This window comes from Spinacia oleracea, chromosome 1 (genome assembly GCF_020520425.1).
Source record: "Spinacia oleracea cultivar Varoflay chromosome 1, BTI_SOV_V1, whole genome shotgun sequence".
Classification (NCBI taxonomy): Eukaryota; Viridiplantae; Streptophyta; class Magnoliopsida; order Caryophyllales; family Amaranthaceae; genus Spinacia; species Spinacia oleracea.
The window spans coordinates 90,997,849-91,068,810 of record NC_079487.1 but is presented as its reverse complement, the minus strand read 5'-3'; the positions used below and the strand labels follow the sequence as shown (position 1 = coordinate 91,068,810).

The following is a 70,962-nucleotide window of genomic DNA, read 5'->3' as shown; positions in this document are numbered from 1 at the left end:
TCGTGTGTCTAGAAAAACATACACTCAACCTAGTAGTCGACTCGGAATGTGTCATGTCATAACTTGCATTGATAAACAACTATTTTCACATAAGTACGACTCTATGCACAAAGGTCGGAAGGTCTTCAAGGCTTGTAATGTTAGGCTTAGGTAAGGGTGCGGTAAATTTGGATATAATGTGAGCTTAAAGCCCTTGGCTTTGGGGAGCATGAATCCTAAATACAACCACGATCGAACAATATAATGATCACAACTCTCCCACTAAACACATGATGAAACAACAAACACCAACACCATACTTTCTTGCCTCCTTTTTTTTTTCACAACTATAACTAGTCACTCATGAAGATGAGAAATTGCAATACCGGAGTGACAAAAACTTTGAATTACTTTGAGATTAACGATTTTTTTTTCTTCTTTTTGCTCAATCTTTTTTTTTCTTGTATATCCTTTTTTTCTTTCGGAGCCTTCACATTCTTTTCATTCTCCCCATCGCATTTTTTTTCCTTTTTGATTTTCAATAACACTCATGATAAGGAGAACCTCTCTTTTTCCACACTCAATATGCCCAAAAATACACCACACTACAACTCCATCACCCCACTACTATAAGCTCCCCCAAGCTAGGCTTGGGACTAGTAACCAATGGGGAATTCACGGGTTTGTAATGTGGTTAGTCACCGAATAAAAGGCACAAGCACAACATGGGTAGAAAAAGAGGGAACAAATATATCTAAATTCATCTGAAGGCTACCTAAATAGAAAAATGCCTTCGTCCTCCACAATGTGCATGTATATGAGTCATAAAACACTACTAACAGTTGCAAACCAATACTCAAAATCAATGACACACCAGGAAGCTATTACACATCCTAACCAAGTCAACTAGTCAAGCACCAAGTCCACAAATAGTTAGTCGGAGTTGACTCATGTTAAGGCATCAAAGCAATCGAATATCAAATCATGGCTAACATATCTACATTGCCCATCATCAAATACCAAGAATCAAAACAATTTCCGCTCAAGGGGCACAGGGAAGCATGATTTTGTATTCATCGGAAAGTATTTTTGTATTTTTTTTTTCAAAGCAATAAATGTAACACCCCGACAATTCTCTCTTTTCTAAAATAACTTTTAAATATAAAACGTAGAGAAGTATCAAGGCATTATCGCCCGTGTGAAAACGTAACGGCTTATTCAGAATTTTGCAGCGGAAAACATAAAACTAACTTTAGGTTTATAGATAATCAATTACAGAATAAATCCCAAAAACCAATCAACGAAAAACAAAGTTAATGTTACTAATTCAATAAGTTTTAAATTCCACTTAAACAAACCAAATCCAACTTAGAAAATCAAATGAACTACAAACTCTCCAATCCCGATCCCAATGATGCATCATCTTCAAACCTGTAGATGGGCAACGCTTATTGATCTTTAGAGACTGCTCACCAAAGTTGGGTCATCACAGGATCAATAAGGCATAGCCATGATCAACACACACAAACAAAGCACGTAATCAGCAAAGCTGAGTACTACATACTAAAACAATAATAATCCTAACATGATACTAATGAACATAAATAAGGGCAAACCAAACATGATAATTTGACGACCATACTTGACTAGACTAGGCTGGACTTATAACAATAATATTATTTTAGTTGAAATAGACAATGGACCGAGTTTTCTAGCTAGAGGCTTCACTAAGGAAGACGAGGTACGGGCGCGACTCCGTAACCTCAGTGACCTGCGATATCGAGGAACGTTTGAATAAAAAATAGGACACGGTGATCAATCCGGTCCGAATTAAAGGCCATGGGCTACCACCATGAACCCCAACTCCTGGTTGTCCGTCACTTTAGACGTGCACAGTCTAAAGCTATTGCTACTCAGTTTCACTTTACATGATTTACAAATTGAAACCCTGTTATGACTCAACAATCACATAAGGCATACAAACCACATGTATTCACAACTGTTTTTATCTTGGAATTAAGTATCATAAAGGGATCAAACAAGACTCATTCCAATTAAATCCAACCTTTCCTTTAATACTGATTAATCCCTCTATATGGGAATAAGGTTTCAACTTACTAAACAAGGTCCTCGGCCCTCATAAAGTAGTGAAAAGCTAAAAGGGAACAACAATCAAATGACCTGAATTATATACAAAGTAATCTAGTGTTCCCAATCGAACATGTTTGCATCGATCATCCATACTAACATGTTATAATCCTCAAAATGCAATATAGGTTCAATATGTCTACCAACAGTATTAAACATGCAATTTCAACCTGACTAAGTTCATCAACAATATCAACATAACCAAGTTCATTAACAATTCCACATGGTTTCAACAATTAGCACACAATCCAAGCACACAGGTATGTACGTACCTTGTGTAAACAAACTGCAAGACCACTTTAATAATTCAAAAGTCGCCTACAGAGAATTCTCCGCCTAAACAACCAACAAGGATTCCCAATCAACTTCTAATCGCTCACAGCTATAATAACACATTCTAACTACATCCTAAACATATTTAGAACTTTTCTCCAATAACAAAACTTGAATATTTGATTTCCTAGCATAACAATTATTGAATTAGTGATTGAAATTCGTTGAAAACTCTTTGCAAACACCATACTTTAAATTTTCAGCAATATAACTAATTTCAAACTATTCCCAAAACTTTGAAATCATAAAAACAATAACTTTAATAATTTATAATCATCCTACCATGATTTCAAAACTATTAAAACCATTAAAAATCCATGCTTTAATAATTAAAACTCCTATTTTAATCAAATTATATAATCTGAAAATTATCAACTTAATTATATAAAACATATAAAATCTGAAAATTATAATTAAACCATAAAACTATAAATCTAATCCAAGAAAACATGAATTAAATTAATAAACATAATTAAAACTCTAACTTACACATAATTAACAAAAATCTGAAAATTAATTAGTTTGTAATATCAACATATAATCTGAATTCTAAATTAAATTATCAGAACTAATAATTTAAATTATGAAAACCTTAATTAAATCATTAGAACATAAATATTACATTAATGAAATAAAAGGGTAAGGAATTAACCAAAAGAGAGAAGGAAGGGAGGGTGGTTGGCCGGAGGTGGTGCTGTGGCGCGGCGGCACGGCAACGGCAATGCTATGGTTGACGGTGGCGGCGGCCGGCTAGCTTGCGCAAGAAACAAGCAGGGGAGGAGATGGTTTCTACGCGAAGGAGGAGAGAGATCGAAGAGGGTGTCGGCTGAGCAGGGCTGCGACGAAGATGCAGGTGGTGGTTGGCCTGGGGGTCGCGGCTGCGCACGCGGCGGCTGGCTGGTGGTTCAAGAAAACAGAACCTGCGATTAAGGGGAGGATAAAACTAAAGAAAGAGAAAACGAAATAGAAGAGGAAGGAGGAGAGAGTACCGGCAAAGGGGAGAGGAGCACGTCGACGGTGGTGAAGCAAGGAGTGCAGGGGTCTACGGTGACGACGGCCGACGACTGAATAGAGCTTGGGAGTTCACGTGTATGGTGAAGCAGGGTTTGGGAGATTTGTTTCCTTTCTTTTTCACGTGAAGTTGTGGGAGGGTTTTGCTTTGTTCAATTTTTTTTTTTTGTTTCACGTGCATTAGAGGTAGAGAAGGGATGAGAGAAGTTTTGGGCTTTATTGTTTGGGCTTTGTCAATTGGGCTAGAATTAGGAATTTAGTTTTAGGATTCGAATCCAAAACCGAATAAGATCGTTTTATAAATTCAATCAATTTTCGTAATTCAAATTCTTTTCAACTTAAAATTCTAAAATCATTTTCGATTTCGTAAATCGTTGAAAATATTAAAAAGTAATAAATAAATATACGTTAATTATATATTTATTTCCAAAATTCATAAATTCTTATTTAAATATATTAAATATACGTTAAAATATATAAATCAAATGTATAAAATTACGGGGGATTACAATCTACCCCTCTTAAAAGAAGTTTCGTCCCGAAACTTGACACGAAAATTCAAATATCTTTCCAAACTTTTCAACTTATTCTTATTGTAGAAGTACTTTGTGCCACTCTTGTGCACTCTTTTGCCAACTAAGAGTTACTTGTTATATTCACGAACACATTTTCTTATGCGGAGAATCTATGTACTTTGCATCAACATGAATAAGTTGCTAAAAATAAGCATAAAAATGCATAAAAACACCATAAAAATAGGTAAAAAGCGCGAATTTCTATCGCATTCTACCCCCTAAAAGAAAACGAGTTACGCCCTCGTAACTCATCTCAGGGAATAATTCTGGATATTCCTAATTCAACGAATCCTGTTCCCAATACAACATTTTCACGGAAGTCATTCCAGTAAGTGGGATTTCTACACTTACTTCCATACTATGCCTCAAAAGGTTTCATCTTAATGTTCGCATGGTAGCTATTGTTGTAAGAAAATTCAATCAAATCTATGTGGTTCTCGACTACCATTAAAGTTAATAGCACAGGCTCTCAACATATATTCCATAGTTTGGTTAGTCCTCTCAGGCTGACCATCAATTGCAGGGTGGAAAGCAGTACTCGTTTTCAATGTTGTCCCCAAGATTCAACTAGACCTTATTGCCAAAATTTCAGACTTTTGTGGTCGGAAAGGATCTCAAATGTTGCCCCATAAAGATAATGTCTCCAAATCATTCAAAGCGAACGCACTAGCAGCTAGCTTTAGCTCATGGGTAGGGTAATTGGTTTCATAAAGTTTCAATTGACGCGGCAACAGGTGCAGAGGTCAAACGCTCTTTTAAAATCTAGAAACTTTTTTTTTTCATTTCTTACTCCACTCGAATTTCGATTCCTCTTTCAACAAGTTGGTCAATGGTTTTTCTCTCTTCGAAAAGTCTTTCACAACCTCCTATAATGGTCATCTAGGCCTAGAAAACTTTAGATATCGGACACGTTCTTGGAATAGGTCACTCACTCACATCTTGAATCATAGCCGGATCTACAGAGACTCTTTCTGGTCAACTTTTCCTTTTTACCAAACCTCATTATGCCTTTCATGGATGTATAACTTTTGGGCACAACTCCTAGCTCTTTCACCAATTCATATATTTCCTTTCATCTTTTCAAGACGCCAAATGGTTTCTAACGATCCTGGACCACTCAAATCTCCTCTTAAATTTATTCCCTTACGTAACATAGTTCTCAATCAATGTAGTCCTTCACTTTTCCGTCGGTGTCACTTATACACATATGACCTCAAGATTTGTATACTTCATTTAATAACACTAGATTCTTTCTAAGCGTCTCCAAATAATCCTCAAGTGTTTGTCATGCTCTTTCTCATTCCTTGAATAAATCAGGATATCATCAATAACACAATGATGAACTTAATTCGGAATTCGTAGAAAATCTCATTCATCAAATCCATAATTAATGCAGGTGCATTGGTTAACCCAAAAGACGTTACTATAAACCTTTAATGACAATGGCGAATCCTAATGGTCTTAGGCCCTTATCATCTATTCTCAATTGGTGGTACTTCAAACGCAAATCAGTCTTCGAGAACACACTCGCCCAATTCAATTGATCCAATATGTCATCTATCCTAGGCAAAGGATACTTGTTTTTGATGGTTACATTGCTTAGCTCCCTAAAATCGATACCCAATCTCACACTCTCATATTTCTTCTTAATAAACAACACCAGAGCTCCACGTGGTGATGCATTAGGCCTAATATACCCCTTAACGAAACAACTCTTGCAATAGTGTCTTAATTCGCTCATTTCGGAAGGTGTCATTCTACATGGTGCTTTAGGTATAGGCGTCGTTCCAGGAACTAAGTCTATAGTGAACTCAAGGCTCTAACAGGTAACATACTTGCAATTTCACTCGGAAACACATCAATGAATCCACTCATAATGGCAACATCCTCGGTTTTCACTCCAACTTTTTTACTCACCTCTAACACACTACGGAAAAATAGTTCACACTCCCTATTCATCAATTTCCTCACTTGCATTACCGAAATAACTAAAGATTCTTGGTCTTCTGAAAACATCTATATGAGTTCAACCTTTCAATAGGGTTCCTTAAACTTACTTTCTGAATTTCACAATCTACCTTAGCCTTGTACAAACTTAGCCAGTCCATCCCCAGAATTACATCTAGGTCCCTAAAATTAAACTTTTGTCGAATCAGAAGGGAAAACTCAATCTTTTGTCTTCAAAGGCAAGTTCTTAAATAATCTTGTACACCTTATGGTTACACTAGTAGACATAATAACAGGTAAATCAATCATTCAAAATCTAATAACTTCAGACTTTTAATAACAGATGACAAAACGAAAGAATAAGTTGCTCCCGAATCAAATAATGTTTTAACTAGCACGGAGTTAATAGAAAAAGTACCATGAACTACGTCTGCAGAATGTTCAGCTTCATTTCTAGTCATCATGAACGGTTTGCCAGGAGTCTTATTCTGGTTGTTGTTATCATTTACAGGCTTATTATAGTTCTCTTGATTGTTTTGTGCCCCTCCAGGCTTTGAATTTTGACCTCCAGACTGGTTAAACCTCACTTGGTTCCCACCTCCATTACTATTTTGTTCCTTCTTGTGCTTAGTGAAGCACTCAAACTCTCTATGCCCCCTTTTCTGACAATAGTGGCAATTCACCAATTTTCCTTTACAGTCCTTCCCAGGGTGGTTATTGTTGCACCTCTTGCAGTGATACACTCTCTCGGATTTACTCTTATTGTTGTGCCCCTGACTGTTTCCTCCTCGAAAATTTTCATTTCCATTTTCATTCCTATTCTCATTCATATTCCTCTTGAAATTTCCTTGGTTTTCCCGGACATTAAACTCTTTTCTTTTCTCCCCAACAACATTTTTCTCGTCCCTTATGGACTGTAAACCGTAAATATGAGCGGTTCTCTCATACACATTATCTAAAGATGTAAAGGTTTCTCCACCTAATCCCAACTGGATCTCATCGGTCAACCCTTGCTCAAACCTCTGAGCCTTTATCTCTTCTGTGGCTACAACCTCAGGTGCGAACCTCGACAGCGCTATATATTTGTTATAATATTCAGCGATGGTCATACTCCCCATCCCAAGGTTTATGAATTCCTGCGCTTTTCGTTTTGTTATAAAAGGAGGATAAAACTTTTCCCTCAATGCAACAACAAATGAGTCCCAATTAAATCCTTCAACAACACTTAGCTTAGTTCTATTTTCTTTCCACCATAGATCAGCCTCATCTTTTAGGTAAAGGACAGCTTGGCCTACTTTCATATTTTCAGGACAATTTACCGCCCAAAATAGTTTTCCAAACTCCCTAATCCAGTTTTCTAGGAAGGTCGGGTCTGCTTGCCCCTTGAAGTATGGTGGCTTAATTTTTGCAAGCCTTTCAAACATGTCCCCTGCAGGATCGGGGTACTCAGTTCTTTCCTGAGCTAGTTTTTCCGCCAAGAGGCGAATAGCAGCAGCTAGGTCATTATTGTTGGCCATCCTAGAGCGCGACCTGTGAGTAATATATTCTATTTTAGGTTCGAAACTTCTGTTAACATTATCCTAGCAATATAATATCACACCAACATCCAGAATTCACATACATACACAATCATTTATGAATGATATTCGCATACATGACATTCAACTGCGAAACAAGGAACAAATTCAATCATCACGAATAATAAGGCAGAATAAAAGAAGAAAACATTCCCTTTGCGTGCCCAAAATAAACTCTTCATCCTTTGGATAATCAATGATCTAACTTTTATTCCTCAAAAGAATGTTTATAACAATCCCTAAATATTAACAACACACTTGTCCTCAAAATAAAATAAAAGTTCTATGATATAAACATAACCTATTGTTGGACGAATTGTCCAACCTTATTCCCAAACACAACTAAATAAATAAACAATCTAGAGAGAAACATCGTCATTTTTATCTTTTGACTCATCGTAGTTTTCTGAGATAAATAGATCATATTTAGTTTCATCCTCATCGTCAGCATTATAATAATAGACTCGTCTTATTCCTCTTGCGGATCTCTGCGGAACTTCAAGTTGAGGCTCGTCCTCGTCCTCGTTTTCTTCATGTTCAGAATAAGTTTCAACCCTCATAAAAGCATTGTAGATATCCCTTTTTGTTTGACCTACAGCACGGTCATACTCACGAATTGACTCATCATCACTATCAAACACACCTACTCTTATTGTCTCGCGCCAAGTGCGCTCTCGCTCAATTCTATCGTTGTTAGATTCCTGATTCATCACATTTTCATCATCGCTCAGAACGATAGGGTTGGAGTGGCTCCCTACTCTATTTTCTTCTATGCCAGACATGGTTAGTGATCTATGACAGTTAAACATAGTCCTTACGTTAGTAATTAGTACTCTTGGCTTACCGTACAATCCCATAGTACAATAAGTAAGAACAATGACAATCATAAGGCATGAGAAAGACATAGACATTTAACAAGTAGAGAAAATACAATCATGTTGAACTAACTATTTAATGCAGACATAATGTTTCTATTCTATATGCCCTTTCCTATTTTACCCATCTCTCATAATAAATCAACATAAGTAAAACATTGAAGCATTTAAAGAATGAAACAAGAACGATTAATAAAAAAAGAAATTTTTATTAAACGAATAAATAAATAATAAGAAATTTTTATTAAACAAATTAATATTTATTAAACGAATAAATATACTTAAGGAATAAGATATTTTTTTTCATATATAATATAATTTCGAAAAGAAAAAAAACGTACTTAATTCACATAAAAGAAAAGTTTCGAATAAATAAGTTAATTTCGAACTTAAATAAGAAATATTAATATACTTTCAAACAAAATAAAATGAATTTGGTCCCCCAAAAAAAAAGTACGCATTTTTGAATGATATAATAAATAGAAACTCAATTCTAGGAAATTCGTTTTAGGAAACTAGCTAGTTTAGGCGCCTAAAAATCATTGAAGTAAAACCATAAGCTTCTAGATACCACTTTGCAACACCCCGACAATTCTCTCTTTTCTAAAATAACTTTTAAATATAAAACGTAGAGAATTATCAAGGCATTATCGCCCGTGTGAAAACGTAACGGCTTATTCAGAATTTTGCAGCGGAAAACATAAAACTAACTTTAGGTTTCTAGATAATCAATTACAGAATAAATCCCAAAAACCAATCAACGAAAAACAAAGTTAATGTTACTAATTCAATAAGTTTTAAAGTCCACTTAAACAAACCAAATCCAACTTAGAAAATCAAATGAACTACAAACTCTCCAATCCCAATCCCAATGATGCATCATCTTCAAACCTGTAGATGGGCAACGCTTATTGATCCTTAGAGACTGCTCACCAAAGTTGGGTCATCACAGGATCAATAAGGCATAGCCATGATCAACACACACAAACAAAGCACGTAATCAGCAAAGCTGAGTACTACATACTAAAACAATAATAATCCTAACATGATACTAATGAACATAAATAAGGGCAAACCAAACATGATAATTTGACGACCATACTTGACTAGACTAGGCTGGACTTATAACAATAATATTATTTTAGTTGAAATAGACAATGGACCGAGTTTTCTAGCTAGAGGCTTCACTAAGGAAGACGAGGTACGGGCGCGACTCCGTAACCTCAGTGACCTGCGATATCGAGGAACGTTTGAATAAAAAATAGGACACGGTGATCAATCCGGTCCGAATTAAAGGCCATGGGCTACCACCATGAACCCCAACTCCTGGTTGTCCGTCACTTTAGACGTGCACAGTCTAAAGCTATTGCTACTCAGTTTCACTTTACATGATTTACAAATTGAAACCCTGTTATGACTCAACAATCACATAAGGCATACAAACCACATGTATTCACAACTGTTTTTATCTTGGAATTAAGTATCATAAAGGGATCAAACAAGACTCATTCCAATTAAATCCAACCTTTCCTTTAATACTGATTAACCCCTCTATATGGGTATAAGGTTTCAACTTATTAAACAAGGTCCTCGGCCCTCATAAAGTAGTGAAAAGCTAAAAGGGAACAACAATCAAATGACCTGAATTATATACAAAGTAATCTAGTGTTCCCAATCGAACATGTTTGCATCGATCATCCATACTAACATGTTATAATCCTCAAAATGCAATATAGGTTCAATATGTCTACCAACAGTATTAAACATGCAATTTCAACCTGACTAAGTTCATCAACAATATCAACATAACCAAGTTCATTAACAATTCCACATGGTTTCAACAATTAGCACACAATCCAAGCACACAGGTATGTACGTACCTTGTGTAAACAAACTGCAAGACCACTTTAATAATTCAAAAGTCGCCTACAGAGAATTCTCCGCCTAAACAACCAACAAGGATTCCCAATCAACTTCTAATCGCTCACAGCTATAATAACACATTCTAACTACATCCTAAACATATTTAGAACTTTTCTCCAATAACAAAACTTGAATATTTGATTTCCTAGCATAACAATTATTGAATTAGTGATTGAAATTCGTTGAAAACTCTTTGCAAACACCATACTTTAAATTTTCAGCAATATAACTAATTTCAAACTATTCCCAAAACTTTGAAATCATAAAAACAATAACTTTAATAATTTATAATCATCCTACCATGATTTCAAAACTATTAAAACCATTAAAAATCCATGCTTTAATAATTAAAACTCCTATTTTAATCAAATTATATAATCTGAAAATTATCAACTTAATTATATAAAACATATAAAATCTGAAAATTATAATTAAACCATAAAACTATAAATCTAATCCAAGAAAACATGAATTAAATTAATAAACATAATTAAAACTCTAACTTACACATAATTAACAAAAATCTGAAAATTAATTAGTTTGTAATATCAACATATAATCTGAATTCTAAATTAAATTATCAGAACTAATAATTTAAATTATGAAAACCTTAATTAAATCATTAGAACATAAATATTACATTAATGAAATAAAAGGGTAAGGAATTAACCAAAAGAGAGAAGGAAGGGAGGGTGGTTGGCCGGAGGTGGTGCTGTGGCGCGGCGGCACGGCAACGGCAATGCTATGGTTGGCGGTGGCGGCGGCCGGCTGGCTTGCGCAAGAAACAAGCAGGGGAGGAGATGGTTTCTACGCGAAGGAGGAGAGAGATCGAAGAGGGTGTCGGCTGAGCAGGGCTGCGACGAAGATGCAGGTGGTGGTTGGCCTGGGGGTCGCGGCTGCGCACGCGGCGGCTGGCTGGTGGTTCAAGAAAACAGAACCTGCGATTAAGGGGAGTATAAAACTAAAGAAAGAGAAAACGAAATAGAAGAGGAAGGAGGAGAGAGTACCGGCAAAGGGGAGAGGAGCACGTCGACGGTGGTGAAGCAAGGAGTGTAGGGGTCTACGGTGACGACGGGCGGCGACTGAATATAGCTTGGGAGTTCACGTGTATGGTGAAGCAGGGTTTGAGAGATTTGTTTCCTTTCTTTTTCACGTGAAGTTGTGGGAGGGTTTTGCTTTGTTCAATTTTTTTTTTGTTTCACGTGCATTAGAGGTAGAGAAGGGATGAGAGAAGTTTTGGGCTTTATTGTTTGGGCTTTGTCAATTGGGCTAGAATTAGGAATTTAGTTTTAGGATTCGAATCCAAAACCGAATAAGATCGTTTTATAAATTCAATCAATTTTCGTAATTCAAATTCTTTTCAACTTAAAATTCTAAAATCATTTTCGATTTCGTAAATCGTTGAAAATATTAAAAAGTAATAAATAAATATACGTTAATTATATATTTATTTCCAAAATTTATAAATTCTTATTTAAATATATTAAATATACGTTAAAATATATAAATCAAATGTATAAAATTACGGGGGATTACAATAAACTACTCTATAAAGCAATAAACACACCAAAGAAACACACCAAAATAAAGAAATGCAAAAAAGAAAAGAAAAACATACCTACAATGTACGAGTAATGAGTAATGTGAAACCCCCCCCCCCCCCCAACCAAATCAGACAATGTCCTCATTGGCTCAAGGGTATCGAACCAACTCGATCCTCATCACCATCATTGACGGCCTTGGCCGCCATCATCATCAACATCATCACCATCATATCTGCCACCATGCCCGCTAGGACCTGCTCCCCACCCTCCGTACTGGGTAGGTGTGAAGGTGCCCATAGAACCGGAGCTCCATATCCCTCCGCGGGATAGGTATACCAGGTAGGGTGCTCATAATCTGGGGCAATATAGCCCTGCCTGGCATACTGATCGTAGAACGGGAACATGGTCCTCTGGTAGCATGGTCCCCGGCAACGACGCCAAAATTTGACAGGCTAAAGTCGTATCACCTAATCAAAAATAACCTAAGGTCCACTAGCTAGGTAGCAAGGGAAGTCAGGATCGAATCCACAGGGAGACATGCGTTCTTCCTACTATTAATTAATTAAACTAAACTATTGGGAACAAGATTTGGTTGATTGTTTGTAAGCTAATACTACGAACGATGATTAAATAAGTATGAATCAATATATTAAGGGAATCTAGGGCATAAGTTCAACAACAATTAACAATCCAGGACAATGAACAATCACGATAATCGGCAAGGTAATTAATTAGACTAGCATGCTCTCTCGAATAGATACTAGTCATAGACTTAGAATTAACGGGCTCTCGCTACTTATTAATCCCAATTCTACCTATTGACACAAGCCTAAACATCAAATTGCATCTCTCGAATTTTAACTTGATATTGCATAACTACACAATTAAACCTGCGCAAATCTAATTGAATAGTGGAATAAACCAATCAATAGGAATTAATCACAATGCCAACAATCACAATTATTCAATATCCCATCATATTAATTCATGGATCCCCAAACCCTAGAAATTAAACTACTCAAGCATATTGACAATAAACAAAGCAATTAATACTATTGAAAACATGATTAAAGCAAAATAATAAATCAAAGTAAGAAGCAATACCTAAATGAAGAACAATGAATAATGAAAGCTTGAATTTTTGATTGAAATTAAAAACTAAGTGTTTGGAACAATTGGAGAGAAAACTAAGCTTAGAGAAATAAACTAAGTGCTTAATACTAGGAAAATAAGATGTCTCTAAAAATATAAGGGGCTAGTATTTATAGTTTGCCCAAAATACAAGCCAAAAACCGGAAAGAAAACACGCGCATAAGCGCAGGGGGTTGGCGGCGATGCACTCGATAGTCGGCCCGATCGGGCCAAAATCCGCCCGATCGGGGGGATTGCGAACTCTTCACATAGGCTTCCGGATGACTGCCCGATCCGGATCGGGCGAGCTGCGCCCAATCGGGCGCGTGTTGATGAGATTAATTTGCTCCTAAACCGCCCGATGGTTGCATTTCGCCCTCAGCTTCCAGGGCGATTTGCAATCTTCAATATAACTCGCCCATATCACCGAGTCTAACTCCCGGGGCTCAACCATAAGCATCCAAGGCTCCCGAAAGTCGACGATGAAGGTCCCGAACTTCCTCGGGCTCATATAGTGGCCTAGATCAACATGAAATGGGTCTAAAAAGACCAATTTCTCATAATAGAACCTGAAACTCAAGGCACACTCAATAACACACATTAGTACTAGAAACGGCTCCTAAGAGCACGTTTGACACATAAAAGTACTAAGGGACGGGGGTAAAAATATTATATAAAACATGCATATCAGACGATTAATAAAACGTTAAAATGTTACAAATTTTGTATGAACTTAAATTAATTAAATTTTATGTTATTCACTTACTCACATAAATGTGGTTAATGTATATTTACACAAAAAAATTTGAATTTATTAGCATTTTAAACATATAATTTTTTTAAAATCAGGATGAGTTTCGTGGGTTGTGTTCCTGTGTTGGGTGCGTTGGGTTCGTGTGTTGGGTTGGGTGCGTCGGGTGTGCCGTGTCGGGTTTTGTCGGGTCCGATGGGGTGGGTCAAAAAGGTTGTGTCATGTGTGGAAAAAATCCAACCCACAATTCATCAAAAAAAATATCCGGATTGGACGAGTTATGTCATGGGTCATAAGTATATCCGACCCATATGACCCACTACGAACTGTTTCAGAGTGAGCTGGGTCAAACCCGACTGACTGACTGACCATCCTTACTTTCGGTGTATAAAAATATGAAGTAGTAGTCTCAGAGTCATAGCAAAGCCCATAAATCCGGGAAATGATAAATCCAAGGAAGAATTTCACTTCTTCCAAGGAAATCACCTTTAAAAAAATGTGGATTTCCTTGGAAGAAGTAAAATTTTCCTTGGATTTATCATTTCCCCATAAATCCCTTGACTCTCAAGTCTCAACGCAACAAAATGAAACACTCATCTTCTTCCTTTACAAGATTCGCTATACGAAGGAGAGACAGCGTGTGTGTCAGGTGAATTCAAACAAAGTATCCCGCTCACAAATTCAAAATTTGAATTTTGAATTTTACGGACCGTTGCGGCCCTTTCAAAAACCCCCGGTTTCACTTGCCTCTTTCCATTTCAATCTCATTCCATTCCAGACACCATCTCTGTGTCTTTCTCTCTCTTCCAAGTTCCAACGTCTTCTCTCCTCACTTCAACCATGCCTCCCAAAAAACAACCCCTACAGACCAGCACCACCGTCAACATCCAACCCTTACCTTCCGACAACCCACACAAAATGCCTCCTGCCTCCGGAAAAACCATTGAAGAAATGTACCAGAAAAAAACTCAGCTAGAACACGTCCTCCTCCGACCCGATACATACATCGGATCCATCGAAAAACACGAACAATCCCTCTGGGTTTACGACACTTCCGGCGAAATGGTTTACAGAACTGTGAGCTATGTTCCTGGCCTGTACAAAATATTCGACGAAATCCTCGTAAATGCTGCCGATAACAAGCAGAGAGATCCGAAGATGGATCGGCTTGAAGTGGTGATTGATCAAGAAGAAAATCTAATCAGCGTTTACAACACTGGAGATGGAATTCCGGTGGAAATGCATAAAGAAGAAGGAGTTTTCGTGCCGGAGTTGATTTTCGGGCATTTGTTGACGAGTAGCAACTACGATGATAATGAGAAGAAGACCACTGGTGGTAGGAATGGTTATGGTGCTAAGCTTACTAATATTTTCTCCACTGAGTTTATTATTGAGACTGCAGATGGAAAGCGTCAATTGAAGTATAAACAGGTAAAATTTCTGTCGCTTTAATCATTTCAGTATTTGTTAGGGTTTTGTAAATTATTTGTTAAATTTTGGTATTTTTAGCTGAATTTAATCTGTGCAGTTTTTGGATGATCGTTGTTGATTATAGTCTCGGATTTTTTTATAAATTGTTTCCTGCAATGTCGATTTCAGCTCATTGTGTGTTCAGCTCATTGTGTGTTCTTAATTAGGTCATTTGTTGTTCTAGAACTGAAATTAATTAGGCAATTAGGTTACTTATTGTTCATTTGTTAGGGTTTTGTAAATTATTTGTTAGATTTAGGTACTTTTAGCTGAATTTTAATCTGTGCAATTTTTGGATGATTGTTGTTGAAAATAGTCTCGGATTTTTTATAGTGTGTTTCCTGCAATGTCGATCTTAGGATTTCTGGTTGATAAATTGCTTCCTTTGACTTGTATAATGTTTGTAGAGTAGTGATATGCCGATGCCCATGGCTCTGGTAATTTGTCATTTTGTCTAGTTTTTATGAATACAGTGATTGATTTTCTGTGGCTATAAAATTTTGGTGCAATATGCTGCTTATTTAAACTGGACCTGTGGGGTTGATGTGAAGGTGTTTGGCAACAACATGTCTCAAAAGGGAGTTCCTGTGACTCAAAAGTGCAAGACTACTGAGAATTGGACCAAAGTAACGTTTAGGCCTGACTTGAGCAAGTTTCAGATGACCCATCTAGAAGATGATGTGGTCGCCTTGATGAAGAAAAGAGTTGTGGACTTGGCGGGATGCCTGGCTGCGTGTCCTGGTAAAAAAGTAAAAGTGACTTTAAACGGAGAAGAGATTCAGGTGAAGTCGTTTCATGACTATGCTCAGCTGTATCTGAATTCTGTTGACCAGAAAGGAGACGAATTACTACCCAGGTGCATAAAACATGCTATTTGTTATTACTTTGTTCTAATTGTTAAAGATAGTAGTTCTCTTCTTGGAAACTGACATGTTTTAGTAAACAGGATTGACAATAGCAGCAAAGAGGATGTGAATCCAAGGTGGCAGTTATCTATCAGTCGCAGTGATGGACAGTTTCAACAGGTACTATACAGCTTCTATGGGAATGGGAGAAACTATTTCTCTTATTTTAAGCACGTAATTGACAAACCTATGCATTTTGTCAACCAGGTCAGCTTTGTGAACAACATAAACACGATCAAAGGTGGAACTCATGTTGATTACATAACCGCCCAGATAACCAAGTATGTGGTTGATGCTGTTAAGAAGAAGAAGAAAACTGCAAACATCAAGCCACATGTTGCGAAGAACCATTTGTGGGTGTTTGTCAATGCTCTTATTGACAATCCTGCGTTTGATTCTCAGACAAAGGAAACCTTAACAACTCGCTCAAACAGTTTTGGGACTACTTGTCAACTTTCGGACAAGTTCCTGAAGAATGGTTGATATCCTTGTGTAAACTGAGTACTAAGTTTCTTTTCTGATCAAGGCTTTATTTCTGATGTTAGTACTTTCTTCCATAACTTGATTTCAGTGGTGGATAAATCTGGTGTGGTGGAAAGCCTCATTACATGGGATGAATTCAAGACGAACAAAGAGCTCAAGAAAACTGATGGATCCAAGACTAGAAGGATACTTGATGTCCCAAAGCTAGAGGATGCCAATCAGGCTGGAGGTAGCAAATCTCATGAATGCACTTTGATTCTTACAGAAGGAGACTCAGCAAAAGCACTTGCTGTAAGTTATCTAGCTTGATTTAGGTTTTCAATTGCACACAAGTGCCTGTGAGTTGAGACAATCTTCTAATTGTTTTTTGCACGAAACAACTTCTTGTAGCTGGCTGGGATCTCTGTTGTTGGCCGAGACTATTATGGTGTATTTCCTCTGCGAGGCAAACTGCTTAATGTAAGGGAAGCAAGTGCTAAGCAGATCACAGATAATGCAGAGATTAATAATATCAAAAAGATTCTCGGGCTCAAGCAGGGAGAAAAGTATGACAAAGATGACAGTATCAAGTTATTGCGATATGGTCATCTAATGATTATGGCAGATCAGGTTGAAAACCTCTTAGATTCTCCTTTCCAGTATTATAGTTTTTATTTATTCTGCTTAGTTCAGAATATATTTTCTCCTCCCCAATCAGTACATCAGGTTTAATCTGTTTTATGGCACAGGATCATGATGGTTCCCACATTAAGGGGCTTATTATTAACTTCATTCACACATTCTGGCCTTCATTGCTGAGGAACCCCTCCTTCATGCTCGAGTTTATAACGCCTATAGTGAAGGTCTGCAGCACTAATACATATACTCCTTGCTTTATCCTATGCTCTATGCAGTTTATTGAAACAATATGATACTCAAATAACCTTACCTCCTGCCAGGCAACTCGTGGAAAGGCGAAGGATAAACAGGTGATATCTTTCTATACCATGCCTGAGTATGAAGAATGGATCAGAAGCATGGGAAATAATCTGAAAAGTTGGACCGTCAAGTACTATAAGGTTTGCTAGTACATACCTCCCCAGTGGGTATAATAATTTATATTTGGTGTAGGGAGCTGTGATTTGCTTAATTTAAGAGTTGATGAAACAGGGGTTGGGAACTAGTGACGCAAATGAGGGAAAGGAATACTTTGCAAATCTCAAGAGGCACAGGAAGATTTTCAGCTGGGAGGATGACAATGATGGCAGTGCTATTGAGCTGGCCTTTAGTAAGAAGAAGATCGAAGCTAGGAAGGATTGGCTTCGTGAAGATGAGGTATGAGCTTATTCAAAATTTGCCGAGTAACTTTTAGGGTCTGGCTGCAGTTTCTGATATCTTTTGTTTTGAATGCAGACTGGAAATTTCCTTGATCATACAAAAGAAATAATTAAGTACCGAGATTTCGTCCACAAGGAGCTTAAACTGTTCTCCAGAGCCGACCTTCAAAGGTCAATACCATGCATGGTTGATGGACTGAAGCCAACACAAAGAAAAGTTCTTTTTGCTGCATTCAAGAAGAACTTAGTGAATGAGATAAAAGTTTCTCAATTCAGTGGTTACGTATCTGAGAAAACATCTTATCATCACGGTGAAACAAGCATACAGAGCACAACTGTTGGCATGGCACAGAATTACGTTGGGGCCAATAACATTAATCTTCTCACGCCCAGTGGACAGTTTGGAACGCGTAACTTGGTATGTTTGGCTAAGTAGAAAATTGTGCACCATTGACTTCTTCAAAGTTCAAACTGATCATAGTATTGTATGAATTCTGTCATCTTTCTGATTCCTTTAATTTAATATTATTCTACAGGGTGGAAAGGATGCTGCCAGTGCCAGATACATTTTCACACGGCTTACCGAAATCACCAGATTCCTGTTTCCAAAGGAAGACGATATCCTGCTCAACTACTTGAAAGAAGATGGCTTGACCATTGAACCTGTTTGGTGAGTTATCTCATTGTGTAGAGGTGACAGCTCTTGAGTTGACAAGGTTCAAAAGAAGCTAATTTTACCTTGTATTTCAGGTACATGCCTGTTATACCAACAGTTCTTGTCAATGGATCTGAAGGTATTGGAACGGGCTGGAGTACATTTATTCCTAATTATAATCCCAGAGACATCATAGCAAATTTCAGGCGTTTGATGAATGACGAGCCTTTAGTTGTCATGGATCCTTGGTACAATAATTTCAAAGGAACTATCCAAAGAACTGCAATGAAAGAGACTGGAATCACTTACACTGTTACTGGAATTATTGAGGTAGTCGATGAAAGCAGTACAGAAGATAACAATGAAGACGTAACTCTTAGAATCACTGAACTGCCAATTCGGAAGTGGACCCAAGATTACAAGGAGTTTTTGACTTCGCTTGCCAAGGAGGCGGATAGGACAAAGGAACCATTCATCAAGGTGATCTACGTTTATTTTGCGTACATGATGTGGTTCACAAAAAAGTTTTGGAGTAATTTTGTTTCATTTATGCCTGCAGGACTTTTTGGATTACAGTACTAATGACACAGTACATTTTGAGATAGTGTTAACAAAGAAGAACTATAATCTTGCCAAGCAGGAGGGCTTGTTAAAGAAGTTCAAGCTCACAACTACCCTCAGCACTAGTAACATGCACCTCTTCGACGCAGATAATAAGATTGTTAGATACGAATCCCCTGAAAAAAGTATGTCTTTATACTATTAGTGAGGGTGCATTTTGTGTTGAATGGCTATTAATTTTTTAATGACATCTTTTGCAGTTCTTGAGAAGTTCTATGGTATGAGGCTTGTATACTATACGAAAAGAAGGGTAAGTCATAAAGCATGAAATGAGTTAAGCAAATGCATTGTTCTTATGTACACTACTGAGTACTGATTTCTGGTTCAATAAAACATTGCAGGAAGTATACTTGGAGATATATAAAGCTGAGTTGGTAAAGTTGGATAATCAGGTCAGGTTTATCCTTGGAGTAGTTGAAGGAGAAATTGTGGTGTGCAAAAGAAAGAAGGCTGAATTGGTCAATGAGTTGCGAGAGAGAGGATTTATTCCTATCCACAAGAAAAAACCTGTTGAGTCACCTGAAGATAGTGAAGAGACAGAGAACACGGAGGATCACGCTGAGAATCTAGCATCTACTGAAACACATTTGAGTGACTTTGATTATCTGTTGTCCATGACAATTGGAAACTTGACACATGAGAAAGTGAAGGACCTTTGCGCCAACAAGGATAGAGTCATCAAACAAATTGAGCAGTTAACAAATGAAACTGAGAGGTCTTTGTGGTTGAAGGATCTTGATGCTCTTGAAAAGGCTCTTGATGTAAGTGTTAAACGACTAAAGTTGGTTGTATTCTTCGCATTACTGTTATTCAGTCTACAGTTGTAATAATTTATTCTTATATGTGCAGGAGAAGGATAAAAGAGAAGCGGAGGAGGCCAAAGAGTGCATGAAAAGGGTTACTGCTTCTGGCAAAAAAGCTAAAAAGCCGCCCAAGAATAACAGGAATGTGAGCAAAGCAAAACCTAAACCTGTCAGTGGATCATCTGCTGCTGCAATGGATACAGGTTGCACCATCTATCATATATAAATGGTTTGCATTAAAAATCTTGACATACTACTTTTTTCAAATTTTGACCATCTTTCTTGTTAAATTATTAATTAGAATATCAGCCAGAGGAAGTAAAGGGAAAAGGCAAGGCAGGTCCAGGGAAGGCTCTGGCTAAGAAGGTGAGTGTATCTCTAATTAGTTTGTACTCAATTACAACTGAGGTGGGGAGATGCTAACTTATCAGAACTGAATTTTTCAGCAAGCAAAACCTCCTGTAGTCGAAATTGAGGAAGAAGAGGATGACATTCCTCGTCCAAGGAAGGCTCCGGCTAAGAAGGTGAGTGTATCTCTAATTAGTTTGTACTCAATTACAACTGAGGTGGGAAGATGCTAACTATCAGAACTGAATTTTTCAGCAAGCAAAACCTCCTGTGGTGGAAATTGAGGAAGAAGGGGATGACATTCCTGATCTAAGACAACGGCTTGAAGCCTATCGTTTGGGGGATTCCTCTCCTGACAAATCTGCTGGTGAATTCTCATTTACACTTGCTAGTAGATATAACAAAATGCATTCCATTTGCTAGTAGTAGTAAGTAGTAATTGGGTTTCGTTGTTTGAACAGAAATGGAAAGTGATGCACCAAATAAGGCAGACAGCGATGTTGAGGCTGAAATAGCAAAGAAAGGAAGGGGTAGAGCTGCTGTAACAAAGAAGAGAGGAGCAGCGAATAAGAAATCTGAGGCAGGGCAAAAGTTGATAACTGAAACATCACCAGAACAGAAAGTGAGGAGGATGAGGCCTTCCCCATTCAACAAGAAAAGTGGGTCTGTTTTGAACAAAGGAGAGTCGTCAGACAACAGTATAGAGAATGCTGATGTATCCGCATTTTCTTTGGATAGCATCAATGAAGCCTTGCCGTCAAGGCCTAGACCTCAGCGCGCAAACAAGAAGCAGATAACTTATGTTCTGAGCGACTCTGAAAGCGACCAACCATCATCTGACAGTTTTTCTGATGCAGCCGATGATATTTCTGATGATGATGATTCTGATGCTGAATAGGCAGCAGGCAATGCATCTTTAGGAAATTCATAAGTTTGTCCATTCAACTTTATTCTTATGTTGTTACTTTGGAAAATATGATAGTTTTCCAACTGTATGCCAATTCAACTTTAGTCTTGTGTTGTTACTTAATTGTCAAACAATTGTTGTTATACAAACCAAACCCTTGGAAGATATTTTTATACAAACCAACTTTAGTCTTGATGGGACCAAACTTATGCTTCCTTATCCACTTTTTATGTGGTTATTTGCTGGCTTTTCATCTAAGATATTTGTGTGCATCCATTATTTTGAAAGTGACAGTAGCACAGTGCCGTTTGATCTTCTCTTATTAGTGAGGAAAACTACAAAGCTTAAGGTTTCATAATTTCCTCTCTTTAACCTTGTATTCAAATGGCTACAATTTCTATGAGTTACTGCCTCCTCGGCAAAAACCAAGTAACCATCAAAGAACATAAAAACATAATCATCCCTAAAACATCATCACTCCCCTTATCTTGCCAAAGCAGAAAGCCTACAGGGGAAGAAGATTCGAAAGAGAAGCCATTGTTGACAATTCAAGTTGTAAGTGGATTGTCCAAGTTTGGAACAAAATTGAAAGAGAATTTGGGTCCAAAACAGAAGGGTGACTGGAAAGATGTGCTGCTGATGAGCATCTCTTTTGGTGTTTATGTCTATATATCTCAGAAGATTGTTTGTGCATATTGTGCCTGGATGTCCATGCTCAATCATTCATCATAGTTACTATTTTCTAATAATTATAGTATGTAATATGTATACATCAATATTAATCCCCGTTTATCGTCAAATGTACTTTGTACTTTATGCATCAACATTTTAAATAGATAACACTTATGTTTCTGAGTTTATGTTACGGCTCAAGTTTCTAATAGAATAAGGCATTCAACCTTGTTAGCATCCTCATGGGTTTTGATAGCCAAAATATTATTGCTATCGTTTACGTTGATAGTTTGATACTATGTATATATCATCGTTCAAACCAACATAAGTTGGTATTGTGGGTGAATAACTCATCTTGTGATTTGGATGTCATAATGTTGAGTCCCATTAGCTACGGCATGCCTAGAAGTGACTCAAGTGTGGGCTTCTTGTGATTTGGATGTCATAATGTTGAGTCCCATTAGCTACGGCATGCCTAGAAGTGACTCAAGTGTGGGCTTGCGTAGCTCGGCTAGTTAACATGAGATAGATGTTGATTCAATAGAATTCTTCTTCTTATCTACTAAAAAATATATATTTATATACTAGTATATATAATACGCGCTCCGTCATACCAGTATAGAGAAAGAAAAAAAAGTCACAAAACTTTATCTATCTATTACATCATACCAAAACAAACACTACAAGTGACACGTGTCATTTCATGGTGCAAAATTTTCCAAAAAAAATAATTTTTCCCTAAAAAATCTATAATTTATATTTTTAATTTATCTTCCATCCTTATTTGTTTCTCCCTCCCTATTTTATTAGGAGTCACATGTTCATTGATACGTGTATTAACGAAGGAGAGTTGAATCTAATAAAAATAATAAAGCAAGTGGGGAGAGAGTAATAAACAAATAGAAAAAAGATGTGGGGAAAAGTATTTTAATCAAAGTAAAGAGGAAGTTTATTTGTAGTGGTGGTCCTTAGGAAATTAAATATATTAAATAATTAGAAGGTGATCGAGGTAGAAAGTTACTAAAAATGGAAATATGACTCCTAATAAAATACGACCGGAAATAGTAAGTGTGATCTTTATAAAAATACGGAGGGAGTACAATTTAGTATGGAAAAAAATAATTGTTTATAGATTATAGAAATTATATTCGAAGTACGCCGCATAATTATAGTTTGCAAAAAATGATTTTTGGTACTCAATATTTTAGCCAAATCGTTATATTAAGAATGAAAAATGTATTTACTCAATATTTTAGTCAAATCAACATACTTATATTAGTATATCAAATATTTTGATCAAATTAAACTATTAAATATTTTGATCAAATTAACATATCAAACATATAAAATATATACGTAATATGACCTAATCTAAAATGTCAATAAATGAGAGAGAAAAGTCCGTAGCTATTGCATCTCAATACAAATGACAAATATAATTGTCTTCGTCAATTAAAAAAAGTTGACAAATATAATTGATAGATCGCATATGTAGAAAGTCCTAAAAAACTGAAAATGTGTTTGATCTAGATTGATTAACAACTTATAATATTTTGTTTTCTTCGACTTTTTTCATCTTCTCTCTGCATCTAAATTTATGAGCGCCTCCACAATGATAACTCAAAGCCATTTATAAGGTAATTACTCCAGTTATACTATTTGCTTTCTTCATTATTTACTCTTTCTTTTTAATATTTAGGGAAATATTTATATCTGATTCAATTTCTTTTGGCTAAATAAATTTGATTTGTAATAAATCAGATTCACTTTTCACAATTATTGGGTAAAAGGATTATGAATTTACGATGATTTTTTGTTCTTATACATATATATAAGTATATATATATGTTTATGATTCAAGTTGGCAAGCTCAATTGGGTAAGTAAATCATCTATATTTTTATTTTTATTTTTATGATCATGTATCTTCTTTATTTAAATAATAGGTGCATCATGCCATTTAGTTAAATCCCTTGAGATCATTTATTGATCGACTGTGATTTACATGCATGAGTACATTTTTATGGAGGAAATTATTTAATGTGTACTTTGTCACATACGTTGCAAATCTTTCTACTTTCTAGTTTTGCACGACTGACATGCTATGCTTTGATGATATAGTTGTGAGTCAGAGTCAGTATAAGAAGATGATTGAAACAACATGATAGATGATAGATAGATAAATAGATAGACACCAGAAATGTGTAACCTTAGGAGTTACGAGTTACGAGTTACGAGTTACGAGTTGAATGAATAAGTTTGTTGATGAGATACTCTGTAATATATGTAGAAAGATGAATCGGAAGAGTAGCAGAAATGAAGAAAGAAGTGATACTATAATTGGTAGGAAATAAGAAAAACAAGTGTGGGAAAATGGGTATGGATGGCGCAAATTGTAACAGTACAATATCAAGTGTTGCCACAAATAGTCTTTCCTTTGTTGGTTTGCTGGTATTGTGCCATGCCTTGCATGTCCTATTTAAACCTTTTTCCCAGCCGCGGTTCATACCGGAAATCATTGTACGTCTTCAACTCCTCATTTTAATCATTAATTAGAAAGTAGAAACACAACTCAATTAATTCGGAGTATTAATTATTAACATTAATTAACGATATGTATGTAATTAAATTGCAGGTGGGGTTATTCTTAGGCAATTGGTCATTGGTGAGAACACAACTAGAAGTAGATTCTAATAAATTGCAAAGCATGAAATTTGTAATAGATTTTGGGATGACAATCTACATGTTTGTTTTGGGACTTGAGATGGACGCTTCATCGCTTATTCGCATTCCTAAGAGAGAAGCTATAGTTGCATATGCTGGGATGGTTTTTACATTTATTTTGACCATTGTATTTTCTCCTTTGTTACATTATGGAGTGAGCACAAACCTTAGATTTTATTTCGCTTTCTCTATAATAATGTCGAGTACAGGATCCCCTTTGCTAACACGTGTGTTGACAGACCTTAAGATTGGCAAGTCTAACATCGGCAAGTTTGCTATTTCAGCAGCTGTATACACTGAATTAATAACAATATTGATTAGTTGCATTGGTTATGCCATATTTCAACCCGAAGGTGGGTTTTTGTTTCGCGGTCAACAAATAGGGAGTGGTCATAGTGCCATCCTTGTTAGTGCAACACTATTGGCACAAACCATCATAACAATTGTAACGGGACCTATCGTTCTTCGATGGGTCAATGATGCAAATCCCCATGGAAAAACAATTAAAGGCTCTCACATGATTCTCTCCGTTGCATATTCTGTGTGTGTTGGATGCATTTCACCTCTTATGGGTTTTAGCCCTGTGCTTAGCGCATTTGTGACTGGGGCTTTCTTACCTCGACAAGGCAGGATTTCCCAATTTGTTGTTACTAAAGTTAATAACTTTTTGGCCATTGTTTTCTATCCTTACTTTTTTGTGTGGGTGGGTTTGGAAGCTCGTATTGGTCAATTTAAGGTTTTGGAAGATCAAGCTTGGTTAAGGTTACTTGGCTTCTTTGCCGTCGAAATGGTTGCTAAGATTCTTGGATCTCTTTTCTCGGGGTTGATCTTTGATTTTCATTGGCCCGAGTCCACAAAACTTGCATTACTTTTGAATGTCAAAGGTCATTTGCACATATACCTCACTATTATTGCCATGAAGGTACACACACATCTTTTTCACTTTTCTCTTTAGTTTTAATTCACATTTATATATTTTTGGTTTGTCAATCTCATGGGTTAGTATTGATGCAGAATCAACTCATCACTTATTCAACATGTATATCTATGATATTAGCAATACTATTCAAGATCATCTACATTCCAATTATTGCACGACAAATCATTCGACGTGGTAGGAAACGTTTCCCCAATCAACCTTTAGCATTACAATGGCATGATCCTGACAAGGAACTTAGGATTCTAATAGGGTTTCATGGCCCAGAAAATGTCCCTTGTGCCATAAATTTTATGGAGATCTCCAAGGAGAGTGGTGATCCAGGCATGGTGGTATATGCTACTGACATGATACAACTGACAGACGAGATCGCTGCCACATTAGTTTCGGGAGGTATAGATATGGTTGAGGTTACTGATGAGACGGTTATTAAAAATAGAGATAAAATTACCACTTCATTACACGAATATATACAAGACAGTGAAGATGACATAACCCTTCAAAGAGCAATGGCCTTGGCCACTTTCAACAATATGCACCAGGAAATTATCAACTTAGCAGAGGACTCGTTTATCACTCTAATAATCCTTCCTTTTCATATTGGTCTCCCAAATGTCAACAATACTCATAGTGGCAATGACGCATTCAGATATGTAAACCGCAAGGTAATTAATATAATATAATATAATGCCTATATTGTATTATTATTGTTTTTGTTATTGATTTTAACATGTGCTTTACTAGCTAGGTTCTTCGCAATGCTCCATGCTCCGTTGCAGTGATGGTCGATCGAGGTCTTGGTGGAGTGAAGAAGTTAATATCAAAATCATCAAACAACACTTTAAATGTTGTTGTTATATTTATTGGGGGAAAAGATGACAGGGAAGCATTAGCTTATGCAGGACGTGTAGCCTACCATGGTAGAGTGAAACTTACTATTATAAGATTCCTAGTAGCGACCGATATAGAGAATAATAGCACAAGAAGAACAAGTCAACAAATAGAAGAGATGAAACTAGATGATGAATGCTTTGCAAATTTCTACGATAAATTTATTGCGGGGGGAAAAGTGTCCTACCAAGAGAAGCACCTGGTGAATTCAACACAAGCTTACTCCATATTACGATCATTAGAAGGATTGTATCAACTTTTTATCGTGGGAAGAGGAGGGCGTGCAAATACAATGTTGACTGTGGGAATGAACGATTGGGAACATTGTCCAGAATTAGGTCCCTTAGGGGATTTACTATCATGCCCTGCTTTCTCCACCAATGCGTCTGTCTTGATTATTCAACAACATGACCCTAAATTTGAACACGGGGGTTATGAGATTGAGTTTCCCGCATTGTAGTCCTTCTTTTAACATCATATCAATCAATTTTGTAAACCCCTTTTTAGAATTTACTTGTATTACCGATTAGAGTACATGTGTCAGATCAAAATTAACACTTCATAGATTAATTTAATAACAATTATATCTAATCTTACACTTACTAATTAACACAACTAAGATGATTTGCTAGTCATATTCAAATCTTGAAATCAAATGTAAGTACTATTCCCTCCGCCCCTAAAAGATTGCCACATATTCTTTTTTGGGACAGAGGAAATAGTTGTTAAAGTAAGTGGATTGATTATGTTTTAGATTTGATGGGGAATATATGTCACAATTCCCACAAACTAGAAAGTTGTTAATTTCTTTGAATTTTATACTTATTTTTCATAACAAATTACCAACTTATCGTCATAAATCTCTCCATCATCAAACTAAGTTACCATAAACTTATTATGTACGAGAGTTTTCCTTACTTAACCAATGATATACATTCAAAAAAAAAACTTAACTAGTATGCCAAGTATACTTAGTTCATTGATGTTGTAATGTAAGATTTGAAGGTGACATTCCTTAAATTATACAAGTAGATCGTTCGTACTTGTACCCCGAGAATTTTTTTGAGCAGTCTTATAATCTCATACCAACAACATGGTCAAAATCTAATGTTATCATCTTAAAAGATAGAAGTCACCCATGAAATAGAAAATAAATCACACCGTCATCAAAATAGTTACCATTAAAATATTTTATACCGAGTCTGGTTAACTTGTCTAGTGACGCAAGTAAAAAAAGTTTTTCGTATATTGGATAGGGGTAATATTGACCAAAAATAAAAGGAGGGTGCGGGAATGGTAAAGAAAGAGGATGGGAAAGTGAGTTAGGAGGAAGGGGAAGGAGAAGGAGGTTTGGGTTGATAAAATAAAAATAAAAATAAAGGAGAAAAGAAAAGAAAAGAAAGAGGGGTTTGGTTTTTGATGCTCATAATAATTTGGAGAAAAAAATAAATAAGAAAAGGTAATCGGAGACCCAGACCCTGTGAAGGGCATTCGTTTGCTAAATTGCTTGTTGTAGTTCTATCAAAATAATATGGCATTTCACGTCGCTTGTCCAATTACATGGTAAGTTTACTCAGACTTCTCTTGTATTTTCAGTATTATTCCCTCTCCTTTTTCCTTTTATTTTAACTTCTCTCTTCCATTCTTTCTCCCTCTTCTTCTTCTTCGTTCTCTTCTCTCCTCGCCATAGCAAGCGGATTTGCTTCTGTGCTTTAGGGTTTCCGGCTAATTTGCACTCCAATTCTGCAAATTCTGATTTCTTGGGGGAAATTTCTCGTCTTCAAGACTTTTTGAAGGATCCCTGGTTAATTAGGGTTAAGGATGGTGCTACCATTCAAGTTCCTGTTCCTAAAGTTGTTCCGCCGCCTCCTCCACCGCCTGTTTCCGCCGTCATTGATGGTGATGATTTGGCCGCCGCTGAAGAGTTGTTGTCTGCTCAGACTAAGCGCGTCGCTTTGCAGAAGAAGGCTGCTGTTGCTTCTATGGCCGCCGAGGATTATGCCAGGAGGTTTGAATCTGGTGCTTTGGCGGTGAGCTCTCTTTTCTTGTTTTTGTCGATTCATTTTTTTTAATTATATTAATTGTTGATTGATGTGATTTTGAAATTGAGTGTGCTTGGTGATTGCCCATTGACTTGTACGGATCTGCTTGATGCTACTCGACCATAATTTTGGTATTATTGTATTCCAAGCTTATGTTCACATTGAAGAGTTGTTAGCAATTGGATTGTCAAGTAAAACTCATATAATATGGAGTAACAAAATTAGTTAACTGGACTGATATTGTGGATTGGAGGATGTTATTGGTAGTCTAACTCTAACCATTGTTGGGGAAAGAATGTGACTTTAATTTAAGATGACAAAAGGCGAGTGAGGAAAAAATGTTGTTCGTTTGTTGGTAGCTTTGTAAGTGATAATACTGTAAGTTCTGTCTTTGCAACGTGCGAGAGGATATAGATACGAGAATTATTTGTAGAAGGAAAAGATTCTCCAGCATTTATCTAGTTACTTGTTGGTTTACCAGCAGCTTAAAGTTGTTTACAATAATATATATATAAGATGTCGATTTGAAAGAGTAGGAAATGGGATACATATCAGATGTATATGTTCACAGTGACTAGTTCCTTTTGTTATCTTCCTTTTATATTGTATATTGCATTGCTTATTAAGTCATCTGCTGCTAATCTTAGGATACCATCAAAGATTCTGGTGTAGAGGAGCAGGGTTTATCCAACGTGAATGTGATGTGTCGATTGTGCTTCTCTGGTGAAAATGAAGGGAGTGAAAGAGCTAAGAAGATGCATCCATGCAGTAATTGTGGGAAAAAGTATCACAGGAGTTGCTTGAAAACTTGGTCTCAACATAGAGGTTTGTTGTTGTGGGTCCTTGGGTTAGTTAAAATTTTACATTCTCCTTCTGAGATATGTTTCTATCTGCAGATTTATTTCACTGGAGTTCATGGACATGCCCCTCATGCCGTGCATGTGAGGTAATTATATGCTGCTATATCTTTGCTTAATAGCAGTATGATTTATTGTGGTCGATAGGTTGTCTTTCTTATGAGTGGCCGGCTGTAATTTTCCAGCTTAGGTTTATACTATGGGTTCCGCTTTTTGAACAATATTCTGTTGATATGGAGGTGAAGATTTGTTTTATGCGGATTAAATTATTATAGCTACAAGCATTACTCAGAATAAGTCACTTCAATGCTGTATGAGATCATAAGTAGCTTTTATTTCATCAATTCATATCATCTAAATTCACTGTCCATTATAATGATGTGACCTATGAATAAAAGATTGTAGTAGTTAAACTACACTCCCAAGGATATCAAAGCAATTGTATGTATTATTCTAGATTCTTGCAGGTAGCTGAAAGCCTTCTCTTTGCTAGAACTAGGGCCTGTTCCGAAAAAAGTAGCTGTTATAGTAGGTAGACACATCTGTGGCCAGAAGCATTTTTAATAATGTATTAATAAATCTTAATAAAAAGTGATATTTTGATAATGACATTGAAACGATGTTGCCAGACATTCATAGTCATTCCTCATGTGTTCTTACTTCTTAATCCCATATTAGCAATGGTAGTTAAAGGCTTATTCTATATTTTTGTATTGGATGATAATAAAGTGCTTTGTGCATATCATTCAACTTGTTATGGTTTGATATTTTTGTTTCAAGGTTGGTTTCATATTCAGCACGTGGACTATGTGTCAATTAATTATTGAACATCTACTCTCGAAATGATTACTTAATCTCAATTCACTCCTTGGGCCCTCAATATCGTTCCATTGGAAAGCAGCTTTTATTCTTTAAAGTTCTCCTTTAAAGAATATGAAAAACAGTTCATAATTAGTTGACTTAGTTTTATGTGCTGCAAAATTGGTAACTCATGTTTTTTCTTTCTTGACAATGAATGTCTTTTTCTTATCCAATTTTCTCTTCCAGGTTTGCCGCAGGACTGGAGAGCCAAACAAGTTTAAGTTTTGCAAGAGATGTGATGGTGCCTTCCATTGTTACTGTATGCAGCCACCGCACAAGGTTGTCGTTTTTTTTTTAATGTTGAGTTGTTGCACTTTTGGGACTAAGGCTTTGTTGTTGTTGAGTTGTTGCACTGTGCAAATTGTTGGAACTTATTTATTTTCCTGCTGCAGAATGTTAGTTCTGGACCTTACTTATGCCCTAAACATACAAAATGCCACAGCTGCGGGTCAAATGTTCCTGGAAATGGTCTGAGTGTAAGGTAATTGTTGAATTTTGTTGGTTGTCATATTAGGTTTGTGATGTTTGGCTGCATAATGCGTTGAAGTTGCTGGTTACAGATTTTGTTGATCATGTATAAATGAGACACTTTGTGTAACAGTGTAAGGCATATTCCTTTGGGCTTAAATCAACATATGGACTCATTTTGGCTGTAATTTATGAAGAAAATTTCTGGTGTTTGGGTACACTCATGCAGCTAACATCATATTTTGCATCAATCATGTTGCTTATATATATAGGAAAAGTTTGTGCGTGCGTATTTGACTTTCCGATTTTTCCATTGTCGGATACTGGGATCCAAGGTGGGCAATATTGATCTTTGTTTGGAGTGCTGTAATGCATAAATTGAATGCTGTTACACTTACTTTTTTTTTAACTGTCATATCATGTTTCTTAATACAATATCCATCTGTTGATCATCTCTTGGATGCTGCAGGTGGTTTTTAGGGTATACTTGCTGTGATGCTTGTGGGAGATTGTTTACAAAAGGCAATTATTGTCCTGCCTGTCTGAAGGTATGACTATAATATTCGGTTTTGTTTAAGATACTACTACATGTGCTATTTCGTGGATAAATTACGAATTTTATGTTGGTTGTCTCAGTCATACGACTCATATCGGCATCTACTGCTACAGGAACTTAAGTAGTTTGATGTTGGGTGTGCCATTTACTTTTTGAACATTCCTTTCCCATTTCCAATTAATTTATCTGAAGATATTTAAAACATGTGCATTGTCTAATATGAATCAGTGATAGTTGACTTATTCAACCTTATAATGTTGTAGGTCTATAGAGATTCAGAGGCAACACCCATGGTCTGCTGTGATATTTGCCAGCGCTGGGTGCACATCGAATGTGATGGAATCAGGTCAACTTTTTTTGCGTGACTCTTGCGGTGCATTTATCTTCATTTTGTAGCGAGTAATAAGGTTGAAGCCTCAACTTCTGATGACATTCTTTAATCGTGTCATTAAATGCGCAGTGATGAGAGATATTTGCAGTTTCAAATAGACGGAAATCTTCCATACACATGCCCAACATGTCGTGGCGAGTGCTACCAGGTGTGCTTCGAGGAGGTTTTTCCAATTACTACTAGTACCACCACTATTATTTTTTATGTGATTAACCCTTCCTCCCCTCTATTTTCTGTTATTTACAGGTGAGGGGTCTTGAAGATGCTGTGCAAGAGCTGTGGAGGAGAAGAGATGAAGCAGATCAAGATCTAATAGCAAGCTTAAGAGCAGCTGCTGGCTTGCCAACTCAGGAGGAAATATTTTCTATTTCACCGTTCTCTGATGATGAAGATGATCTGAGTGCTGGGAAGGGTGAACATGGGCGTGCTAGATTCTCTTTGAAAAGTTTGGCCGATTATTCCCCTAAGAAGACCAAGGATTATGGCAAAAAACCATCTAGCAAAAAATATGCGAAGAAAAAGGGATATCAGATGTCTTTGGATGGTAAAATGGAGGTCAAGCCTGAAGAATACAGTGAAACCCAGTTTTTTGGATCTAGATTAGGGAACAATAAAGAGGCTTCACAACCACATGGACGAGATTTATATTCTTCTCCAGTTTCTGGAAGTTGCAGTCCAACTGACAGAATTTTCTCCAAGGAACAAGCAGTTTTGAAGCACAAATCTATAGATGAGGTTGCAGGGAACAATGCGGACAGAAGAGCAAATGTTCTACAGATTAAGAGCAAGAAGATTAATGACACTGCTGTTAGTGAGGATGTGGGTCAAGTTGGCAGCAAACCAAAGACTATTAAGGGAACTAAGCTAGTTATACATTTGGGTGGACGAAATAAAACCATAACCGACTCTCCGAGGTCTGATTCTTCAAGTTATCAGAGGGAGCAAGAATTGGTGACTCTAAGTGGTAAGTCTTGCATTGCATACATCAGTGTTTGTTTTGGGCTGTCCGCTTTCTGCTGGTGCATTGTTCCCCTTAGAAGAAAGTGTTGTTTTATGATGTGGGCAGTGCCAATTATGTAGAAATGGCTAATTATGATGTCAATTGCGGTGGCTTGTGTTTTTCTCAATTGCGTTAAAGTTATTTTCGTGATTTTATGGCAGGATTTTGACTGTTGTATATCAACGTAGCCTTTTGAAATATAGTTGTGTTCCATCACTTGTATTTATATGTGATATAACTTGAAAGTTTGGTTGCACCTTGTTCATTTTACCTGATCTCTATTCAGGCCAGTCTTTTTTGGTCTTTATAGCTTCTGTTTTTATTTGGTTGCATTAGGAGGGAATGAAGCAGTGAGTCAGCATAGGGCAGGTGATTATCTGACGGAAAGATTAGATGGCACATCAAACTCTGATGATGGTATGTATTTAACCAGTACTGTAGTACAGCTTCTTGGATTGAATATGATTTTCTATTGACTCGTGGGAATTTGCAGGTTACAAAGTTGACGGCGTTCACGAAATAAAAGGGAAACCACTACGGGATCGTAACATAATAAAGCTTGGTAAAGGCAAATTTGAAGCTTCTGGCCCCCAGTCTCACAGGGGGAATGGATTGTTTGGTCTAGAGAGTTCACACGTCATGTCATCCAAAAGAAGCAATGCAGCTAGTGAAGGGATTCCAAACAATGTATCAAAGGGGGAAAAGGTTTCCTTGAGAAAGCATCCAGATAACAGGAATGACATTTCTGGTGATAGCAATAAAACTATCCAGCCAGCATCATCTGTTGTAGATGGTTCGCTTAAAGACTCCAGGCCTTTGCTACGACTCAAGTTCAAGACTCCTTATCCGGGTTCCTGGGTTCCACATAGTGAGGAAGAGAGAGGATCTGTGAAGGGTCAACGCTCTAAAAGAAAGAGGCCATCACCCTTGGTGGAAAAGCCTAAACATCATGAACAGGAAGATGTGACAGAATCACAAGATGACAATTTAATGAATGAAATCATGGATGCTAACTGGATTTTGAAGAAGTTGGGTAAAGATGCTATAGGAAAGAGAGTAGAAGTTCATCAGCCATCTGATAATTCCTGGTGAGTCTTCCTTCATACTAGACGGAAGGAATCTGGTTGTATTTTGGTTGTTCTGGATATGTATATAACTTATATCATGATCATGCTTCACTACTTAAATTATCCACAAATCACTTACCTTGGGGCTGAAATGTGTGGTTCTAATATGTTTTTTTCTTCTTCTTGTTTTAGTCTGCTAGTTGACTCTGTTTTAGTGCCTTCAGTTCAACTACACTATAATGTTCTGATAATTAGTATCTGTATAAATTCTACCTTTTCCAGGCACAAAGGAGTTGTTAGTGATGTTATTGATGGGACAGCAATGTTGTCTGTTGATCTTGATGACGGAAGAGCAAAGACCGTTGAACTTGGAAAGCAAGGGATCAGATTTGTCCCACAGAAACAAAAGAGACTAAAATCTTGATTATCAAGTATATAGATCCAAGCTGAAGGTTCTCACAGTTTTGGTAGCAGGTGGGCTAAGGCCCATAGACCATAGTGCATTCGTCTTCTCCATTGTTTAGTTGGGGTCATAGTGCATTGATTGCCTGCACCTAAGGGCAGTTGCAGTGAATGTGGAAATTTCGGGGCCTCACATGGGTTCAGATGATAATTTCTTTCTACCCTGAAATGTGCAGTTTCTCTCAGGCTTTTCTGGTTTCTCATGTCACCTTAATTGGATGATACAGACTTAATGAGAAACTAGTGTAGTGGGCTGTAGACTGCTGTTTTCCAGTGTTATAGTCAGTTTTCCAGCTTTGTTGTAAATGATTAGGAATATGCAGGCCTCTGTATCGTAGCTTAAGCTGACGGGTTGTTAGCTTGATTTGTACACTTGGAATAATAACCTGTTTAATTAGCTTATCTATGTAGCAGAGAAGAGTGCTAACATCTTGTAACATGGCAACATTCTAGCCTTGTTGCATTCTGTTGTATTATGACACTAGTCATCACCCATGTTTGGAGTTGACAAGTTTAATGCCCATTAGTATTGGTCACAAAATACAAATACTCGAGTGTTGGTGCTACTATTGTTTACAATGACATGTTGTTTGTTTGTAAGACACAATGCCTAAGATGATCCATTGTCATAAATGAAACAAAAAGCCGGGTTTGTCATTGAGAAAATAAAAGGGGTTATAGTTATACAGGGGGTGGTGGCAAATCTAGTAGGAGCCAAAAGCCAACACAATCATCAGAGTCAAGGTCCTCTTGGATGGCAAGGAAATGCAAGCCTCCACAAGCCTTCTTAGCTGCTTCCCATGCCTCAGTTTCTTGTGTTGTGACAGGTGTTTTCTTATATGTAGCATAAATATACCGGGTGGAAAGCCCCACGGATAACAGCAAGCTTGCCCGTGCTGTATCTGCTTCAATGGAGCAGACTTCCAATCCATTCATCCAAGCTGCAGTTTAAACATAAACAAAATTAGGATTAGATTCAAGAGCAAGTGTTTGTGTTTGTGTTTGTGTTTGTGTTTGTGTTCGTGTTTGTGTTCTTTGGGACTAATTTTGTAGAATCAATACAAGCAGAAGAGAAAATGATGCAGCAATACCTGCTAACGGTTTGGCACGTGAAGATGCAACAGCTAAACCAGGAATCAGTATTTCCTCATCGATATCAATCCCAAGCAAATCCAAATCTAGGCTTGCACCAAATGCAAATTTCTTCTCCAAGGTTGACACCTCCTCTCGCACCGCTGACATTATTAGTAATTCCAATATCAACTAACTTTTTACAATTTGTTATTCAATTCTCCTAGGATTGAGTTTTGATTCTGAATACCTGAAAAAGGCAACTGGACAAATGCCCATCTCTCCCCAAACAGATTCTCAGGAAGTTCCATAGGAAAAGGGTTATCTAACACCATAAGCGGCTTTGCTCCTTTCTGAAACCCTGGATGCCGTGTATAAATCGTCTCATACCGTTCTTCCAACCATAGAAGCAACGATAAGCACTGCAATTACGCTACATATTAACATCGACTATGGACATACATACTCAACTAGGAAATCTAAGCTTATACACAATCAAATTTTACAAAGAAATCATAACAGTTTTATTACCCTTTTACTTGGGATAGGTTTGATTCCGAGTTCCTTGCATGCCTTGGTTATAATGGTCTGCAACTGAGACCTGCAAATTGACCAAATTAACACCCAATAACCCACAATCAGTGAACATTATCCTACACGAACTTAAGAAACACACCCAATAAGTTATAAGTCAATATAACTCAAACTTCATCTTAAAAGAAACTGAAAACAAGTAGAAATCCAGAAAATTAAGACCTGAAAAATCGAATTTTCTCAGGAAGAGGGACACCCAAATCGTCACATATGGCAACAATTGCATTCTTCAAAGTGACGCTATTAATAACATTATTTGGGAAATACTTTGTGTATTGGAGAGATAAAGAATCATCACAAACAACAAGTTCCCATATCTTTTTACCCCTTATATCAAGTATGGGTCTTGAGCAGAAATCCAATTCCCATTCCGTTATGTTTTCGGGTTCAGTTCCCGGGTCAAGAAAGCTCATTTCTGCAGTCGGGTCATCTTCAACTTTATCATCTTCTTCAATTGTTTCAGCTTCCTCGACAGGGGATGAAATTGAGCTTTCAGAGACTGAATTGATCAGCTGGAAACGGTGTCGTTTGCTACACTTTGATGAGGTTTTAAGGGGAGAGGTTGATAGATTATGAGGGGTTGAGGTACATGAAATTTTGGTGGGTTGGGAAAAAGAAGTGAAATTGGAAATGGGTTTGTAAGGGATTGATGCTTTTTGGTCTCTGAATTTGGTAGGGTTGAAGCTCAGAGTAGCCATTGAAGCTTTTTCTTAGAGCTTACTGATAAGGCGCGATAGAGGAGAAAATATAAGGTGAGCTTAATTCTCTACCACAAACTGTCCGACCTATGGCTGATCACCGGTCCAAAATCGGACCGAACAAGTGAACGCCAAAATCGATTTTTTCAATCCACAATCCATAAAATTGTTAAAATTACAAATACATGTGATCAAATCTATACCTAGTATTTAAAAAGGAAAATTATAGGCCCAATTTGGTTATGAGTTGTTAGCGGTTAGCTGTTTGTATTAACTGATTTAACTAACTGATTGAATTAGCTGCTTGTGTAAAAATGTTTGGTAATTAGCAGGTAGCTGTTTAATATGTAAAATGATCGTTAAGGGCATTGATATAATTTATTGTTTAATACTTTATTTCTTATTAATATTAGACAAATGGTTTTTTTTGAGGTAAATATTAGACAAATGGTTTATTATGTTGATTATTTATTTTTATTTCTTTTTTTTTGAAGGAAATTTATTTTATTTCTTGAATAAGCATTGAATAAATAAAACAAGTTTATTTTAAAAAATAAATTATTCTTAATTTAAAATATACAAATTCTTGATTTGCAAATAGAGAAATACTACTCATAATATTACAAGCATATTGCAATAGTTTTCAAGTATTTCAAAGTTCTAATATATAATTTAATACAATACACGAGTCTAGTATAACAAATATATTGAATATTCAAACATTAAGTAAGACGAAAATGGAGGTCAGATGAAGGAGGCTAATGTAAAACTAAAATTCTGAATTTAAATTGTAAAAAACATTAAAATTCTATACTCAATTAGAATTAGAAAGTAAAAAAAAAAAAAGAAGTTCACATGGGTACAAAGTTGCGGATAGAAAGAAGAAAATAAAGGTTAGATGCAGGAGGCTAGTGTGTGAATAATGACCCTGTTTGACAACTAGAGGTTAGAGGTTTAATTACTGTTTGCATTAGAAGTTAGGTGATTACCTTTTTGTTTAGCAGATTTGGCTAGTTGGTTGTATAAATGTGTTTGGTAACAATTAGCTGATTGCTAAAAGTTAGTGGTTATTTGATTGTGTAAAATGACTTTTATGGACATTGGAATAACATGCATTTTATTTCGTAATTAAGATGTAACAGGTAAATTGCTAATTTACAAATGTATAAGTAAAGGAAAATATTTTGTGTTTCTGAGTAGCGAGTAACTCACATTAAAGAGAAACACCTTGCTTATTAAGAAGAGATACAAAAGGCAAGGAAGATTTATTCAAAAATTAGATTTGAAAAAATTCATAATCTCTACCCTTTAAAAAGCCAAAAGCCCAAAACATGAAAGTTAATATTTCTTTTAATGCCCATAATAGCCCTCCTATCCTTCTTATAAAAATTGATAATTCTCTTAAGAATAGCGTGGTGACATAATTACCCTTATTGACCTTGCAATTACGTTTGTACCCTCTACCCTCACCCTCTCTTTGTTCAAGATCCCCTTTCTTCCTCTTCATTGGAATTTCTCTGCCTCCCTTCTCTCGCGACCAAAATCATCAATCTCCATTTTATCTCTCATCTTTATACATTACACCGAGAATCTCTGTTTCTTCACTCTTTAGCAAGAGACGACGAAATTTGTTGTTTCTGGTGTTGGTCCAAAACTTCAAACCTACCATGCTCAAGCCAACATCATTAAACTCTCCAACTTCACTGGTTTGCTCTTTCTCTCGCTCTATAATTTCATCTTCTTTAATTGTCAATTGCAAATTTGTTGTTTAATATTTTGTTTGATTAATTTTTTGAATTAGTCGTTAATGATAGTGTAGTTATATTATTAATCATTTTATTGTTGTTTTAGGTGTTTTGAATCATGTAAAGTGTGTTTAATTTTATCCCTTTTTCTTGTTAATTGTTGGATCAACCTAGATTTAATTTTCAATTTCTAATTTTGGGTATAGTTGGTCTGCTTAAATCTTTGAAATTCGAAATGGGGCTTTGATTGTTTTGTCTTATAAAGGTACTTGCATTGATGTAAAATGTAGTAATATCAAGTTGGAACTCTGATTTTGCAGGTTGGTAGATGGACAATTGCCTATGAAGGACTGATGTTTGTCACAATTCGCGGCGCAGGTCATCAAATCCCACTTTCATTTAGGTATTTTGATTTGTACTGAGAAATTACTATTTGGGGATTGTCAATTCAAGGGTGTTAATTATACAGTAGAAATAGAAGCAATCATTAAGAACTTATGGGGTGGAATGGAATTTTGGGTCATGATTGGGTACATATATTTTTGGTCCAGAACTTGTTGTTGTGTTTGCCAATTTTTGTGCCATTTCCCTTCTTCAATTCGTGCCCCAACTTGTTGTCCTAAACATGATTTTGTTTAACTGTAGGAACTGTTGCTGGAGGCGAGGAGCAGAACACTTTTCCTATCTTTATCTTCCACCTTCCTTGGCTAGCTTTTTTCGTTGTCACAGTGTTTGTAGGTACCTGGCTCTTTTTACCAACTGATGTTAGTAGCCATGCCTCTTGTTATTAATGTATATTGCCTAAACATATTTTCAGCTTTCTTAACTGAAATAAACAATAGGGTCCACTTAGACATTGGTGCATAGATTTAAAAATGTTGATATATCCAGAAGATAACATACCTGTCTATATGTATCTGATGCATTATGAAGCCTTTAACCATACTACATTTACTAATTTACATAATTTGGTTGGTTGTTTGATGAGCGGCATTTATGTCGCTCTAAGCTTAGGATTTTATAGAATTTTATTATGCTTTTTGGTAGTTTTAGATAGCTTTTGTTACATTTTTATGCCCTTATACCATCTTTGAACTTTTCAGGAAAATATTGGACAATGATGGAGAATAAGTAGGAAACTGCTCGAATCAGGCCCGTGCGATCGCACGGGAAATTTGTGTGTTCGCACGGGTCAGCAAATTTGGTGTTGAAGTCATGCTGGCCGTGCGACCGAGCTCCAGATTTGTGTGTTCGCACAAAATCGCAAAAACGATGCAGGAACTCTCAAGGTTTTCGTGCGCTCGTATGCCTTTCCATCTCGCTCGCACCCAATATTCGTGTGCACACACATAAATTTCGTGCGAGCACATGAGGATTTTAGAGCTTTTGCCTATCTCAAGGCCGTGCGTTCCCGCAGAATTTGGGCCCGTTCGCACGGTGCGAAGAAGAGAAGTCGTCGCTGAGCCCGATCGCACAAGTCTGTAACCCGTTCGCTCGCACCAGTGCGATCGCACCTGGGTCTCCGCGGTCGCATCGCTGCGCGGGCTGACATTTTCGAGTTTAAATTTTCTATTTCTAGGAATCGTATAAATAGATTTTTCGTTTTTATTATTAAAACATTAATTCATAATTAGATTTTTCAGTAAATTAGAGAGGTTTTCTTAGTCTTCAAGCTTTGGTTTTAGGAGGGAGAAAACTCCATTGGAGAAGCTTCAATTTGTAATCTCTCTCAACTCTTTACTTCTTCTTGCAATTTTAATTCAATCTTTAATGCTTTGCAATTCTTCTTGAAATTTTGATTGCTTAATTGCTTTGATGTTAGTTTGTTTTGTTGATTCTTATTTTCATTGATTCTCAATTGAACTCTTAATTTCTTGATTCCTTGCATTCATCCTTTCAATTCCATGTCTAGTAGCTTTGAACACTTGAATTTCTTAGTTAAAAGCATGAGTAGTGAGTAGATTTTAGTTAGGGATAGGGGAGAATCTAGGAGCTAAATTGGGGAAAATTAGAGGATGATTGTTGATTATTGATGTGATTAAACTTGAGTTGATGCTAGGATTTCCATGTCTATAGAATTAGTAGTTGCAAATGCTAGTTCCATAGGTTTGATTGGAGTGCATTGTTTTGGTTTGGCAAGAGATTGTGAATCTCTATGATTGTAATATCCCGTAATTTACGTATCATAAATTATTATTTTCAAATAAAACCTTTCTTTATTATTTCAAAAAGTAAATATTTTACGTAGTAGTATTTAGTAACATTTGGACCAGCTAGTTACGTAGATTTCTTAGCATGAGTTATTTTGTATTATGTAAAAACAACTTTGATGTTTTAAAACTTTCTCTTTTTATAACTCCAAGTATTAAAAGACAAACGAAGTAAATGTTGATAATATGAAGTGTTATATATCCCTTAACCGACATCATCAATGATCACCCAGTTGAACTTCTATAGGTTTTAACTTACTAATTCACCTAGTCATTATTGCTTAACCATTCATTTTCCATTGAAGGAGTATATATATACCCATCCCTTCTCCCTTACTTTCATCATTCACACTTCTCCACCAAACTACTACTCCATCTCATAGACGGATGCTACATAGGTACCAACACTCAAGAAAGTTTATAGTTTCGGGTACTACGTATTTCGGGTTTTACGTTTTGCGAGGTAATTATCGATGTCTATCATCTCTAGGGTCTCATTAGAGGTAATTTTTTTATATATATATATAACTATGTGCTAAGTGTAATACATTATATTAAGGTTATTGGAGATCGATTGCAAGTATTTACAAGGAAGGGTGTCGTTACTGACTTACTGCTATCTATACTACTACGTACCTATTTCGAAACTATGCATTGTGCAACTATGTTGTCAAAAATATCTTCATATTATTACTATTTTGTTAAGAGTATGTTTGTATTATTGGTTAAGATGATGGGCTTTGTTCGAATTAAACTTTGGACAATTTTTATTAATCCATTGTTTTGTCATTATTAGGATATCTCACGCGAGATATTCGTAAAAGTAAGGATTATGGATACTAGTTAGTATATGGTTTATAAAATACAATTTTGGTTGGTTGCTCCAAAATAAATTACTTTACCATGTGTTTAGAGTCGTTTAATTCTATAAATAACAAGTAAAAAAAAAATCTAAGAGGGGAAATGAAATCCGAAAGGGTGATGAACAGGTTGCCCTACTAGATGTTGTTCTATTGAGTAATGTGTCGCTACTCAATAGGCTTCTAGTAGGTTCCGTATTTCTCTATCAATTCTCTGTTATAAGTCTTCCTCCTAATCATGAAGTATTAGTGAGGGGTGTGCACACTAGGGACATCCTGTCATCTGGATTACTTGGCCATCATTTAAGGGTGACGCGCGACCCTTTCTTAGTAGGTGGTTACTTTGGGACTAGTCCCGGCCTACTAGCGTTCTCTTTCCCTCTCTTAAATAAAATATAAATTATTGTTTGTCATTTGATTAACGGATTTATCTAATTTAGTTACTATGTTTTGTTTATGTTTAAATCTAAAAGTTTTTAAAATAAAATTATTTATTTTACGGGATGGAGTCGTAATTACTCAGTTTTCTGATTTTTGGGAGTTTATCTCTCTTTCTCTTTTCTTATGTATGTGCAGGTTAAATATGGGGGACGACTCGAGTGAGGGCGAACGTTAGAGTAATCACTTTAGTCGGACAACTTTTCATTTTTTCTAAATTTTGGTTGTAACAACATTCACTAAGTTTTAGACTACTTAGTGAATGTTGTTATATATATTGTTATATCGCATTCATTTTCGAGAGGAAATGCGTGCCATGTAATACTCCCAATGTTTGGACGACCGTTTTCTCAAATAAAAATGAGGATTTTATTATATTGAAAGGTCCAAATTTTGGGGTGTTACAATGATGCATGTGAAAAGTAGTTCTCAATCGTGAGTTGTCTAGTTTTAGGATCATGCGAGAGCTTTTCCTTGATTAGAGGCTTAGCGTGTTCTATCCGAGAGGTGGCGAGCACGTCAATTGTAGCTTTTCCCCTATGTATCAATTCCTTGCATCTTGATTGTGTGATTCCTTTGTCCTTCCCCGATTACCCTAGCCTATCCCCGATTCCTTAGCGGTTCCCTTATTTGGATAAACTTGTTTGATAGCTTAGATTAGTAGTTGATAATTCAAAACCAAATTCCGTCCTAAACTAGCTTAACTAGCAAACTCAATTCACTCCGTTTCTATGGGACGATCCCTATGCTTGCCGCTATAGTCAATATAGTCGGTTAGTTAGGAGTTTTACAAATTTTGTTTGGTAGGGGTGTGTTCTTTCATCGACGAAAAATACCTTTATCATTGATCATGAGTTGCAACAAGCAGCTAAAAATGAGGTGAAAATGCATGTTGAGAAAGAACTTGGTGAATTGAACGGTTGGATCAATCGCTAATGCGTAAGATGATACAAGAAAGTATATAAAGAGTGCGTACGTGCGGCTATTCACCATAAACATGTTGGTGCGAAGAGGAAAACACTTGGATATTACTGAAAACTGAGAGGTCAAAGACACATGCAAGGTTGGTATGAGTACGTAGAGCGGCTAATTTTGTTTACAGTCAGCGGGAAATGGAGAAAATAGAGAACAAGGAGGAGTTGGAAGATTCGTTGCAGAGGGTATGTATATTATGTACAACTGTACATGTGAGTGTATCTAATTGCAAAATATTCTAAAAGGACCATATTCTTTAGGTATAAATGTGTCTCAGATGTCTTTCTCGTTCTTAATCTTAGTTTTTTGTTGGACAGAGATAGAGTAAGCGAAGGCCAGTTTGCTCAGGCTGCATGAGGTTGATGTGATACGACATGTATTGAGTTTTTTTAATTTGTATCTAAGTTGAGCTTAAATCTCTAAATCGGTTGAATTTATCCTATGACCTTGTGTCATGTGACCTGCAGTTGGTAGCAATTGAGTTTGAAATTTTTGTTACAAGAAAAGTTTGTTACAGATATCACATTTTGAAGTACACTCTGGTGTATTTATTTTTTGAATATTTACTTCTATTTCATTCTTTTTATTTTTTATTTTCAAAGGCCTGTAAATCCATCCAAGAGACCTATCAACCACGTGTGACATATGTGGTTGTGAAGAAGAGGGATCATAGCCGCCTTTTCCCTGTTGATAACAACAATGTAATCCCCGTAAATTTATAAATTTTATTAATATATTTTAACGTATATTATCTATAATTAAATAGAATTTATGAATTTTAGTAATAAATATATAATTAACGTATATTTATTTTATTTTAAGTACGTTCTAAATATTTAACGATTTTTGAATGTTATTATATTTATATATTTAATGCATATTTAATTCTATTTAAATATATTCTAAATATTTTAACGGTTTGGGCAATCAAAAATAATTTTAGAATTCATGTTGAAAAGAATTTGAATTACAAAAACACGTTTGAAATTTGAAAGCAATCTTAATCGATTTTAGATTCAAGTACTAAACTAAATCCTAATCTTGGCCCAAATTGGTGAAGCCCAAATAAATAAACCCATACTTCCCTCTCATTGCTTTTCACGTAAAACAAAAAAAAAACAAAAAAACTCTCATACCCATAACTCACTCCTCTCATGAAACTCTCTTGTGAAACTCTCACCCTCAGAACCCCAAAACCTCTCACTGAGTTCTTGTTGCGCCGTAGCCGTCGAGCCGCCGCCGTCGGCATCCCTGTTCCTCCACCGTTCGTCTGGTAAGCCAACCTTCTCTTCTCCTTCGTTCCCTTTCCGTTTATCACTCCTCCTCTCTCCTTAATCGGGTCTTCTATTTTCGCACAGCCACCACCGAGGACCATCAGCCACCTTCATCGTTCCCCTGCACGCTGCGCCGCACCACCCGCATAGCCGCTGCTGCCCTGCCCAGTCGGCCTCCCTCCTTCTCCTCCACGCACACAAGCAGCCTTGCCTCTCTTCTGTGTTTCTTGCTCGAACACGCAACCACCATTGCCGACCACCGCGTCGCCCAGCCCTGCCGCCGCCAGGCCCGCTGCCGTGTGTTGTTTGCCGCCGGCCAGCACTTCCTCTTCCTCTCTCTTTGGTTATTTCTTAAACCCTAAGTAACTAAGTATTTTAATTAATTATAATTGTTAATTTAAATTATGTTCTTGATATTAAATTCATAATTTTTATGGTTTGAACATGATTTTCAGATGTTGGTTGAGTTTATAAACGAATTAATTTCAAGTTTTGGTTGATTGAATTATAAGTTAGGGCTTATTTATGATTTATTAATTTGAATTATGTTTCATTAATTTGAATTATGTTTCTTGAATTAAAGTGATGATTTTTGTAATTTAAATTATAAATTTCAGATTATGCAAATTATATAATAAAGTTATTAATTTTCAGATTATCAAATTACTTTGAAATATGAATTTTGATTGTTTAAAGTATGAAATTCGAGGTTTTTATGATTTTTAATCATGATAGGTTGAGTATGAATTATTGAATTGGTTGTTTTGAGATACTGGGAACGCAGATTGACCTTGGTGAAGCTTTTAAATGAATTTATATTGCTGAAAATTTAAAGTACGATGTTTGCAAAAGTTTCAACGAATTTCAATCACTAATTCAATAATTATGATGCTAAGAAATCAAATGTTTAAGTTTTGATATTGGGGAAAGTTCTAAATATGTTTAGGATGCATTTAGAATGCTCTCTTATGGTTGTCAATGATTAGGAATTGATTGGGATTATTTGTTGGTTGTTTTAGGCGGATAATTCTTTGTAGGCGACTTTTGAAAGTGTTAAAGTGGCCTATTATTTGTTTACACAAGGTACGTACATACCTGTGTGCTTGGAATGCGTGCTATTTGTTGAAACCATGTTGATATTATTGTTGAACTTGGTGATGTTGATATTATTGACGAACTTGGTTATGTTGAAATTGCATGTTTAATACTGTTGGACGGACATATTGAACTTATATTGCATTATGAGAATTATAACATGCTAGTATGGATGATTGATACAAACATGTTGGTTGGGAACACTAGATTATTCTATATATGTTGGTTTGGATTGATCGATCGTTGTTCCTTTTTAGCTTTTCACTACTTTATGAGGGCGGTGGACCTTGTTTAGTAAGTTGAAACTTTACACCCATATACAGGGGTTGATCATGGTTAAAGGAAAGGTTGGATAAATTGGAATGAGTCTTGATTGATGCCTTTATGATCACTTACTTAATTCCAAGATAAAAACAGTTGTGAACAAATGTGGATTGTATGCCTTATGTGATTGTTGAGTCATAACAGAGTCTCAATTTGTAAATCATGTAAAGTGAAACTGGGTAGCAATAGCTTTAGACTGTGCACGTCTAAAGTGACGGAAAAACAGGAGTTGGGGTTCATGGTGGTAGCCCATGGCCTTCTCTGGGACCGGATTGATCACCGTGTCCTATTTTTATTCAAACGTTCCTCGATATCGCAGGTCAGTGAGGTTACGGAGTCGCGCCCGTACCTCGTCTTCCTTAGTGAAGACTGTTGGACGGACAACTCGGTCCATTGTCTATTTCAACTAAAATAATATTAATGTTATGAAAGTCTAGTCCAGTCTAGTCTAGTCAACTGTGATATGAAAGTGAATGTGTCTTGGTTATTCTTACTTACGTTATTAGTATCATGTTAGGATTATTCGTTTAATAGAATCATGTTAGGGTTATTATTGATTTAGTATGTAGTACTCAGCTTTGCTGATTACGTGATTTTGCTTGTGCATGTTGATCATGGCTATGCCTTATTGATCCTGTGATGACCCAATCTTGGTGAGCAGTCTCTAGGGATCAATAAGCATCGTCCATTACAGGTTTGAAGGTGATGCATCATGGGGTTCGGGATTGAGGAGTTGTGTAGTTATTAAATTGTTTTGTTTTAAGTTTGATGTTGAATTTGTTTGGCCTGTTTTAAAGAGACTCGAACTTTGTTTTAATTAATTACGTTGACTTTGTTTTGTTGGTTGGTTTTAGATTTTATTCCGTAGTTGACTTATTTAAATTATTAAAGTTAGTTATTATGTTTTCCGCTGCAAAATTCTGAATAAGCCGATACGTTTTCACACGGGCGATAATGCCTTGATAATTCTCTACGTTTTATATAAAAAGGTTATTTTAGAAAAGAGGGAATTGTCGGGGTGTTACAAACAATGACAGACAAGAGTGGCAATATTTTGCCATGTTTAATTCGTTATATTTATTCTAATCTTGTGAAATGCTTGCTCTATTGTTCCTCTTAATCACGTTTTTTATTAGTTGCAAAAGGAAATGTGACCAGAATTTTCCATCCATCGGAGTTTGACTTTTACCTATGCAGCCAGGCAAGTCGTTTGGTTGGTTGAGCTCCTTGACCGCCCTATTTTAGGTTTTTGTAAAAAGTTAGTTCATTGATTTGACTTTCCTGTAATCCCATTTCTTGGTGGTTGAGACCTTTTTGAATGACATATATACGAAATAAGTTGGCCCACACACTATCATGTCCGTATGTCGTTTTGTTATCTCGATGACCCTGCGCACGAGAAAGACCAACAACACCATCAGTCTTCGTCTCTGGAAGCAAAAGCTTCTCTACAACTTCATTCTAGAGCTCAACAAGCGAGACTAATGAAAATTGTATTAAAGTCTTTATAGTTGTACGCAACATGATTTGAAGTTTAATGGGATTTTTTTTATGCATTTGTTGATATGTGTTGTTCTTTATCTATGAGATGTTACAGAAAGTGGAAGAAAGCTGTTGATCTTTTTAAAACAGCATCTGGACATATAAAAAGAAAATTTGATTTTCGGCATGCTTATGTAGAGTTCCCTAAATTGAGGTGACAAACCCCAAGGAGGACAATATTAAATATGCTATTTTTCTTTTATTGCCAACTATGTTTGGTGATGCCAATTAAATAACAAAACATGGATATGGTTTTTATTCTTGTCAAAAAGGTATATTTGTCTGTTGTTGTCAACGAAGGTACATTCGGGTGCAGTAATTTCAAAGTACTCCTACTTTGAAGTGGCTCGTTATCAATGTTGCAGTAGGAAAATCATCGGGTACAACTGGGTTGTTATCTGATGAAATACATATTCAAAATTACACGAGGGAATTGTTTTAGTGTCCAAGGAGCTCATCACATTTCCAAGTAGAATGCAACTTTTACTGATATGTTAAATATTCAAGCTTTGGATCGACAAGAAATGGTTAACCGAGTCAATCATCACATAGATCATTTTGTTTCTTAACATGTATGGAGTATTTCCAATTTTCCATATGTTTTGGGTAATCTTGTAGGAGTGAAGGAATTACTGGTTGAAAAACTTTAATAATATGATCTCTTTTTCGTCGGGATATAAATTGCTGCTGTTTAGTTTTATATTTAAAAGGCGTTTTGCGCTCTTATATTTTCTTATTTCAATTGTTTCTTTATATCTTTCTTATTGCATCTTGCCTTTAACCAACATATTACTTGTAGAGTTGTATATATTCAGAAGTTATTAAAATTGCAATGGAAGGGAAATGATAATGTTTCTCTTGATTGAGTTTGCTTATTAACTAATCTCTATATCAATCTCTTTGAATATAAGGGAATAACATTTTATGACATACTATGTTTTTAGTTATTGTAAATACAATATTATTTAGTTGCTTTTAACACAATCTCATGTTCCAAAGGTATAATCTTTTACATTTACATAATCGACGACATTATGTACTACAAGGTCGAGTTCACTCCGTCTATTAGGCATATACATTGTTGGAACTCTTCTCCATAAACAAACTTCAACATTTTCTTAGTATAGTCAAGGGAGGAAAGTCAATACCTTCTCATGTCCTTAGTTTAGGAAGAAAAGTAGTAAGTTAATTACATTACAACAATCCATAGCCCATGAACTTGCTAATTACATTATATGATCACCTTGTTATAAGTTTTAACTGCCCAAGTAAGAAAATCAGGTAATACGAACAAGGAAAACCACCATCATGAAGACCATTAGCATAACAAACATAAGAAGCCACGTAAAACATGAAGTCTTTGAGCTTTGTGAAAAAATATGCATTGCCCTTACATTAGCGTGGCTAGTGCTTGCCAAGCTATGCTCAACTGCTGTTTCAGTTGAATCAAGTACCTGCACCCAGCAAAACCCCATAGTGATAAAACAGAATTAACCCTGCAGAAAAAATTAACAATAATGCGAGCCATGGAAGCAAACAAGTTGTAGAAGCTGGATCGAAAAGTGAGATGCAGCAACAAGCCAACAATCATAACATTAAGAAAAATACACTTGTCGGCAGGAGGGGAAAACGGGAACAGAGAGTTTTATTTTCTGCCAAAGCAAGCAAAATATGTGTTCCTACACTGAAGACTTGGGGGGAAAGTGACATTTCATCTCAAAACTTCCTTTCCATATCAGCTTCCATGGAAAACTTCTCAGAAAGGAGAGAGTCGTGAGACAGTAAGACCAATTTGTAGATACAACTGCAACACAGGATAGTGCACTATCCCAAATATCACAACCCCAACATCTATCCTGGGCTCCTGGCTTTATGCACAACATATAGCTCATCTCATAGACATTAAATGCACAGGAAACGGAGGTCACTAAATGAAACTGGCCTTTGATCTTATCGAAAATACAATGGTACTGAAATAATATGCAACAAACTGATACAAGGGAGAGGGGTGCTTTAGACATTATCCTTATAAGTTAGTTATGGGTAGCTTGGATTAAGCTAGGGAGTTTATCACTATATATAGAGAGCATATTAGGGACGGAAGATTATGTTGAATATTGGTGAGTTTTGTATTGAGCTTTTAAGAGTTCACTTTGGAGAGAATCAGCCTCTCCAATGCTTGAATATCGTAACATTTTCTGTAATCAAATCATCCTCTTCTTCCTTATAAATCTGTCATTTGTGATGTCAAACCTGTGTTAATTCATAGCATAATTACCTCACTTCTTGAATTTCATATTCATTTTTAGGTTTTCTAGAACGTTAGGGAAAGTTAAAGGGGTGATCAGACAGCATTTCATAAGGCAGAGTTCTACAGATGCTTAACAGCTCATTTAGGCATAAATACATAACCTGACTGCAGATGACCAACCTGAAGCACATACATATTGACAGCCTAAGTAGCTCCTCAGTTAATCTTATCTGCGACATATTACACCTAGTTGCCTCACAAGATTTCCCATTTAGTATAAGTTCATTTGACGCTACAGGTTGGAGTAGAGTGTAAGATTCAATTTTACTTTTAATTAAATCCAAATCCAAACAGAAAATTTCAGGTTTCTTAGTCTTGAGCCTGAACCAACACCAAATTTTGCAGGGGTCCAATCCAGTCCCAATCTTAGGTAGGAGAGATAAAGGATAAAAAATTAAAAACCCAGTGACATTTTGAGGATTTCATCATGATGATAAGATTTCTTACATATGGACAGAAAATGAATTCTGTTGCAAAACAAATCATTTTGGAAAGAAAAACACATTCTAATCCCTTAACAAAACACTGTTGTAAGATTCCATTTAGAAAAGTAATTCAAATTTGCAAAGCAGTGTCATGTTCTGAGCGAGCTAAAGAAAGCAAAGGGTACAAGACAGGTACGTACCTTCCCAGCATTTTTCACTGACTGACTCATTAAGAGACTGCTTTCCTTTAGTTGCCGTGCCATTCCCACCATCTCATCTGTCAAGTCTTCTTGAAGCTTTCTGTAATGCAAAAGAGGTGAAATTTAAAACATACTTTTAATATGTCTGTAGACACAAAAATATCCTGACTTTAGTGCTGAATCCAAAGATAAATTTATAAAACCCTTTTTTTATATCTGCATGATTACCTACAAAGAAAAACTGAGAGAATACACTCAACAAGAATTAATAAGAAAATACTATAAATTTTACAACAATCTAAACAAATCGCAAAGCCACTCAGAACTCTATTCTAATAAGCCTGTAACTTGACCCAAAAAAATAGAAGGATTTCATCTCGTAGAGGAAAAGGGGATAAGCTAGCCCTTTGTTACTATATACATACAAAAAGACCTAAACACTTCAGATTCACAGGAAAAATCTTCCAAAAAGGACGTGAGCCGAAAAAATTTCCTCAAAGTATGTCACAATTCTTGTTTTCTGTTTTGATTGGAGCTAAACAAAACATAGTTTCCTGATGTTTCAACTTTCAAGTTCTAAAACGCAAGGCCCAGTAGATGGGCTCCATGAAGCAGACCTTAAGCAAAGTTACTTTAAAAGTAAATAGTGTTAAACATTCGGCAAAGATCATCAGAATTATTAAGCGCGTCTATGAAATAATGTTCAAATAAAATTACCTGTGCTTCTCTATATGTGAATTTGCAGCAGCATCTAATTTGATAAGTGGTGAGGAATCAGTTCCCACATTATCACGTGATCTGTCCTCAACAAACAAGGATGGGCTATACAACCAGAAAAAAATTCAACTCAATTTCGGAAATTTCCTTGAAATAACTTCACAAATAAGCACATACTTCAAAAATTGCAGTAATTAAATTTAATACATGTGTTTACATACACTGGTCTCTTTCTTAGTCCTGGTGGGGACGCAACTTTTACCTCTTCAACTATTTGATGGGTTGCCTTAGTGGAAATCTCTTCAAAGACTTCCTGCATTATTCATGTACCAAATAATCATGTACACAACAACAGACCTCCTTCCACACAGATGTTGGTAAAAAAAATAAAAAATAAAAAAGCAACAAACTTTTCTCTTTGGAAACTTTTGAAAGAAAAAAACCAACCTGAAGAACTCTTATGAATATAAACTACAAAAGGGATATGGAAAGAGGTCATAGGATAGTCATGGTTACTCACTGACAACATTATCTTCAGGGGAAAAACAGATAACACCTGAACCCTTTTCTTTATATAAAGAGGGTCCCAGCCACTTCTTTCTTCCTTTTCTCCCCCTTTTAAAAGGTAATGATACATATGAAATTTGTTACTGAGAAAAATTGGTCTTTAGGAATCGCACGTTTATGTTTTTGGCATGATTTCAAACTCAACTTTCTCTATCTACTAATCACTAGCAAACTTGTTAATCAAAATCATACCAGAATTACATAAACAACAAGTGTAACATATAATGCACGGCCACAACAGGTAGAACTAAGCATAGCCAAATAATACACAGCAAGAGTCAAAACTTACCACAGGTGGAACTAATTTGGATGCAATAGTTTCAATCTTCTCAGAGTAGTCATTTACTTTAGCTTTTGAGACCCTACAAGCCAAAACCCAGGTGCAGAGTTCATTGATTAAGATTGATGTTTGGTAAACTCATACAGTAATTAGGAGTTTGAAAAGGGAAAAGGGAAAGGGGAAGAATGAGCTATGTTAATGACAGAGTAAGGTGTAAAACACAAAACATATTCGAAATAACATTGAACTATGTATCACAAAACACTATAGTCATCGAGTGGCGTAATAGCAACTGGTTACATGCCAATGGAAACTATGAGAGCAATTTTATTTAGAAATAAACCCACAATTCTAAACTATTAACTCGTAAATGAACAGGTGATATGGTTGATAATTCATGAATTTAACCCCATTTCCATCTAACAATCTTCTACATTATGCAAATGCTGGACATGTTTGTTCTCAACCAAATAAAGATTTCATAAATGCAGCAAATCTGCATTGCATTTCAAAAGTTAACCAATACTAGGTTCTTACATAGTTCTACTGCTGATGTCATTCAATAGTATCTGCTTCTACCAGGTGTTGCTGAAACAACTTATCCCCAACTTATCACCCTCTCTACCTCCAACCTTTTTCTCTCTATTTTGGTGAAAGGGGCAGTAGAATATCCGCACTTTTTTCATAACCGTAAAAGAAAAAAAAGAGAAAGAAAACCGTTCACTGATGCTCTGGTTTTATCTACCCAACAGGCTAACAGTTAATATACGAAGTATTTTTTTTCATTAGCGAAATGTTTAACACTCCTTAAACAAGCACTAAAAAAATAAGGATGTAATGCTTTCTGACCTGGGCAAGCCTTCCGGAGTGGTCTCTTCAGTTAGCTGTTCCAACAATTCGCGCAAAGTAACCACATACTGCAAAATTACAGTCCAATTTAGACATGGCACCAGGACAAAAGCAAAGGAGTCACAAACCCGTTGAGTAATCATACGGTTAAAAACAACTAGATGCATTCAAACTACTAAAATCCATGCCCACCAACATGTTTTGCATACATGAATTAATTTCGCCTGATTTTTCTGTTGAGGTGCAGCGGCAATTAACCTTCTCAGATTTATCTCAGTTTTGCTGATTCCCATACCAAGATTCCTCACTGCAAAAGCATAAAAAATAATTACACAAATTGCAACACGAAATGTAGCAAAGAAGCCATGCCAAGCTGTGAACACCGAGCCTATACAAGGTTCAGCAATCAAGCAAAAAGAGTAATGTCCTTGACCATATTACTCGAATGAGAGTTTCTCAAACCCCCACACCTGCCTCGTTTTCCAATTCCCGCTCGCCATTTTTACGACAAAACTATCTCAATACTATCACATGGTAAAAAAAAAAAAACCAATTTCAACAACGAAAATAATGTATGTTTATCAGCAAGTTTCGACTTCCAAGAACCGATTACATAACACAAAATCCATTAATACTATAATACAAAATCCATAATACTATAGTTTCAAACTTTAAATTGAAATTCTGAACTGCTGTGCTCGATATTCACACATTTTTCAAATTGGGGAGCAACAATTAATCCATTACCGATCTAAATACCAAATTATGGCCGCATAGTGATCATGATTAAAGTTTTAATTTTGATGCATATTCTTGATTATTTTTATTTAATTACGGCAGAATTTAGTATGGATTAATATGCAAAAATAAATTTTGACTTTAATTATTTTGGTCGTATACAACATAGATTTTATACACATACATGCTGTAAAACACAAGCTTCAAAGGGGGAAAAAAATCTGATTTTATTATCCCAATTTCGATTGATATTCCAAATTTATGCAACTAATATATGATTAATTGTATAAATTTAAAACACATTGAAAATATTTGATTTTATGTGAATATAAATCCGAAAATTGCCTAGATAAATTCGAAATTAGGAAATAATCTGATTATTTAGCTTATTTTAATTTTGATTTCGTACCTAATTTATGCCAAAAACATTGATTAATTATGCACAAAATCGTTTTATGCCCAATTATTCTATGAATCTACGAAGCACGGAAACGCCAAAAAATCACGACTTACCGTTTCCGAAACGTCCTGGAACGGGGAAACCGGGAAACGCGTTTCGGAACGCGCCGAAACCGTTTCAGAAAAATGGAGACGGGTTTGAAACTGAATTCATCCCGGAAACGAATGGGAAACGAGATTTCAATCTAATATTCACGTTTCCCAAGCAAACTTGCTGATTGTATGAAAGTTTTTCCGCCAGAAAACTGAAGATAGGTTGAAGAAGATCTCAGTTACTCTGTATTTCACACTTGCATAGCCTATATTCGAAACCGTGCTACAAATTTGGGCCGGGCCAAAGTAGACAAATGGAAATTAAATCCTTAAGGTGTATTTGGTTCAGTATATTTTGGAATCAGATATGGGTTTGAAATCATCCAACCCCATATTTGATGTTTGGTTAACTATTTTTATAAAATTTAAAATTTGGGGATCCACCTCCAAAACTCTTATGGTATCGAGTTCTCGTACTCAAGGGGAGGTAGGTATATGAAATTATATTAACTGAAACACCAATTCTTCAATGGACTTGGTCCACACTAAATTTATCGTGGACTATGTCTTGAAATAAAGGCAACAACTTGTTCCTAATTTATTTTGGTATTTTATTAGGATTATTATGGGGAAAAAAAAAATCAAATTAGTGTCTTTGATACATGTTGCGCTTGAATAATGTGATTTTAGCCACAATTCGCTTTTAAAAACATAGGGTTACTATGTTTCAAAAAATGGTTATTATGTCTAAGAATTTTGGTTATTAATTTATTATAGTTACTATATGAACAATAAATGTCACTATGAGTGTAAAAAGGTGCTAGAGAAACCTATTGATTTTGGGTTCACACTAATATTATTGTGGACCATGTCCACGCAAGAATAATCCTAACTGAAAATAAAATCGACAGTGCAAACTCGATCAAACAAACACCATAACAGCCTAACTAATGTTACTCCACCACCGTCGCCGCCCAAGCTACCCAAAAAATCAATATCATAAAAATTATACTACAAAGTTACTACCCTGTCGATTCGCCATCAAATCGCCAATGCTACCTAACGCCACCATCAACACCCCCATAAGAACCCAAAATGACGAAGTTAAAATACTGAAAAATAATTTAACTAAACATATTTTTGAATAAAATACCTAGATATATTGTTAATCGTCGAAATTTTGGACATTGAAGTCTAGATTTGTAGCTTCAATTGTAAAAAAAACAACCACCAAAAATCAAATTTCGTCTAGTGACAGAAGAATGTGATGGTTAGAGTTGAAGCAAAGCGATCGATTGTGGTGGTGGAGATGGTGCCATATATCAAAATATAATATCTGCCTTTTATATTTGATTGAATTTTAGTTTTTTTTTCCTTACTTCTTTAAGTAGAAGGAGGAGGGGAAGGTGTAAAAAAAAAAGATGAGAATAAGGAGTAGGAGAGTATATTATCGGTAGGATTAAGTTCTAATAAGTTGTGATTTTCTATGTATCGTTGATTATAAACCCATGGGTTTAATACTCAAACATATACCTTATACATGTGGTAGAACCAAACGGGGTCTAACTGAATAGTCAACAAAATATGGATATGACTGTATGCATTAAAAATATCATAAATGACACTAATTAGAACATTGTACACAAAACTTTGACTTTAAATTTGTGTTTACAATGACAATGGATTTTTATTTATTTTTATCTATTCTCCTTACTTTACCTCGTAATATCATTTTGAAAATTATTTTTTTAATTTTAAAAATTATTCATTAATAATTAATCATATGTTAATCAACAATTTTTTTTTATTATCAAATTAAATACTATATATTTTTTAATCAATCAATAACTTTAATAACTAGGAAAAATTACTTTTAATAATCCAACCTTTAAGCCATTAGCCAAAATTAATCCAACCTTTTGATTATTTTTTTATTAATCCAAGCTTTATACCCCTTTAACCTTTGTTGCTCCAAAAAACTGGTAACCTGCTAAAAAGGTCAAAAATATCCGTTGACCTTTGGTTATTTGGTTTCCCTCCCAAAAACGTCGTCTTCATTACTCTCTCTCACCCACCATATTCAATACTCTCTTCATTACTGTCCTTTTACCCCCCCCCCCCCCCGCCATAACTGCTTTCACCATCTTCAACCCGATGACATCCTCCTCCATTTGAAGAAAAAAGTGAACAGTGGCTCTGAAAATCGCATTAAATTACCATAACTGAGGTAAGTAAAAACCTTAAATTTGATTCTTTGTGATTGATTTGGATTAATTTAGTTGGTTTGCATCTAATTGAACCCTAATTTAGTTCCTGGTAGTCAAATTTTGTCTGTTAGCATTGATTATGTAATTTTCTCTAACGTCCACTTACTAATTCGAACAACCAATTGTTGGCTAAATTACATCCATCATTTTTTAGTACTTGGGTTAATATTTTAATTATGTACGAAATAAATTTACAAATTAGGGTTTGTGGATTTGCGAATTCAATTCATCAATTTGCGAATTTGTGGATTGCCTCTGCCTCATATTGGGTGAATTGATTGTTTATGTTTGAATTATTCAAGTTTGAATTTATCGTGTTTGAATATATCGTGTTTGAATTTTTCGTGTTTTAATTTGTCGTGTTTAAATTGATCGTGTTTGAATGCTGCTGTGTTTTTGGTGATTGATTCGATGAGCTCTTGTATTGTGTTTACATCGTGGATTAATTAGGTAACTCGTATTTAATTTGACTAGGATGGGTGTTGTGACGTTGAAAATTTGGCATGGTGGGATCTTTAAGACCGTGAATAATGGTCAGTTAGTATATGAGGGTGGAAAGGGGAAGACTTGTCAAATTGATTCTGATGTTTTGTGTTGGTGGGATTTACTCGATTTAGCAAAGAAATGTGGGAATTATTCCACAATTGAGGGGTTGTGTTATTTGATCCCTGGGCAACCTATGGCTAATGGGTTAAGGAAGGTTTATGATGATGCTCAAGTGTTGGAATTGGCTGAGGTAGCTCTAAAGATGAGGTGCATTGAGGTTTATGTGAATCATGGGTTAGCACTTCCAGAGATGCATAAAAAAGTAGAGAAGTTACAGCCTAGAAGGACCCCACATCCACCTCAGCTAGATTCTGTTAGATGTAGTCCCAGGAAGTGTGTGTCAAGTGCTGCATCATCCCAACAGAAAAGCACAGAAAAAGCCAAAAAAACACTATCCACCCACAAAGTTGCTTCCCTCCTTTTGACTGGTCCCACAGAAACTCAAGACTCTAGGTTCAACCATAAATCTGTCAGTGAGAAAAGCAACAATAAAGGGCAAGAAAAACCCATCCAACCACTTCATTCCTCTTCAATTCCTGATCCAAAACCAACCCAGATAAAAACTAGGGTTAAGCTTTCTAAAACACAACCATTCCCATATCCTATTGAATCTGAAGAGAACTTCCTGAATGATTATGAATGGGAAGATCCTAGACCTAATAGCCCTGTGGACCTGAATGCTCATTACTAGAACAGTGATACTTAGGATGATGATGAAGATCCTATCTATGACCCTTATATTGACAAGGGTAAGGCAGTAACAGTTGATAAGGGTGGTGACTGTGATGGTGATGTTGATGTTGATCACTTCTGTGATGAGTTCAGTGAGGATGCAGGGGATTCTAACCCAGATCTAGATGAAGAAGAGCCTGAAGAACAACGTGAAGATGTTGGTTACCAGTCAGACTGCAGTGATGATGAGTACATGAGTGCTAGAGAAAAAGTGAAGGAGTGCAATCAAAGGTTAGTTGATTTAGCTCTGCAAGTACAGAGTGATATTGAAGAAAAAGGCATTGTTGTTCCCCCTAATGATGTACCAGAAGTAGATGGTGATGGTGATGGTTATTGTGTCAAAATTTCAAGCAATTCCGAGTAGTTAAGGTCGACCTTTTAATTGAATTACTGTCCGACACATTTTAATTTTTAATAAAATATTAACAAAAATGCCCAAAAACTGATGCTTCGAGGCCTGTTTTCGCAATTCTATTCGCATGAGTTGATTTAGAAAATCTTTTTCCATCATATTAGGGTTTTAAAAATCGAAAAAGCGAATATTTTTGATTTCGGAACTGCCAATTTCGCAATTAATCCCATAATTCGAAAAAATTCCGAAAAATCAACAAAAATTCCAAAAATTTCGACAATGCAAAAACAATAATAATCATGCTAATTCATGCTTTGAATACATAAGGCTCATGATACCACTGTAGGGGAATACAGTTAAACATAATAACATGTGCGGAACAATCCCCAAAGCCAGGAAACATGTATAAAGCACAGATTAAGCAAACTTACATTCGAAGTGTTTTCCACAATAATCCGTCAACGAACACGAACAAAGAACTCCACTTGTCGTTCCTCTACTTGGTTCACCGACACGATCAGATCCGTCTTGATTATCGGAGCTTAGACAATCGATCAAGAGATTTGCTTTTTGGGATGAACACACTATGGAGGCACAGAGAGAATTAGGGTTCTCTGTTTTCTCCTAGGGTTGTGTGTAATCTGAATTGTGATTGCAGTAATTTGGAAATTAGGTCATAAGGTTATTTACATAACCTTACTAACCGACCAAGCCATAAGGCAAGGCCGGCCAGCAAGCCCGCGCAGCATCACACGGACACGCACATCGAGCTGGGCCGTGGGCCGCGCTGCTGCTGCTGTGTCGTGGTCTTGGCCCGCGCGCGCACACAGCTGCTCGGCCATGGGCCAGCGCTGTTGTGTCGTCTTGCTTGCTTGCCTAGCGCGCGCGCCCATGGGCCTTGAGTGCTTCGTGCACTCAGCTCGTGGGCCGCTCCTCGTATCCGCGTTTAATATATTTCCGATATATTATTTATCGTTTCGTATACGACGAATCACCGTCGTACGATGCGATTTATTCGTTTCGCCTAGCTTACAAATATTCGCGATACGATATATGATTCCGATGCAAGGTCGTATCGTATAATACGTTTCCAACTTAAATCCCGAAAAGCTATTAAATGAATTTCCGATTCATTTAATCCGGTGATCTGTTACGTGTCATTGGTGTGACCTTGTAGGTTCAGTCAAGAGTAAGTTGTGAGTTCAATATCCATTAGAACTCACTGATCGGAAGCATTGCTCCAGCTAGCTGTTCCGATCACTTGATCTCACTGAATTAATTGTTCGCAATTAATCTGAACCTTGGTATTAGACTTAATGCACCTTGGGTGAAGGACATATTTCCTTCAATCTCCCACTTGTCATTCAGACAAGTGTGCATCCACATTCCTTTGTCGCTTAGTGTTACTTACTGAACATAAGGTAAGATCCAAGCCATCCTTATTAGGTCCAGAAGTGTTTCTCGGATTATAGAGTTCAACTGTCAAACTTTTGCAGAAGGTTAAGCCTAACCATTCTGAGCACGGCCATGCATTTTACAGTATCTAACTCTCCGAGAGGCCTTGTTACACAACAACACCATATCCCATCAAAGATAGGAGGACAATCCATTCTTGCAATCTATGAACACTCACTTTGATTCATAGTACGCCCAATAACTGCTTTTATAGCCTCCTTTTACGGTGCGACGTTTAGCTAGTATCAAAGCGAACTAATTCTCAAACGAGCAGACATAATCGCTCATGTTCTGAGGAACGGTTTCTAATCACCATTAATGAGAACTACCTATGACATGACTTTAATCTCTTAAAGCGTTCTCATGGTCAATCCGATACAAGATCCAATAAGTATCTATGCAAAAGATTCTGACATCCAGTCACTCTAGTTCAAGAAACAGAATTAAGTAATCTACTTGCAATCTAATCTTCATTAGTCATTGGTCGTCCACCTTTCAATGACCTGGATTAGGGATCCTTTGTGACTTTAATATTCAAGTTCACTTATGGTGTTTCTTTGCCAAAGAATCCATCTTGACATCCCATTTGAATGATTTGAATCACATGGACTTATCATTTAATTCTAAACCACAATTAAATGAATATGAAATAATAAATTTCATAAATATGAAATGGTTAAACCAATTGTTTTAAACATAGATCTAACAGATGTTCTAAAACAATACTTAGAAAATCAAAGCCATTCTCCAACATGCTTGATTCCCATGGTTGCTACATGTGCGTTGTGTTTCACTTGTGGCAACGGTTTAGTCAATGGATCCGCGACGTTGTCGTCAGTTCCAACCTTGCAAATCTCAATTTTCTTTCTTTCAACGATCTCTCGAAGTATATGAAATCGCCGCAGTACGTGCTTGGACTTCTGGTGGCTCCTAGGCTCCTTTGCCTGGGCAATGGCTCCGCTATTGTCACAATACAAAGCCACTGGTCCTTTAATGGAGGGGACAACACCAAGTTCTTCGATGAACTTCCGAATCCAAACAGCTTCCTTTGCTGCTTATGAGGCAGCAATGTACTCAGCTTTAGTTGTAGAATCCGCAATAGTGCTTTGCTTAGCACTTTTCCAGCTTACTGCTCCGCCGTTGAGGCAGAACACAAACCCAGACTGTGATCTGAAATAATCTCTGTCGGTTTGAAAGCTTGCGTCCGTATAGCCCTTAACAATCAACTCATCTGTACCACCATAAACCAGAAACTGATCCTTGGTCCTTTTCAGGTACTTTAGGATGTTCTTGGCAGCAGTCCAATGCGCCTCACCTGGTTCTGACTGGTACCTGCTCGTTGCACTGAGTGCGAACAAAACATCCGGCCTTGTACAAATTATAGCATACATGATGGATCCAATAGCCGAAGCGTATGGAATTCCACTCATCTTTCTACGCTCATCAGATGTTTTGGGACACTGATTCTTGCTTAGATATACGCCATGTGACATGGGTAGATGGCCTCTCTTGGCTTCCATCATATTGAACCTAGCTAGCACTTTGTCAATGTAAGTGCTTTGGCTTAGTCCAATCATCCTCTTAGATCTATCCCTATAGATCTTGATGCCCAATATGTACTGTGCCTCTCCTAAGTCCTTCATTGAGAAACACTTCCCGAGCCAAGTCTTTACAGACTCCAACATAGGAATGTCGTTTCCAATAAGCAGTATGTCGTCAACATACAAGACTAGGAATGCAATTTTACTCCCACTAACCTTCTTGTATACACAAGATTCGTCCTGATTCTTGATGAAGCCAAACTTATTGACTGCTTCATCAAATCGTTTATTCCAACTCCTTGATGCCTGCTTTAGTCCGTAGATGGACTTCTTAAGCTTGCATACCTTTCCTTGGTTCTTTTGATCGACAAAACCCTCCGGCTGTGTCATGAACACAGTCTCTTCAAGAACACCGTTCAAGAAGGCAGTTTTGACATCCATTTGCCATATTTCATTGTCATGAAAAGCGGCAATCGCAAGGATTATCCGAATAGACTTAAGCATCGCGACTGGAGAAAAGGTTTCATCGTAGTCAACGCCGTGAACTTGCATGTAACCTTTTGCTACCAATCTAGCCTTGTATATGTATACAATTCCATCTTTGTCTTTCTTCAATTTGAAGACCCATTTTCATCCGATAGGTGTGAACCCATCCGGCAAATCAACCAAATCCCATACTTGATTTTCAGACATGGAGTCTATTTCAGATTGCATGGCCTCTAACCATTTAATGGAGCTTGGGCTCGTCATATCTTTCTTGTAAGTCAAAGGTTCATCACTATCCAATATGAGAACGTCTAAGTTTTCAGTCAAGAGGACGCCTGTCCATCTGTCCGGCTGAAAAATAGTTCTATTTGACCTACGAGGGGCAACAACGTTTTGAGGAACTACTCCCACTGGCTCTTCTAAAGACCTTGGAGGTTCATCAACTTGAACTGCTTCTAAAGAGTTCTGAGTTCGTTGTTCGTCTCGAATCTCTTCGAGGTCTATTATTCTCCCACTTGTCAATTTGGAAATGTGATTTCTTTCCAAAAAGACACCGTCACGAGCAACGAATACCTTGTTGTCTGATTTGTTGTAGAAGTAATACCCCATAGTTTCTTTTGGATACCCAACGAAGAAACATTTGTCAGATTTAGGTTGTAGCTTGTCCGAAATTAATCGCTTGACATATGCTTCGCAACCCCAAATCTTCAGAAAAGACAACTTTGGAAGTTTTCTAGTCCATAATTCGTATGGAGTCTTTTCAACAGCTTTTGACGGAGCACGATTCAGTGTGAGTGCTGCAGTTTGCAACGCATGTCCCCAGAATTGTAAAGGAAGTTCGGCCTGACCCATCATTGACCTGACCATATCGAGTAAGGTCCTGTTTCTCCGTTCCGACACTTCATTCCATTGAGGTGTCCCCGGAGCAGTCAATTCAGAAAGAATACCGCATTCTTTTAGATGGTCATCAAACTCGTGGCTAAGATATTCACCTCCTCGATCCGATCTTAGAGCTTTGATTTTCTTGCCATGTTGATTCTCTACTTCATTTTGAAATTCTCGGAATTTCTCAAACGATTCAGACTTGTGCTTCATTAAGTAAATATAGCCATATCTACTGAAGTCGTCCGTAAACGTTATGAAATAGCTGAACTCACCTCTAGCTTTCGTACTCATAGGCCCACATACGTCCGTATGTATTAGCCCTAGTAGTTCGCTTGCTCTTTCTCCCACCTTTGAGAAAGGTTGCTTTGTCATTTTGCCAAGTAAACAAGATTCGCATTGATCAATCTTCTCTAAGTCGAATGATTCTAGAATTCCTTTCCGTTGAAGTAATTCCATACGCTTTATGTTTATATGGCCTAATCGACAATGCCACAGAAATGTGAGATTCGAATCACCAGTTTTAGCCTTTTTGGTATTTATGTTATAAATGTGTTTGCTCGTATCTAGCACGTAAAGACCGTTTTCTTGTTGTGCTGAACCATAAAACATTCCATTCAAAGCAAAAGAAAAACTATTGTCTTTAAATTGAAAACTAAAACCTTTAGAATCCAAACTTGAAACGGAAATGATGTTTCTGGTGATACTAGGAACATAGTAACAATTTTCTAGTTCCAAAACAAACCCACTAGGCAAAGAAATAAAATAAGATCCTACGGCTAATGCAGCAATCCGTGCTCCATTTCCCACGCGTAGATCCATCTCGCCTTTATCAAGCCTTCTACTTCTCTTAGTTCCTGTGGATTGGAACATAAGTGTGAGCCACAACCAGTATCTAATACCCAAGAAGTAGAATTAGCTAGATTACAATGTATAACATACATACCTGAAGTAGAAGCAACGTTCCCGTTCTTCTCATCTTCCTTCTTCTTCAAGCAATCCCTCTTCCAATGCCCCTTCTTCTTGCAGTAGAAGCATTCAGAGTCGGCAGGAGAACGAGTCGCCCTTTTCTGTTTACCAGAACCGGCGCCATTGGACTTGGATGAGGGAGAAGCCTTGCCCTTACCCTTCTTGCCCTTGTTCTTGCCTGATTTCTTGAAGTTCTTGCCCTTACGCACCATAAGCATATCATGCTTATTATCTTGCTTGAGCGTCTTTTCAGCGGTTTTCAGCATACCGTGAAGCTCAGTAAGAGATTTCTCCATGCTGTTCATGTTGTAATTCAACTTGAACTGATCATAGCCATTATGAAGCGAATGGAGAATGATGTCAATAGCCATTTCATTTGAGACGTCAGAATCTAGAGCTCTCATGTTCTCAAAGAGTCCAATCATTTTAAGAACATGTGGGCTCACTGGTTCTCCTTTCTTGAGCTTAGTCTCAAGGATCAACCTCTGAGTCTCGAATCATTCGATTCTGGCTTGGTCCTGAAACATGTTCTTCAACTCCGAGATGATTTGGTAAGCATCCGAGTTAATGAACGTTTTCTGAAGTTCAGGACTCATGGATGCAAGCATCACACATTTGACATCCTTGTTGGCCTGAATCCAACGATTAAGGGCAACTTGAGTTACCTCCGGCCCAGCCTCTTCCGGTAACTCTTCCTCAAGGACATATTCTTTTTCCTCATGCATAAGAACTATTTGTAAGTTCCTTTGCCAGTCGAGGAAATTGTTGCCATTCAACTTCTCTTTGTCGAGAATTGAACGCAGGTTGAAAGTGTTATTGTTTGCGGCCATTTTTGATTACTACAATCGAAAAGAATTTGCAATAAATAACCATTCATACAATTCAATAACTTTGAAATAAAAGCAAAAACATGCAATCATTAAAGCTATTAAAACATTTCATTCATGCAAAAAGCAAAAACATGGTCCGAAATGAATGAAACGATTCCAAGACCCCAAAAGTCCTAAATCATTAAGCAGCTTTAGCATGTCTTAAGTATTTTAAGATTTTAGGTAAGCAAAACCTATTGCTAGTAATCTCCAAATTACTCTTGGTTAATAAATTAATGCCATAATTTATCCCATTGCCACAACTTAATGCCATTGTTGTTTGAGTTATAACCACAATCAACGTGCTCCTTTAGGACGCCTTACCATCTAAGTCAACTAAAATAGCACCTCGCTTTAGCGTAAACCTACTATCTTAGATCCCTAGATTTTTGTAAGTGTTGATTTGGAAGGCAATTTTTAAAACTCAATATTACTTGGACCTAGTTGTTTCTATGTTGGTTCGATTATTTAGTGAACTTAAAACTAATCGATTCATAGGAAACAACCTGTTCATGCAAAGCATACATACATTCATACATTCATGCATAATATATATATTAAATTGCATAAATAATTGGTGATCTAGTATGGCCCAAAACTTCTTGTCTTGAAGCATCCAATCTTCATCACCTCCTTGTTAGCTTGGCATCGTCTTGAATCTTCGTTCAAATGCTAACTTAAAGTTCTAAACTAGAAATACTTGAAAATAATAAATTACATCAAAATTTCCATGGTACGCAGACCATATATTAAAACTTTACATTCAAAGATAGAACGGTGCGCAGACCGTATTTAACTATCCTAAATTTGGCCATACTAGTCACTTGGAGTACCTGCATTGCATAAAATATATATTCTACGCATTCACCCATTCGTATGCTAAAACGAATGGCCCATTTTAATATGCAAGTATTTACGTGAATTAATTAAAATTCACGTTCACATAAACGCGTCCTAAAAGGTTAATCAATTTCCAAATTATTAATCCTTAGACTTTATTCTAATTAAAATTGAATTTAATTAAAATAATGCGACCTACGAAATAATTAAAATAATTATTTCATTTTAATTTCATTTAGTGGCTCCCACTCAAACCAATAATTATTCCGGATAATTAATTATGAAATATTAAATTAAAACCCGCGGCCCGGCCCAAGCAAATAAAATATTAAATTAAATATCTCGTTAGCCCAAATTAATGCAAATAAGTCAAGCCCAACAAAAAAAAATTGTCATGTGCTTACTTGGGCTAGGCTTGCACCCAGCCCATTAGCATTGCGTGGCCTACAATGCATACGAGCATAGCCCGCAGCCATCGCAGCCGTCGCATGGCCTACGAGGCATGCGAGCATAGCCCACACCCATCGCATGCCAGCGCACGTGTACCCACAGCATCGCTGCTGCCCTACGTGCCTTGCTCGACTCGTCGTGGCGCATCGCTGCACCATCGCAAGGGCTTGCGCCCTGCAATGCGCGCAACACACGCCCTTGACCTCTCGCCCAGCGCGCGCGGCACGCAGCGTGCATGCTGATGCCCGCGTTGCTGCGACTCGATTGCGCACGGTAGCTCGCATGGCTCGTCGAGCCACACGTCCACCACACACATGTGTTCGTGCCTTTGGTTCGCAATACGGACCAACTTAATTAAAATTAAATTTAATTTCACGAACTTGCATTAATTTTATTTTTCAAAAAAGTTACGATTTTTATTTTCGAAAAACAACGATTTTTAACGATTCAATAAACTTTAACGACAATCCAATTTCGTAAAATTATTAAATCAAGGGCTAACAATGTTCAAACTTTTAAGAACGAACGAATCAACATTTAAAGTTTGAACATTTAATTGATAAAATCCGAAACTTTATATCGTTCATAAACAATTAAATTTCAGATTATTAATAATTTGGTTTAAGTGCGATTAGAATTAACGAAACCATTCAAAATTTTAATCCAATAATTTTTAAAATTAGCCACTGACCCATGAAATTATACCCCCTTCCCCAATTAAACGAATTATTAATCCAAAATTAATTAAAATTCAATTAGGGTTGTAAATTTTACGAATTGGGGAAAGACAAAATTAGGGTTTATACTTATCGGAAAAATATAAAATTTTTACCATAGATCAATCATGTACCAAGAAACATTGTGTCAAAATTTCAAGCAATTCCGAGTAGTTTAGGTCGACCTTTTAATTGAATTACTGTCAGACACATTTAATTTTTAATAAAATTAACAAAAATGCCCAAAAACTGATGCTTCGAGGCCTGTTTTCGCAATTCTATTCCCATGAGTTGATCTTAGAAAATCGTTTTCCATCAGATTAGGTTTTAAAAATCGAAAAAGCGAATATTTTTGATTTCGGAACTGCCAATTTCGCAATTAATCCCATAATTCGAAAAAATTCCGAAAAATCAACAAAAATTCCAAAAATTTCGACAATGCAAAAACAATAATAATCATGCTAATTCATGCTTTGAATACATAAGGCTCATGATACCACTGTAGGGGAATACAGTTAAACATAATAACATGTGCGGAACAATCCCCAAAGCCAGGAAACATGTATAAAGCACAGATTAAGCAAACTTACATTCGAAGCGTGTTTTCCACAATAATCCGTCAACGAACACGAACAAAGAACTCCACTTGTCGTTCCTCTACTTGGTTCACCGGCACGATCAGATCCGTCTTGATTATCGTAGCTTAGACAATCGATCAAGAGATTTGCTTTTTGGGATGAACACACTATGGAGGCACAGAGAGAATTAGGGTTCTCTGTTTTCTCCTAGGGTTGTGTGTAATCTGAATTGTGATTGCAGTAAGTTGGAAATTAGGTCATAAGGTTATTTACATAACCTTACTAAACGACCAAGCCATAAGGCAAGGCCGGCCAGCAAGCCCGCGCAGCATCACACGGACACGCACAGCGAGCTGGGCCGTGGGCCGCGCTGCTGCTGCTGTGTCGTGGTCTTGGCCCGCGCGCGCACGCAGCTGCTTGGCCATGGGCCAGCGCTGTTGTGTCGCCTTGCTTGCTTGCCTAGCGCGCGCACCCACGGGCCTTGAGTGCTTCGTGCACTCGGCTCGTGGGCCGCTCCTCGTATTCGCGTTTAATATATTTTCGATATATTATTTATCGTTTCGTATACGACGAATCACCGTCGTACAATACGATTTACTCGTTCCGCCTAGCTTACGAATATTCTCGATACGATATACGATTCCGATGCAAGGTCGTATCGTATAATACGTTTCCAACTTAAATCCCGAAAAGCTATTAAATGAATTTCCGGTTCATTTAATCCGGTGATCTGTTACGTGTCATTGGTGTGACCTTGTAGGTTCAGTCAAGAGTAAGTTGTGAGTTCAATATCCATTAGAACTCACTGATCGGAAGCATTGCTCCAGCTAGCTGTTCCGATCACTTGATCTCACTGAATTAATTGTTCGTAATTAATCTGAACCTTGGTATTAGACTTAATGCACCTTGGGTGAAGGACATATTTCCTTCAGCTGCGTAGCGTGGGCCAAGCGCACGCGCATGGGCGGCCCTCGTGGCTGCTGTGCGTGTGTGTGTTTGTGTCCATGCACAATTCCTAAATCTATTAGGATTTGGTGTATGATTAAATTCCTATTCCTAAAAGGATTATTTAATTAATTAGAGTCCTTGTAGGATTCTAAGTTTAATTAAATCGTATCCTACTAGGATTCCAATTCCCTTTCCAAACCTCTATAAATAAAGGCATAGGGTCATAATTTATGCACATGGGATTGAAGTATTCTAAGGGTAAGTTTTGAAAGAAAAATAAGCCAAACACTTGCAAACACTTAACCGAATTTCCTAGTAACCTTAAGGGCGATTCTAGTTGGTCTAACTTGAGGCGGATCCGGACGTACTGTGGACTATCTACGGAGGGACGACATTTGGAGTCCTAAAGACTTGTTCTTGTTCGGTTCGGGCGCAGCTAGGGAGGGCACGCTAAAAAGTGTATGCTCCTAAATTATGCTAAATGATTATGTGTAAATAATATGTTTCCTGGCATTAAGGTTTTTCCGCATGATTTATGTTTTGTCATATGTATCATAACCTATCAGTGGTATCAGAGCCTCTTATTATTTTCATAATCTAAATTGCATAAACATGGTTAAATATTACAAATTTGCAAGAATTAAAAGGGGTGATTAATTTTCGTAATTGTTAATTAATTGCAAATTGCGTTTATTTAATTATATGTACGCAGTTTTTCGGCAGTTTCTTCGTTACTCATCCAAATCGAGTGATTTTTGTGTCAATTCCGCATGTAAAAGGCATTCTAAAATTTTGACAAAATTAGTACTTTTCGGCCGAACCCAGAATTCTCAAATTCGAAGCCTAACTATGACTTTTCAGAGGTTTTAGTTTTTCGAACGCAAAAGTTTGTAAATTTAAGATGTTAAATTAAATATTTGCGATTCTTGTTGATAAATCTTGAATTTTTGATTGACCTACTGTATATGTTTAACAAGTTTGAATGCCTAGCCTTGTTAATTATGCAATCTAATTTGTAATTATGATTAATTTGTTGAAAATTGGAATAATTTAGAATTAATTTGATTTTCATAATTAATTAATAATTTAATTAAATACCTATGATTAAAAACCACCATAAAAGTTGTAAATTTATGTTAAATTTTAAATTTTTATGACCTAGACTTGAATCCATGGAATCGGAAATCAATTAATTAATAAATTTTCGATTTTTCGCCCTAAAATTATGAAATTAATATGATTTATTAATTTGTCATTAATTTTGAAAATAAAATTTTTAATTTTTATGCGATTCGCTCATATAACTTGCACGCACAAAGCAATGGACGCTACGTGTTACCCTTAAGGGGTGTTGTATAGTGCGGGCATGCGACGACGAGCAAGGGAGCTCGTCGCCCATGCGGTACGAATGCAGCGAGCAAGGCTATGGTGCACGAGCACAAGGCAGCAACCCTGCCTTGTGTCGTGTGCTATGTGCGATGGGCGAATGGGCGAGGGCGAGGAGCAAGGCAGCGAGCAGTCGCGTGCAACGCGTACTGCCTCACGCAGCGATCGAAGCCTCGCGCGCAGCGAGCGCTTGCTCGCGTGCGACGAGTGCTACGCCTGCATCGAAGCCTCGCGCGCAGCGAGCGCTGGCTCGCGTGCGACGAGCGCCAAGCCTGCACGAGCGCTGGCGCGCGTAGCGAGCAGTGGCTAGCGTGCTTCGATGATGCCTTGCGATGGTGTACAGCGATGGATGCGACGCAGCACATAGGCTGCGCGCACATGGCCAGCGATGGCTGCGTGCGTGTGGCCTATGGCTATGCGTTGTATGGTGATGTTGCGTACCTTGTGTTACGACTAGATCGTTTTAAAATTTTAATTTGAAATTTTTAGTTTATGTAATTTTAATTAATTTTAAAATTAATAATTTAAATTGTTTTCTTGGATTTTAATTTTGAATATTATAATTATAATAAATTTCATTTATTCTAATTATTTTACTAAAATTAAAATCATGAATTAATTTAAATACGACTGAAAATAAATTAAATATATGGATTTAATTATAAATTTATATGAGCTTTAAAATTTTAATTAAATTTGTGTGTTTCCGGTTAGACTAGAAATACATTTTTATGTTTAAAATTTAGTAAAGCATATGAATTTATTGGTTTTAGTGGGAGCATTTTTTAGTCATAAACTCTTGATTAGGTCTACAATTCCCTTAAGGTTAAACAACTTGATTAGAATTAATAAGGACTGAATAATTGGTAGATTATTGGTGCCCTTGATTAATTGCTGCAAATATTTATGTGATGCATAACGTGTTTGACTAACCAGCTATGTGGGCCATTCATGATAATGAATGGGTGAATGGTATATATTGTATATGTACTGTTTTGCAGGTTATGAAGTGACTAGTATGGCCCAAATAGGATAGAAAATATGGTCTGCGTACTATTAATTTGAATGTAATTGGTCTAAAGTACCAAAATTGTTTTTCAATTCAAATATGGTCTGCGTACCATCAAGTAGTTGTAATTCGTTTAATTATAGCTTATCCTATTTGGAGAAAATGGCGCCTCCCACGGTGAATTTCAAGACGAAGTTTCCATTTTCGAGACGGCCTTTGAAGTTGAAGCTTCAAGATGAAGTCGGGCCATACTAGATCACATTTATCTTATGCATGCTTTAAGTTATTTATTGCTTTAAATATGTCTTAAATATGCATGAGATCAAAGCTTGATTATGTTGCATGATTAAGGATTTTAGTTCACTTAAAATCTAACCAACATAGTAAGAGCCTTAAGTTCCAAACGTAAAAATTGAGTTAAAAGGTGCCATGCCAAAATAACACTTACTTGGATATCCTTTACATCGATCTTAGTAATAGTTTTCCGCCATAGCGAGGTGTTACTTGTCGATACTAAAGGGGTAAGGTACACAAATAATTGTGAGTACATGTTAGTTTTGGTGAAACTCAACGATATAAGTAAGAAGTCCTTTTATGTCGTGGCAAAATCGATAGGTTTACCTAATAAGTTCTTAGACGTGCCTATCAACCAAGAATAGTTTCTAGACTATTAGCAAAAGGCTTTTGCTTACCTAAAAGATTTTAGAATTAAGTCTAAATACATAATGTGCTTAATTCTTCAATGGATTTTAGGATCTTGGAATCATTTTATTCACACCTGCCGGAACACATAATTTGAATAAAATGCTTAATGAACATTGAATTATGCATGTATGCTAGAATTTAAGTTTATTAAGAGAAACTGTGAATGGTTATTTATTTGTTTATTCTTTTCAATTGTAGTTTTAATTATGGAAAACAACAATTCATTCAACATTCGATCAATTCTCGAAAAGGAGAAGTTGAGCGGGAAAAACTTCCTTGACTGGCAAAGGAACTTGCAAATAGTTCTTATGCAGGAAGAAAAGGAGTATGTCCTGGAAGAGGCGATGCCCGAAGCCGCAGGCGAAGGGGTCACTCAGGCAGCCCTCAATCGTTGGATTGATGCCAACAAGGATGTGAAATGTCTAATGCTCGCCACCATGAGTGCAGATCTACATAAAACGTTCATCAACTCAGATGCTTTCACAATCATTAGTGAGTTGAAGAACATGTTCCAAGATCTGGCTCGAGTCGAAAGATTCGAGACTCATAGGCAAATTCTTGAGACCAAGCTTAAGAAAGGCGAGCCCGTAAGTCCAC

At 36.6% G+C, this 70,962-nt stretch overlaps 5 protein-coding genes and 1 long non-coding RNA gene across 10 annotated transcripts; 4 read left to right on the top strand and 2 right to left on the bottom strand.

The window, feature by feature from the left end:
* The first annotated feature begins 14,377 nt into the window (after window positions 1–14,377).
* Window positions 14,378–21,507, top strand: LOC110791924 (DNA topoisomerase 2). The gene is made up of 20 exons (XM_021996693.2): window positions 14,378–15,225; window positions 15,816–16,120; window positions 16,211–16,289; window positions 16,377–16,647; window positions 16,741–16,943; window positions 17,043–17,261; window positions 17,381–17,494; window positions 17,591–17,710; window positions 17,802–17,966; window positions 18,045–18,386; window positions 18,505–18,638; window positions 18,719–19,103; window positions 19,183–19,369; window positions 19,445–19,494; window positions 19,586–20,005; window positions 20,094–20,250; window positions 20,349–20,413; window positions 20,494–20,571; window positions 20,651–20,762; window positions 20,857–21,507. The coding sequence occupies exons 1-20, from the start codon at window positions 14,635–14,637 to the stop codon at window positions 21,291–21,293; spliced, it is 4,434 nt and encodes a 1,477-aa protein (XP_021852385.1). The 5' UTR covers window positions 14,378–14,634; the 3' UTR covers window positions 21,294–21,507.
* A 1,876-nt stretch (window positions 21,508–23,383) lies between these two features.
* On the top strand, window positions 23,384–27,267 carry LOC110791915 (cation/H(+) antiporter 28). Of its 4 annotated transcripts, none has more exons than XM_056834770.1 (5): window positions 23,384–23,611; window positions 24,264–24,493; window positions 24,609–25,619; window positions 25,712–26,299; window positions 26,379–26,661. In XM_056834770.1, exons 2-5 carry the CDS (start codon window positions 24,347–24,349, stop codon window positions 26,511–26,513), a joined length of 1,881 nt encoding a protein of 626 aa, XP_056690748.1. In that variant the 5' UTR covers window positions 23,384–23,611; window positions 24,264–24,346; the 3' UTR covers window positions 26,514–26,661. The 4 variants fall into 4 exon arrangements, with proteins under 4 accessions (XP_056690748.1, XP_021852378.1, XP_056690747.1 ...); XM_021996686.2 differs by having other exon boundaries at window positions 23,387–23,611; window positions 26,383–27,266; XM_056834769.1 differs by lacking the exon at window positions 24,264–24,493 and having other exon boundaries at window positions 23,387–23,611; window positions 26,383–27,267.
* A 654-nt stretch (window positions 27,268–27,921) lies between these two features.
* On the top strand, window positions 27,922–34,631 carry LOC110791925 (uncharacterized). The gene is made up of 13 exons (XM_021996694.2): window positions 27,922–28,088; window positions 28,216–28,555; window positions 29,215–29,392; window positions 29,464–29,513; window positions 30,472–30,564; window positions 30,678–30,766; window positions 31,223–31,301; window positions 31,573–31,655; window positions 31,770–31,848; window positions 31,947–32,664; window positions 33,037–33,117; window positions 33,194–33,788; window positions 34,050–34,631. Exons 1-13 carry the CDS (start codon window positions 28,057–28,059, stop codon window positions 34,189–34,191), a joined length of 2,559 nt encoding a protein of 852 aa, XP_021852386.1. The 5' UTR covers window positions 27,922–28,056; the 3' UTR covers window positions 34,192–34,631.
* A 95-nt stretch (window positions 34,632–34,726) lies between these two features.
* Window positions 34,727–36,719, bottom strand: LOC110791926 (protein TAB2 homolog, chloroplastic). Its single transcript, XM_021996695.2, has 5 exons — window positions 36,057–36,719; window positions 35,832–35,901; window positions 35,551–35,722; window positions 35,321–35,464; window positions 34,727–35,170 (listed from the first exon to the last, which is right to left on the bottom strand). Exons 1-5 carry the CDS (start codon window positions 36,590–36,592, stop codon window positions 34,911–34,913), a joined length of 1,182 nt encoding a protein of 393 aa, XP_021852387.2. The 5' UTR covers window positions 36,593–36,719; the 3' UTR covers window positions 34,727–34,910.
* Window positions 36,720–43,835: 7,116 nt separating this feature from the next.
* LOC130466019 (uncharacterized) lies at window positions 43,836–46,346 on the top strand. Its single transcript, XR_008926040.1, has 4 exons — window positions 43,836–44,093; window positions 44,179–44,437; window positions 45,114–45,177; window positions 46,175–46,346. It is a non-coding gene; the product is annotated as an uncharacterized lncRNA (long non-coding RNA).
* A 1,806-nt stretch (window positions 46,347–48,152) lies between these two features.
* On the bottom strand, window positions 48,153–53,905 carry LOC110791927 (uncharacterized). 2 transcript variants are annotated; one of them, XM_021996697.2, is made up of 8 exons: window positions 53,656–53,905; window positions 52,614–52,711; window positions 52,405–52,472; window positions 51,568–51,637; window positions 50,930–51,021; window positions 50,709–50,813; window positions 49,992–50,091; window positions 48,153–48,509 (listed from the first exon to the last, which is right to left on the bottom strand). In XM_021996697.2, the coding sequence occupies exons 2-8, from the start codon at window positions 52,695–52,697 to the stop codon at window positions 48,333–48,335; spliced, it is 696 nt and encodes a 231-aa protein (XP_021852389.1). In that variant the 5' UTR covers window positions 52,698–52,711; window positions 53,656–53,905; the 3' UTR covers window positions 48,153–48,332. The 2 variants fall into 2 exon arrangements, with proteins under 2 accessions (XP_021852389.1, XP_021852388.1); XM_021996696.2 differs by having other exon boundaries at window positions 51,565–51,637; window positions 53,656–53,903.
* Between the last annotated feature and the right edge of the window lie 17,057 nt (window positions 53,906–70,962).

Excerpts from the sequence above, each read along its gene's own strand:
- LOC110791924 (XM_021996693.2), top strand. The coding sequence starts at position 14,635 with ATGCCTCCCAAAAAACAACCCCTACAGACCAGCACCACCGTCAACATC. Across the intron at positions 18,639-18,718 it reads TTGACCATTGAACCTGTTTG|GTACATGCCTGTTATACCAA; the intron begins GTGAGTTATCTC and ends CTTGTATTTCAG. Across the intron at positions 19,104-19,182 it reads CAAAGGAACCATTCATCAAG|GACTTTTTGGATTACAGTAC; the intron begins GTGATCTACGTT and ends TTATGCCTGCAG.
- LOC110791915 (XM_021996686.2), top strand. The coding sequence starts at position 24,347 with ATGGGTATGGATGGCGCAAATTGTAACAGTACAATATCAAGTGTTGCC. Across the intron at positions 24,494-24,608 it reads GGTTCATACCGGAAATCATT|GTGGGGTTATTCTTAGGCAA; the intron begins GTACGTCTTCAA and ends ATTAAATTGCAG. Across the intron at positions 25,620-25,711 it reads TCACTATTATTGCCATGAAG|AATCAACTCATCACTTATTC; the intron begins GTACACACACAT and ends GTATTGATGCAG.
- LOC110791925 (XM_021996694.2), top strand. The coding sequence starts at position 28,057 with ATGGCATTTCACGTCGCTTGTCCAATTACATG. Across the intron at positions 28,556-29,214 it reads TTGAATCTGGTGCTTTGGCG|GATACCATCAAAGATTCTGG; the intron begins GTGAGCTCTCTT and ends TGCTAATCTTAG. Across the intron at positions 32,665-33,036 it reads AGAATTGGTGACTCTAAGTG|GAGGGAATGAAGCAGTGAGT; the intron begins GTAAGTCTTGCA and ends TGGTTGCATTAG.
- LOC110791926 (XM_021996695.2), bottom strand. The coding sequence starts at position 36,592 with ATGGCTACTCTGAGCTTCAACCCTACCAAATTCAGAGACCAAAAAGCA. Across the intron at positions 35,723-35,831 it reads AACCTATCCCAAGTAAAAGG|TGCTTATCGTTGCTTCTATG; the intron begins GTAATAAAACTG and ends GCGTAATTGCAG. Across the intron at positions 35,171-35,320 it reads ACGTGCCAAACCGTTAGCAG|CTTGGATGAATGGATTGGAA; the intron begins GTATTGCTGCAT and ends TTTAAACTGCAG.
- LOC110791927 (XM_021996696.2), bottom strand. The coding sequence starts at position 52,697 with ATGGGAATCAGCAAAACTGAGATAAATCTGAGAAGGTTAATTGCCGCT. Across the intron at positions 50,814-50,929 it reads GGACTAAGAAAGAGACCAGT|CCCATCCTTGTTTGTTGAGG; the intron begins GTATGTAAACAC and ends CTGGTTGTATAG. Across the intron at positions 48,510-49,991 it reads CAGTGAAAAATGCTGGGAAG|GTACTTGATTCAACTGAAAC; the intron begins GTACGTACCTGT and ends TGCTGGGTGCAG.